Raw genomic sequence first — 72089 nt, 5'->3', positions numbered from 1 at the left:
CTTGGCCTCATGTTGTGCTCAGCTCACAAAGTGAGCTGAGCTTTGTGCCTTGGTCTCCTGGGAGTAAGTGTAGCGTTCACTTGGTGAGCTTGGTGCTCTTGGAGAGAGCTTCATGGTTTGTTGCGCCACACTTCCTCCTTTCTTGGCCACACTTTTTCTTCCTTGAGCCACACTTCTTAGGCGACGCTTTCTTCTTTTTTTTCTTTTCTTCACCTATTATTAATCAAAACAACCAATCAAAATATCACCAAATTCACAAGGTTTATAAATCATTAAAACTCAATTAAATTTAGCCTAAACCTCATGATTTAGCATCAATTTTGTGGTGGTTGTTTGATTTAGAGAAGTCATGCATTTTCATTCCAAATTACTTACTTAGAATGCAAGAAAGTGCATAAAACTTAATAAAATTAAAGAAAAAGGCTATTAAAACTAGGCTAAGATGACTTGTCATCACAACACCAAACTTAAAACTTGCTTGTCCCCAAGCAAGCATCAAAATAAGAGAAGATAAAATGAAATAGATAAGTATATATGTTCTTATTTGGCAAATAGTTGAGTTTGGTCTATGGGGTTTTATGCAGATCAAAAGTAGCTCATTTCTGTCAAAACAAACAATGTTCCTTTAAGGGTTCACCAAGGTTGCCGCTATAACTCCTCACTTTTTGCTCATCTCCCTTATTAGCTTCTCTTCTTTCTTTTGCATTACAGAGCTTATTTCTTATTGAAGGCTTGGTGTCAAATGTTGCAGTGGCCTTTGGCTTATTTTTTTCTCTACATTTCTTCACCACAGACACTTGGCTCGATTTTTTTCTTCCTAGGATCATTGATGCCCAGCATCTCTTTGGATCACTAAATGTTTTGTAGCTAGGTTGCTCTTTATTGTGGACTTTCAGTTGGCAATCCCAAATCAGTTGATCTAAGTTGCCAAGTTTTAAAATACTCCTTAGAACCTACTTGTCCAAGCATATCCTAGTACACAAACACCACAGGCATATGTCCTAGGGTCCAAGCTATTGGTGTCTAGCCTTATTGTTTGTTTCTTTGCTAACTTTTGGCTTTTCTTCTTTTTTTTTTTTCTTTCTTTCTTGGTTTATTTTCAAGGGACTTTTATTAATTGAAGGATCATAGCAGCAAACTGGCTTAAGCTTCAAGTAACAAGTCATTATGCAGCACTTATTGTATGAGCTAACAATTGAATCAAACACACACCACCACTAACTTTCATTCTAACTTTTGCAACATTGAACAATTACTTTTCTAAATCAAACATCTCTCTTTTACTCAAACAGCAAGGGAAACAAAACAAAGTATTCAAGCTGATGAATGATGACACTTATTATGCAGATAGTTTATAGGCAGAAGTTATGCAGATTGCTTTCTCTAGCGTGTACTTCCATTTGCAACTAAATGATCATCTAGACATAAAGGAGTCCCTGAATTAATTCATTGCACAATCAATGATCAAGTATAAATACGATGTTGTGCTGCTGCTTTTCATTTTTCCTTTTGTTTGCTCCTTATGAGTTAGAATGCAAATGTTTGGCTATTCTCTTGCATACTCCTCAAATGTTGCCTGCTTTTCAACCCCTTTGGGTTTCTGGTTAATCTGCAAAGTTCATGTGTGGCCTTTGAACTTACTTTGGTGTGTGAAAACCAAACTTAGTTCTTTGCCAATGTTTCTCATGCAACAATTTACTATCTGTGAAATCCTTTTTCCTTGCTAAAGGCAATGAGATTAGAGATTATGAAACAGCAAATAGTTAATTAGTTCATCCAAATGTTTGAAGCTAGCATTATGCATAAAGTGTGAATGTATTTTATGATGAGACTTTGGTGGAACACCAAACTAAGAACTCTTCATTCTCCTTTATATTATTTTGGTGTGCAACACCAAACTTAGCTTCTTGCACTATAGATAAAGCTAATTAACCTTTTTATTGAAATTGCTAAGAAAAGAAAACTACCTCAGGTTGGGTTGCCTCCCAACAAGCGCTCTTTTATTGTCACTAGCTTGACATCCTCTGTGTTTGTTCAGTTTAGATACTGAACTTCTTTTTCTTTGTCCCATTGTCCTCCTAAATAAGGCTTTGCTCTATGCCCATTTGCTGTGAAGTGGCTCTGTGTAGCTTCATCTAACAGCTCAAGACTTCCATAAGGAAAAAACTTTTGTTACTAGATATGGACCTGTCCATTTGGACTTGAGCTTGCCAGGGAAGATCTTGAGCCTTGAGTTATACAGGAGCACTTGCTGTCTTGGCTTGAACTCTTTCTTTGAGATCTTCTTGTCATGCCACCTCTTAGCTTTTTCCTTGTATATCTTAGCACTCTCATAAGCTTCTAGTCTAAACTCATCCAACTCATTTAGTTGTAGCAGCCTCTTTTCTCCTGCTACTTGAGAGTCAAGGTTGAGGAGTTTAGTGGCCCAAAAAGCTTTATGTTCAAGCTCCACAGGGAGGTGACAAGATTTTCCATATAGTAGCTGAAATGGGGACTTTCCAATGGAAGTTTTGAAAGCTGTCCTGTATGCCCAGAGTTCATCTTCCAACTTCTTGGCCCAATCTTTCCTTGTGCTTTCCACTATTTTTTCTAAAATTTTCTTCAACTCTCTATTTGCTAATTCAGCCTGGCCATTAGTCTGAGAATGGTATGGTGTGGCTACTTTATGGATTACTCCATATTTGTGGAGGAGTTTCTCCATTTGTTTGTTGCAAAAGTGGCTTCCACCATCACTCACCAATCCTTTAGGTACTCCATACCTGGTGAATATGTGTCTCTTCAAGAACTGTAAAATGACTGATGCATCACACGTGGTTGTAGCTATGGCTTCCACCCATTTTGAGACGTATTCCACTGCTACCAAGATGTACTTGAAAGAGTAAGAAGGGGGAAACGGTCCCATGAAATCGATGCCCTAGAGGTTAAACAATTCCACTTCCAGGATATAATTTTGAGGCATCTCATTCCTTCTTGTCAAACCTCCAGCCTTTTGGCATTCACTGTATTGATGGCTAAACTCTCTAGCATCTTTAAAGATGGTTGGCCAATAGAATCCACTTTTAAGTACCTTGGCTGCTGTTCTTTCGGGCCCAAAATGCCCTCCATAAGCTGAACCGTGACAGTGCCACAGAATGTTGCTCATTTCACCTTCAGGGACACATTTCCTTATCACTCCATCTGAACACCTCCTGAATAAAAATGGTTCATCCCATAGAAATTTCTTTGCTTCATTAAGTAGCTTCTTGGTTTGTTGCTTGGTGAATTCTTTGGAAATCTTCCTTCCAACTTTGTAATTTGCTATGTCAGCAAACCAGGGTGCTTGTTGAACTTGGAAGAGGTGTTCATCAGGGAAACTCTCATTTACTTGCTGTGGTTTATCTTGACTGGCTTCTTGTGGTACTCTTGATAAATGATCTGCTACTTGATTCTCACTTCCTTTCCTGTCTCTGATTTCAATATCAAATTCTTGTAGCAGCAGTACCCACCTAATAAGCCTTGGTTTTGAATCCTGTTTGGACATTAAATACTTGAGAGCAGCATGGTCAGTATATACTATAACTTTTGAACCAATCAAGTATTGTCTAAACTTATCAAATGCATATACAATTGCTAAGAGCTCCTTCTCAGTGGTGGTATAATTTTTCTGTGTTTCATTTAACACTTTGCTGGCATAATATATGACATGGTGCAACTTGTCTTTCTTTTGTCCCAGCACAGCACCAATAGCAAGGTCACTTGCATCACACATAAGTTCAAAAGATAAGTTCCAATCAGGGGGTGTGATGATTGGTGCTGTGATGAGCTTTCTCTTTAAGGTTTCAAAGGCATGCTTACAGTTGCCATCAAAAATGAAAGGGTTGTCAATGACTAGCAAATTGCTCAATGGCTTTGCTATTTTTGAAAAATCTTTGATGAACCTTCTGTAGAAACCAGCATGCCCAAGAAAACTCCTTACTGCTTTCACATTAACGGGTATAGAAAGTTTTTCAATAATTTCTATTTTAGCTTTATCAACTTCTATACCCTTGCATGACACTTTATGCCCAAGAACTATCCCTTCAGGAACCATGAAATGGCATTTTTCCCAGTTCAAGACCAAGTTAGTTTCTTGGCATCTTTTCAAAACAAGAGTTAGATGATGCAGACAAGTATTGAATGAATTTCTAAAGACAGAAAAATCATCCATGAAGACTTCTAAAAATTTTTCAACCATATCAGAGAAAACGGAAAGCATACACCTCTGAAATGTGGCTGGGGTATTGCACAGCCCAAAGGGCATCCTCCTGTATGCAAAAACTCCAAATGGACATGTGAAGGCAGTCTTTTCTTGGTCCTTGGTGTCCACCACGATTTGATTGTACCCAGAATACCCATCCAAGAAACAATAATAGGCATGGCCGGCCAATATCTCCAGCATTTGATCAATGAATGGGAGAGGAAAATGATCTTTCCTTGTGGCATCATTTAATCTTCTGTAATCTATACACATCCTCCACCTAGTCACCATTCTAGTAGGGATTAACTCATTCTTCTCATTGGTGATGACCGTCATCCCTCCTTTCTTTGGTACAACTTGGACCGGGCTCACCCATGAGCTTTCAGAGATTGGAAATATTATTCCAGCATTCCATAACTTCATAACTTCTTTTTGAACTACCTCCTTCATGGCTGGGTTGAGTCTTCTCTGGGGTTGGACCACAGGCTTTGATTCTTCCTCCAGCAAAATTTTATGCATACAAATGGCTGGGCTAATGCCTTTGATATCATCAATTGTCCAACCCAAAGCTGCTTTGTGAGCTTTCAACACTTCAACCAGCCTCATTTCTTCTTCCCTATTTAAGGAGGAGTTGATGATCACTGGTAGGGTCTCTTCTTCTCCCAGGAACACATACTTGAGGTGAAGGGGGAGGGGTTTCAACTCCTACTTTGGCTTTTCTTTTTCCTTGTCTTTACTGGAGATTTCTACCACTTTTTCTTCCAGTTGCTCATGACAAGTGTCTTCTAGCATTTCCTCCACCAGACTTTCTATCATATCCACCTTCATGTAGTTCTCTTGTTCAGGGAGTTGTTGCATTGATTTAAAGACATTGATGACCATTTGCTCATTATGTACCCTGAAAATCATCTCACCCTTTTCTACATCAATAATGGCTCAGGCTGTGGCTAAAAATGGTCTTTCCAGGATGATTGAATTGTTTCCTTCTTCCTCTGTGTCCAGAATTACAAAATCTGCAGGGAAGATAAACTTCCCAACCTTTACTAACAAGTTTTCCATAATGCCATTGGGTGTTTTGATTGATCTGTCAGCCATTACCAAAGACATCCTGGTAGGTTTGAGTTCTTCTATGGCAAGCTTTCTCATCATGGATAATGACATCAAATTGATGCTAGCACCAAGATCACAGAGAGCTTTGTCTAGGATCACTTTGCCTATGGTACATGAAACTACAAAGCTCCCTGGATCTTTGAGCTTTGGTGGGATTCCTCCTTGAATCACAGCACTGCATTCTTCCGTGAGAAGTATAGTTTCCTTCTCTTGCCAACTCCTCTTCTTGTTGATAAGTTCTTTCAAGAACTTTGCATACAGGGGCATTTGCTCAAGTGCTTCGGCTAAGGGAATATTGATCTCCAACTTCTTGAAGACTTCAAGAAATTTTGGAAAGTGTTGGTCTTTAGTCTCCTTGTTGAACCTTTGAGGATATGGCAAAGGTGGTGTGAAGTTAACTCCCTGCCTTTGTTCCTTGGTTGGCTCTCTCATTGCTTCTTTCTCTTTCTTTGATTTTTGTGGTTGATCTTCCCTTTCTTTAGCTTGACTTTGAGTTTGCTTGCTTGCTGTTGTATCCTCATTATTGGTTTTCTCCTCTTTAGCTTGTTTCTTATCACTTTCCTTTGGCTTCTTGGTTGCTTCTTCATTTTTCATCAAGATCTTTCCACTCCTCAGTTGTATTGCCTTGCACTCCTCTTTTGGATTAGGGATGGTGTCACTAGGTAGTGAGCTTGATGGCCTTTCAATGGTGATTTGCTTGGAGAGTTGTCCAATTTACCTTTCAATATTTTTCATGGAGGCTTCCTGGTTCCTCAATGTCATCTCTTGATGTTTCATCATCTTTTCCATCAAGAGCTCCAAATTGTTAATCCTCTGAGAGTCTTGTGAGATTGGTTGATTGTGAGATGTTGAGGGTTGAGGATAAGTGTTTTGATTTGAGGCTTGGTTATTGGATGGATGATGGTTAGAATTAGGGTAGGTGTTTTGTGGTTTTCTGTATGTGGTTTGGCTATTATTCTGCTGGTTATTTTGGTTTGTGTTTTTCCAGTTGTTCTGGTTTGAGTTTCTCTGCCATGGCTGCTAAGTTTGATTGTGGTTGTCTCCCCATCTAAGGTTTGGGTGGTTCTTCCATTAAGGGTTGTAAGTATCACCATAGACTTCATTTGTCCCAGAATTTTGGTTGTGCATGTACTGGACTTGTTCTTGCTGCTGCTCTTCTTGAGTTTCTTCATTTTGTCCCCATGTGGTTGATGGTTGGCTAGTGTTAACTGCTGCAACTTGGAGGCTATCAATCCTCTTTGCCATTTGCTCAAATTGTTGTTGAATTTGCTGCTGCATCATCTTGTTTTGAGCCAGGATTGAATCCACTCCTTCCAACTCCATTACTCCTCTCCTTTGTGATGGTTGGCGTTGCCTTTGATGAGCAAAGAAATACTGGTTGTTAGCCACCATATCAATGAGATTTTGGGCTTCCTCTGCAGTTTTCATGAGTTGCAAAGAGCCTCCAGCTGAGTGATCCAATGCTTCCTGGGATTTCAATGTTAAGCCTTCATAAAAATTCTGCAACTTATCCCATTCAGTGAACATTTCAGGAGGACATTTCCTTATTAGAGCCTTGTATCTCTCCCATGCCTCATAGATGGGTTCAGCCTCCATTTGTGTGAATGTTTGTACCTCAGTCTTCAACCTAATAAAACTTTGAGGTGGGTAAAATTTGGCAAGGAACTTGGTTACCAAATCATCCCAATTGTTGATGCTGTCTCTTGGGAAGGACTCCAACCATTGAGTGGCTTTGTCTCTGAGAGAAAATGGAAATAGCAGTAGCTTGTAGCTGTTAGGAGGCACACCATTAGTTTTGACAGTGTCACAAATCCTCAAGAAGGTGGATAAGTGTTGGTTGGGGTCTTCAAGTGGTCCTCCTCCATAGGAGCAGTTGTTTTGAACTAGGGTGATGAGTTGTGGCTTTAGTTCAAAATTGTTTGCATTAACATTTGGGGTAAGAATGCTACTCCCACAATGTCTAGGATTTGCAAATGTATATGAAGCCAAAACTCTCCTCTGTGGTAGATTGTTGTTGTTGGCTGCTCTACCTGGTGGATTAGGTGGATTTGTTGAATGTTCCTCCATGTCTTGGAATTCTTCTTCTGACTCTTCTTCTCCAACAATATTTTTCCTTCTTTCAGCTCTTCTTAACCTTCTAAGAGTTCTTTCGTCTTCTTCACAAAAGTTAGGTATAGTTCTCCTTGTCCCTGACATACAAACACGACACAAGAAACACACAGAACCAGTGACACTTCACTCTATTGCTAGAATGGAGTTTGAGTTAGCTTAAGCAAAAATTCAAACAGTTAGTATGTAAACAACGAAAGTTAAATAAATAGAGAAAAAGAAAAAAAAATGCTAGATCTAGATCTCCACTTCACTCAATCATTGTCAATCTAATCAATCCCCGGCAACGGCACCAAAAACTTGATGTGTGGAAAACGATCCAACACAAAACTCATCGGCAAGTGTACCGGGTCGCATCAAGTAATAATAACTCACATGAGTGAGGTCGATCCCACAGGGATTGAAGGATTGAGCAATTTTAGTTTAGTGGTTGATTTAGTCAAGCGAATCAAGTATTGGTTGAGTGATTTGTGCTTTGCAGAAACTAAATTGCTTGAAATGTAAAGGGAGAGGGGTAAAGTGCAGTAAATTAAAGAGCAGGAAAGTAAAGAAGCAGAATCTTAAAGTTTAAGTAATGTAAATTGCAGAAACTTAGATTGCAAGAAATGTAAATGGTTGAAGCTTAAAGTGCAAGAAATGTAAATTGCTTGAATCATAAAAGAAATTGGGAATTGGGATTGCAGAATTTAAACAAGCAGAATTAAATTGCATCAAACAGCAAAGCAAAAGATGAATTGAATTGGAATGGATCTCAAACAGAAGAGTAAAAATGCTTTGAGAAATGTAAAGACAGAAAGGCAGTGCTTAATTTGCAGCAATGTAAAAGAGGTTGAAGAACTCAGGAGTGGAAGAGACTAGATAACAAGTCTAGATCTCAAATCCTTCCTTGATCTAATAAGAACAATTGCAAAAGAAACAAAGAAAAGTAAATTGCAGAGAGAGTAGAAGATAAAGCAGTAAATGGAAATTGGAATTCAATTATGCAGAAAATTAAACAAGATCTCAAGGTGAGATTGAAACAGAAGTTCTTCAATTCTCTACCCAAGATCCAAAGCAAGAAAATTAAAGAGTGCTCAAGCAAGAACCAAGAAGAAGAGAGATCAATTCTCCTTCAAAGTTCTCAGAAAAATAAATTCAAAGTAAAAGCTTAAAAATGAAAATTAAAAGGAAAATTCAAAGTAAAGTCTAGCGGTGTCAAAAAAGGTGTCCTAATTACATCAAACTAACTCCTATTTATACACTTTCTATTCTTGGATATTGGAATTTGGATGGGCTTTTGATTTGGTGAAGAAATGAATTATGTTGGAATTTTAAATTTCATTTTCAGCCCAAATGCACCTCCCAGGGGGATGCTCAGCTCACAAAGTGACCTGAGCTTTGAGACTTGGTGTGGGGAGGCCTTGGTAGCGTGTTGTTGCTTGGGATCCATCAAGGGAAAGCTCAGCTCACTCACAAAGTGAGCTGAGCATTGGTGCCTTGGTGCCAATTTGTTGCGTGCTGCCCTTGGACCGTGTCAAATTTGTTGCGCGCCCCACTCCCTGGCCGTGTCACGTTTCTTGCGCGCTTCACTCCCCTTGGCCGTGTCATATGTTGCGTGAAATGCACCAAGGGTAGCGCTCAGCTCTCCAAGTGAGCTGAGCTGAGCTTTGGTGCTCACAAGGAGAGCTCCTTGGTTCGAAACCTACGGGAAGCATGTGCTGCCCATTTCTTTGGTTGCCTTGCTTCCTTGCTTCCTCAAGGTGTGGGGTTCGAACCTTGGGGGATGCTTTTGGCCATTTTTGGCTTATTTTTCCTTGTGAGTAGCGCTTCCCTCATTCCCTTTGGTCATGGGTTCAAGTCTTGGAGCATGCACTTGCACTTTATTTTCTTTGAATTTTTCCTTTGGTGCTCTCGATAATGCTCACTTTGTGAGCTGAGCTTGGTCTTCCTTTCCTTATTTCTTGGCCTCATGTTGTGCTCAGCTCACAAAGTGAGCTGAGCTTTGTGCCTTGGTCTCCTGGGAGTAAGTGTAGCGCTCACTTGGTGAGCTTGGTTCTCTTGGAGAGAGCTTCATGGTTTGTTGCACCACACTTCCTCCTTTCTTGGCCACACTTTTTCTTCCTTGAGCCACACTTCTTAGGCCACGCTTTCTTCTTTTTTTTCTTTTCTTCACCTATAATTAATCAAAACAACCAATCAAAGTATCACCAAATTCACAAGGTTTATAAATCATTAAAACTCAATTAAATTTAGCCTAAACCTCATGATTTAGCATCAATTTTGTTGTGGTTGTTTGATTTAGAGAAGTCATGCATTTTCATTCCAAATTACTTACTTAGAATGCAAGAAAGTACATAAAACTTAATAAAATTAAAGAAAAAGGCTAGTGAAACTAGGCTAAGATGACTTGTCATCACCCAGGGAGTTTCCAAATTCCCTGCATCATAGGAGACATCACCATTGAGAAAGCTTTGTGTGATTTGGGAGCTAGCATAAATCTTATGTCCCTAACCATGATGAGAAGGATGAAGATTGAGGAAGCCAAGCTAACAAGAATGGCACTCCAATTGGCTGACAGAAAATTTAAGTTTCCACATGGGGTAGTGGAAGACTTGCTACTGAAAGTAGGAGAGTTCATCTTTCCTGCTGATTTCGTTGTGCTGGACATGGAAGAAGAGGCCAACACGTCAATTATCCTAGGAAGACCATTTCTAGTTACTGCTGGAGCCATTATCGATGTGAAAAAAGGGGAACTAGTCTTTAGGTTGCATGAAGAGAAAAAGGTCTTCAATGTCTTCAAAGCAATGAGTTACCCCAAGGAATCCATAGGAGAATGCATGCTGGTAGACACCATGGAACAAATAGTTTACGAAGTCTTGGAAGAAGAATAATGGGGAGGAACCATTGAGCTGGAACAAGCACCAGATGGAGAATCACCACAAGCAACCATGAGAAACTCAATCATGCCAACCATTACAAGCAACAAAGATGCAGAGTCACCAAAATTAGAGCTGAAAGCATTACCACCCAGCTTGAAATATGCATATCTAGGTGCCAACAACACCCAACCAGTAATCATAAATTCAAGTCTGAGTAAGGAACAAGAAGAGGAGCTCATCCAAGTGTTGAGACAACACAAGGATGCCATAGGCTGGACACTTGCAGATTTAAAAGGGATCAGTCCTTCAATGTGTATGCATAAGATCTTACTTGAAGAAGATGCCAAACCTTCAAGACAACAATAAAGGAGGCTGAACCCAACTATGAATGAAGTGGTTCAAAAAGAAGTGTTAAAATTGTGGCAAGCAGGGGTGATCTACCCCATCTCAGACAGCCCTTGGGTAAGCCTGGTGCAAGTAGTCTGGTGCGCGGAAATTGTGACGGTTCATTACTTGGTAATGGCGCTAAAAACTTAATACGCACGTTCATAATCTTAGTTCTTTGTCATAACTTCGCACAACTAACCAGCAAGTGCACTAGGTCGTGCAAGTAATAAACCTTACGTGAGTAAACGTCGATCCCACGGAGATTGTCGGCTTGAAGCAAGCTATGGTCACCTTGTAAATCTTAGTCAGGCGGATTCAAATGGTTATAGAGTTTTAATAATTAAAAGATAAATAAAACATAAAAATGGGATAGAGATACTTATGTAATTCATTGGTGAGAATTTTAGATAAGCGTATAGAGATGCTTTCGTTCCTCTGAACCTCTGCTTTCCTGTTGTCTTCATCCAATCATTCCTACTCCTTTCCATTGAAAGCTTTATGTAGGGCATCACCGTTGTCAATGGCTACATCCCATCCTCTCTGTGGAAATGGTCCAATGCGCTGTCACTGCATGGCTAATCATCTATCGGTTCTCGATCATACTGGAATAGGATTTACTATCCTTTTGCGTCTGTCACTACGCCCAGCACTCGCAAGTTTGAAGCTCGTCACAGCCATCCCTTCCCAGATCGTACTCGGAATACCACAGACAAGGTTTAGACTTTCCGGATCTCAAGAATGGCCGTCCATGGGTTCTAACTTATACCACGAAGATTCTAATATCTCGGACTCAGTCCCCTATATTAGATATCTAAGAGATACTCATTCTAGCTTGTTTGCATGTAGAACGGAAGTGTTTGTCAGGCATGCATTCATAATTGAGAATGATGATGAGCGTCACATAATTATCACATTCATCATGTTCTTGGGTGCGAATGGATATCTTAGAGAATGAATAAGATTGAATTTAATAGAAAAACAATAGTACTTTGCATTAATTCATGAGGAACAGCAGAGCTCCACACCTTAACAATGGAGTTCATTGGTCTCGGCCCCAGAGAGGGAACCAGAAGAACCAAGACTAAAAATGATCCGAAGATGTAAATACAATAGTAAAAAGTTCTATTTATGCTAAACTAGTTATAGGGTTTACAGAAATGAGTAAATGATGCAGAAATCCACTTCCGGGGCCCACTTGGTGTGTGCTTGGGCTGAGCATTGAGCTTTACACGTGTAAAGGCTTCTCTTGGAGTTGAACGCCAGTTTGTAACCTATTTCTGGCATTTAACTCCACTTTGCAACCTGTTTCTGGCGTTTAACTCCAGAATGGAGCATGGAACTGGCGTTGAACACCAGTTTGCGTCGTCTAAACTCAGGCAAAGTATGGACTATTATATATTTCTGGAAAGACCTGGATGTCTACTTTCCAACGCAATTGAGAGCGTGCCATTTGGAGTTTCGTAGCTCCAGAAAATCCACTTTGAGTGCAGAGAGGTCAGAATCCAACAGCATCTGCAGTCCTTCTTCAAGCTCTGAATATGATTTTTGCTCAGGTCCCTCAATTTTTAGCCAGAAATTACCTGAAATCATAGAAAAACACACAAACTCATAGTAAAGTCCAGAAATGTGATTTTTAATTAAAAACTAATAAAAATATACTAAAAACTAACTAAATCATACTAAAAACTATGTAAAAACAATGCCAAAAAGTGTGTAAGTTATCCGCTCATCACAACACCAAACTTAAATTGTTGCTTGTCCCCAAGAAACTGAAAATCAAATAGGATAAAAAGAAGAGAATATACTATAAATTCCAGAATATCAATGAAACTTAGCTCCAATCAGATGAGCGGGACTTGTAGCTTTTTGCCTCTTGAATAGTTTTGGCATCTCACTTTATCCATTGAAATTCAGAACGATTGGCATCTATAGGAACTTAGAATTCAGATAGTGTTATTGATTTTCCTAGTTCAGTATGTTGATTCTTGAACACAGCTACTTTATGAGTCTTTGCCGTGGCCCTAAGCACTTTGTTTTCCAGTATTACCACTGGATACATAAATGCCACAGACACATAATTGGGTGAACCTTTTTCAAATTGTGACTCAGCTTTGCTAAAGTCCCCAATTAGAGGTGTCCAGGGTTCTTAAGCACACTCTTCTTTTGCTTTGGACCTTGACTTTAACCGCTCAGTCTCAAGTTTTCACTTGACACCTTCACGCCACAAGCACATGGTTAGGGACAGCTTGGTTTAGCCGCTTAGGCCAGGATTTTATTCCTTTAGGCCCTCCTATCCACTGATGCTCAAAGCCTTAGATCCTTTTTTATTACCCTTGCATTTTGGTTTTAAGGGCTATTGGCTTTTTCTGCTTGCTTTTTCTTTTTTTCTTTCTCTCTTTTTTTTTCGCCATTTTTTTCTTTTCTTTTTTTTCGCAAGCTTTTGTATTCACTGCTTTTTCTTGTTTCAAGAATCAAATTTATGATTTTTTAGATTATCAAATAACATGTCTCCTTTTTCATCATTCTTCAAGAGCCAACCTATTTAACATTCTTAAACCACAATTTCAAAAGACATATGCACTGTTCAAGCATTCATTCAGAAAACAAAAAGTATTGTCACCACGTCAAAATAATTAAACTAGTTTCAAGGATGAATTCGAAACCATGTACTTCTTGTTCTTTTATTTTTAGAACATTTTTTTATTTAAGAGAGGTGATGGATTCATATTCATAACTTTAAGGCATAGACACTTAGACACTAGTGATCATATAGTAAAGACACAAACATAAATAAAACATAAAGCTTAAAAATCGAAAAATAGTAAAATAAATAGACAAGGAGATTAAGGAATGAGTCCACCTTAGTGAAGATGGCGTCTTCCTCTTCTTGAAGAACCCATGGTGCTTTTGAGCTCCTCTATGTCTCTTCCTTGCCTTTGTTGCTCCTCCCTCATAGCTCTTTGATCTTCTCTAATCTCATGAAGGATGATGGAGTGCTCTTGATGTTCCACCCTTAGTTGTCCCATGTTGGAACTTAATTCTCCTAGGGAGGTGTTGATTTGCTCCCAATAGTTTTGTGGAGGAAAGTGCATCCCTTGAGGCATCTCAGGGATTTCATGGTGAGGAATTTCCTCATGCTCTTGTTGAGGTCCATGATCTCTTATTTGTTCCATCCTTTTCTTAGTGATGGGCTTGTCCTCTTCAATGAGGATGTCTCCCTCTATGTCAATTCCAGCCGAATTGCAGAAGTGGCATATGAGGTGAGGAAAGGCTAACCTTGCCCAAGTGCAGGACTTGTCAGCCACCTTGTAAAGTTCTTGAGGTATAATCTCATGAACTTCCACCTCCTCTCCAATCATGATACTATGGATCATGATGGCTCGGTCTATAGTAACTTCAGACTGGTTACTAGTAGGAATGATTGAGCGTTGAATGAACTCTAACCATCCCCTAGCCACTGGTTTGAGGTCATGCCTTCTTAGTTGAACCGGCTTGCCTCTTGAGTCAATTTTCCATTGAGCTCTTTCCTCACATATGTCTATGAGGACTTGGTCCAACCTTTGATCAAAGTTGACCCTTCTTGTGTAGGGGAATGCGTTCTCTTCCATCATTGGCAAGTTGAATGCCAGCCTTACATTTTCCGGACTGAAATCTAAGTATTTTCCCCGAACCATAGTAAGCCAATGCTTTGGATTCAGGTTCACACCTTGATCATGGTTCCTAGTGATCCATGCGTTTGCATAGAACTCTTGAACCATTAAGATCCCGACTTGTTGAATGGGGTTGGTGAGAACTTCCCAACCTCTTCTTTGAATCTCATGTCGGATCTCCGGATACTCATTCTTTCTGAGCTTGAAAGGAACCTCAGGGATCATTTTCTTCTTGGCCACAACTTCATAGAAGTGGTCTTGATGGACCTTTGAGATGAATCTCTCTATCTCCCATGACTTAGAAGTGGAAGCAATTGCCTCCCCTTTCCTCTTTCTAGAGGTTTTTCTGGCCTTAGGTACCATTAATGGTTATGGAAAAACAAAAAGCAATGCTTTTACCACACCAAACTTAAAATGTTTGCTCGTCCCCGAGCAAAAGAAGAATGAAAGAAAGAGAAGAAGAAGAGAAATGGAGGAGAGGGAGAAAGAGGTGTTTTCGGCCAAGGGGGGAAGATAGGGTGTATTATGTTAAAATGAAGAAGGAATGAGGGGTTTATATAGGAGTGGGGAGGGGTTTAAGTTTCGGCCATTAGGGTTGGGTTTGGGAGGGAAAATATTTTGATGTTGAAGGTAGGTGAGGTTTTTTGGGGAAGAGAGGATGGATGTGAGTGGTGAAGAGGTGATGGGGAAGAGTGATTGAGTTGATTGGTGAGGGGTATTTGGGGAAGAGAGAGTTATGAAAAGGTGTGAAGAGAGAGAGTTAGGGTAGGTGGGGATCCTGTGGGGTCCACAGATCCAGTGGGCTAAGGACTTAACATCCCTGCTCCAATTAGGCGTGTAAAACGCCCTTAGTGTGCAATACTAGCATTTAACGCCAGGCTGCTGCCTGTTTCTGGCATTAAACGCCCAAATGTTGCTTGTTTATGGCGTTTAACGCCAGGTTGATGCTTGTTTCTGGCGTTAAACGCCAGCTTGGTGCCTGTTTCTGGCGTTAAACGCCAGACAGATGCTTGTTTTTGGCGTTTAAATGCCAGACTGCTCTCCTCCAGGGTGTGCTATTTTCAATGCTGTTTTTCATTCTATTTTTGATTTTTCAGTAGTATTTATGACTTCACATGATCATCAACCTAATAAAACATGAAATAACAAAAAGAAAATAAAATAGATATGATTAAATAACATTGGGTTGCCTCCCAATAAGCGCTTCTTTAATGTCAATAGCTTGACAGTGAGCTCTCATGGAGCCTCACAGATGTTCAGAGCATTGCTGGGACCTCCCAACACCAAACTTAGAGTTTGAATGTGGGGGTTCAACACCAAACTTAGAGTTTGGTTGTGGCCTCTCAACACCAAATTTAGAGTTTGACTATGGGGGCTTTTGTTGACTCTGCAGTGAGAGAAGCTTTTCATGCTTCCTCTCCATGGTTACAGAAGGAGATCCTTGAGTTTGAAACACAAGGATGTCCTCATTCAGTTGAAGGACTAACTCTCCTCTGTCCGTATCAATCACAGCTCTTGCTGTGGCTAGGAAGGGTCTTCCAAGGATGATGGATTCATCCTCATCCTTCCCTGTGTCTAGGATTATGAAATCAGCAGGGATGTAAAGGCCTTCAACCTTTACTAACACGTCCTCTACTAGTCCATAAGCCTATTTTCTTGAGTTGTCTGCCATCTCTAATGAGATTCTGACAGCTTGCACCTCAAAGATTCCAAGTTTCTCCATTACAGAGAGTGGCATGAGGTTTATCCCTGACCCAAGGTCACATAAAGCCTTCTCAAAGGTTATGGTGCCTATGGTACAAGGTATTAAGAACTTTCCAGGATCCTGTTTCTTTTGAGGCAATGTCAGTTGATCCAGATCACTCAATTCATTGGTGAGCAAGGGAGGTTCATCTTCCCAAGTCTCATTACCAAATAATTTGGCATTCAGCTTCATGATTGCACCAAGGTACTTGGCAACTTCCTCTTCAGTAACATCTTCATTCTCTTCAGAAGAAGAATACTCATCAGAGCTCATGAATGGCATAAGGAAGTTCAATGAAATCTCTATGGTCTCTAGATGAGCCTCAGATTCCTTTGGTTCCTCAGAGGGAAACTCCTTATTGATCACTGGATGTCCCAGGAGGTCTTCCTCACTAGGATTCACGTCCTCCTCCTCCCTTGTAGGTTCGGCCATGATGATTAAATCAATGGCTTTGCATTCTCTCTTTGGATTTTCTTCTGTATTGCTTGGGAGAGTACTAGGAGAAGTTTCAGTGACTCTTTTACTCAGCTGGCCCACTTGTGCTTCCAAATTTCTAATGGAGGACCTTGTTTTATTCATGAAACTTAAAGTGGCCTTAGATAGATCAGAGACTATATTTGCTAAGCTAGATGGATTCTGCTCAGAATTCTCTGTCTGTTGCTGAGTGGATGATGGAAAAGGCTTGCTATTGCTAAACCTGTTTCTTCCACCATTATTAAAGCCTTGTTGAGGCTTTTGTTGATCCTTCCATGAGAAATTTGGATGATTTCTCCATGAGGGATTATAGGTGTTTCCATAGGGTTCACCCATAAAATTCACTTCTGCTATTGCAGGGTTCTCAGGATCATAAGCTTCTTCTTCAAAAGATGCCTCTTGAGTACTGTTGGATGCAGCTTGCATTCCATTCAGACTCTGAGAAATCATATTGAGTTGCTGAGTCAATATTTTTTTTTGAGTCAATATGGCATTCAGAGTATCAATTTCAAGAACTCCCTTCCTCTGAGGTGTCCCATTACTTACAGGATTCCTCTCAGAAGTGTACATGAACTGGTTATTAGCAACCATGTCAATGAGTTCTTGAGCTTCTGCAGGTGTTTTCTTTAGGTGAATGGATCCACCTGCAGAATGGTCCAACGACATCTTTGATAGCTCAGATAGACCATCATAGAATATATCCAGGATGGTCCATTCTGAAAGCATGTCAGAAGGACACTTTTTGGTCAGTTCCTTGTATCTCTCCCAAGCTTTATAGAGGGATTCACTTTCCTTCTGTTTGAAGGTTTGAACATCCACTCTAAGCTTACTAAGCTTTTGAGGAGGAAAGAACTTGGCTAAGAAAGCCGTGACCAGCTTATCCCAAGAGTTCAGGCTATCTTTCGGTTGAGAGTCCAACCATATTCTAGCTCTGTCTCTTACAGCAAACGGGAAAAGCATAAGCCTGTAGACCTCGGGATCAACCCCATTGGTCTTAACAGTATCACAGATCTGCAAGAATTCAGTTAAGAACTGAAAAGGATCTTCAGATGGAAGTCCATAAAACTTGCAATTCTGTTGCATCAGAGAAACTAATTAAGGTTTCAGCTCAAAATTGTTTTTTCCAATGGCAGGGATTGAGATGCTTCTTCCATGCAAATTGGAATTTGGTGCAGTAAAGTCACCGAGCATCTTCTTTGCATTGTTATTTTTTTTTGGCCATGTCTCCTTGTTTTTCAAAAATTTCTATCAGATTTTCTCCAGAGAGTTGTGCTTTAGCTTCCTTTAGCTTCCTCTTCAGAGTCCTTTCAGGTTCAGGATCAGCTTCAACAATAATGTTCTTATCCTTGTTCCTGCTCATATGAAAAAGAATAAAACAGAAAAGAAAATATGGAATCCTCTATGTCACAGTATAGAGATTCCTTTATGTGAGTAGAAGAAGATAGGAATAGAAGAAGGAGAATCCAAACACAAGGGTGAGGAGTGCGTTCGAATTCTTAGATGAAGAGGAGTGTTAGTAAATAAATAAATAATCAGAAGGAGATGAGAGAGGAAGGAATTTCGAAAATCAATTAAAATAAAAATAAAATTTATAGTTAAATTTCGAAAATTAAAATTGAAATCAAATTGAATTAAAATTAAAACAATTAGTTAATTAAAAAGGAATTTTAAAAAAGAGGGAAGGAATTTTCGAAAATTAGAGAGAGAGAATTAGTTAAGTAGTTTTGAAAAAGATATGATTCAAACAGAAAGATAAGATTGATTGAAAAAGATTTGAAAATCAATTTGAAAATCATTTTGAAAGAGATTTGAATTGGAAATTAAAAAGATTTGATTTTGAAATAGATTTTGAAATTAGCAATCAAAAAGTTATAATTGAAAAGATATGATTGAAAAGATATGATTTGAAATTTAATTTGAAAAAGATTTGAAAAGGAAATTAAAAAGATTTGATTTTTGAAATCAAAGTTGATTACTTGCCTAACAAGAATCTAAAAGATATGATTTTAAAATTCAAAGATTGAACCTTTCTTAATAGGCAAGTGACAACTTAAAAAAATTTTTTTGAATTAAAACATTAAATGTTAGCAATTAATTCCAAAATGTGAAATAGAAATAAGAAAAAGATTTTGAAAATAATTTTTGAAATTTTCGAAAATCATAAAAGAAAAATGAAAAAGATTTGATTTTTGAAAAAAGATAGAATTTTTAAATTGAAAATTTGGTTTGACTTATAAGAAACAACTAAATTTTAAAAACTTTTGAAAAAGTCAACTCAAATATTCGAATTTTATGAGGAGAAAAAGGGAAAGATATTTTTTTTATTTTTGAATTTTTAATAATGAGAGAGAAAACACAAAAAAAGACACAATGCATGGAAATTTTAGATCAAAACACACGATGCACGCAAGAACACTTTGAATGTCAAGATGAACACCAAAAACACTTTGAAGATCAAGATGAACATCAAGACTTATTTTTTAAAATTTTTAAGAAAAGAAAAACATGCAAGACACCAAACTTAGAAATTTTCAAACTTTAGACACTAACAAATTGAAAATGCATATGAAAAACTAGAAAAGACATAAAACAAGAAAATATGAAGATCAAACAAGAAGACTGGCCAAGAACAGCTTGAAGATCATGAAGAATGCAATGTATAAAATTTTCGAAAATAACTTTTAGAAAATCAAAAAGATGCAATTGACACCAAACTTAAAAGTTGACTCTAGACTCAAGCAAGAAACACAAAAAATATTTTTCATTTTATGACTTTGTATATTTTTTTGTATTTTTCGAAAACTAATTGGGAAAAACGAAAAAAGAAAAAAAAAATTTTGAAATTTTCGAAAATAAGAATAATAAAAACAAAAAGGTTAAAATTAAAATTAGATTACCTAATCTGAGCAACAGGATGAACCGTCAGTTGTTCAAACTCAAACAATCTCCGGCAACGGCGCCAAAAACTTGGTGCGCCGAAATCGTGACGGTTCATTCCTTGATAACGGTGCTAAAAACTTAATACACACGTTCATAATCTTAGTTCTTTGTCACAACTTCGCACAACTAACCAGCAAATGCACTGGGTCGTCCAAGTAATAAACCTTACGTGAGTAAGGGTCGATCCCACGGAGATTGTCGGCTTGAAGCAAGCTATGATCACCTTGTAAATCTCAGTCAGGAAGATTCAAATGGTTATAGAGTTTTAATAATTAAAAGATAAATAAAACATAAACTAGGATAGAGATACTTATGTAATTTATTGGTGAGAATTTCAGATAAGCGTATAGAGATGTTTTCGTTCCTCTGAACCTCTGCTTTCCTGCTGTCTTCATCCAATCATTCCTACTCCTTTCCATGGCAAGCTTTATGTAGGGAATCACCGTTGTCAATGGCTACATCCCATCCTCTCTGTGAAAATGGTCCAATGCACTGTCACTGCATGGCTAATCATCTGTCGGTTCTCGATCATACTGGAATAGCATTTACTATCCTTTTGCGTCTGTCACTACGCCCAGCACTCGCGAGTTTGAAGCTCGTCACAACCATCCCTTCCCAGATCGTACTCGGAATACCACAGACAAGGTTTAGACTTTTCGGATCTCAAGAATGGCCGTCCATGGGTTCTAACTTATACCACGAAGATTCTAATATCTCGGACTCGGTCCCCTGTATTAGATATCTAAGAGATACTCATTCTAGCTTATTTGCATGTAGAACGGAAGTGTTTGTCAGGCACGCGTTCATAATTGAGAATGATGATGAGCGTCACATAATCATCACATTCATCATGTTCTTGGGTGCGAATGGATATCTTAGAGAAGGAATAAGCTTGAATTGGATAGAAAAACAATAGTACTTTGCATTAATTCATGAGGAACAGCAGAGCTCCACACCTTAATCTATGGTGTGTAGAAATTCTACCGTTGAAAATACATAAGTTATAATGGAGTTCATTGGTCTCGGCCCTAGAGAGGGAACCAGAAGAACCAAGACTAAAAATGATCCGAAGTTGTAAATACAATAGTAAAAAGTCCTATTTATGCTAAACTAGTTACTAGGGTTTACAGAAATGAGTAAATGATGCAGAAATCCACTTTCGGGGCCCATTTGGTGTGTGCTTGGGCTGAGCATTGAGCTTTACACGTGTAGAGGCTTCTCTTGGAGTTGAACGCCAGTTTGTAACATGTTTCTGGCGTTTAACTCCACTTTGCAACCTATTTCTGGCGTTTAACTCCAGAATGCAGCATGGAACTGACGTTGAACGCCAGTTTGCATCATCTAAACTCGAGCAAAGTATAGACTATTATATATTGCTGGAAAGCCCTGGAAGTCTAGTTTCCAACGCAATTAAGAACGCGCCATTTGGAGTTCTGTAGCTCCAGAAAATCTACTTTTAGTGCAGAGAGGTCAGAATCCAACAGCATCTGCAGTCCTTCCTCAACCTCTGAATCTGATTTTTGCTCAAGTCCCTCAATTTCAGCCAGAAATTTTTTGAAATCACAGAAAAATACACAAACTCATAGTAAAGTCCAGAAATGTTATTATTAATTAAAAACTAATAAAAATATACTAAAAACTAACTAAATCATACTAAAAACTATGTAAAAATAATGCCAAAAAGCGTATAAATTATCCGCTCATCATAGTCCCTAAGAAAGGAGGGATCACTGTTGTGGCAAATGAGAAGAATGAAATGATACCCACAAGGACAGTGACCGGATGGTGTATGTGCATTGACTACCGAAAACTCAATGAAGCCACCCGGAAGGACCACTTTCCCTTACCTTTCATGGACCAGATGCTTGAAAGATTGGCAAGACATGAGTACTATTGCTTCCTAGATGGATATTCGGGCTACAATCAAATTGTTGTAGACCCCAAGGATCAGGAAGAAACTTCATTTACTTGTCCATATGGTGTCTTTGCTTATAGGAGAATACCCTTTGGATTGTGCAATGCACCTGCAACATTCCAATGGTGCATGCTCTCCATTTTTTTCAGACATGATTGAGAATTTCATAGAAGTATTCATGGATGACTTCTCTGTATTTGGGAACTCATATTCTGATTGCCTATACCATCTTGCCTTTGTGCTAAAAAGGTGTCAAGAAACCAACCTAGTTTTAAACTGGGAGAAATGCCGTTTTATGGTGACTGAAGGGGTGGTTCTTGGTCACAAGATTTCAAAGGATGGCATTGAAGTGGACAAGGCAAAAGTGGAAGTGATTGAAAAATTACCTCCACCTTGCAATATCAAAGCAATCAGAAGTTTTTTGGGACACGCTGGGTTCTATAGGAGGTTTATCAAAGATTTTTCAAAGATTGCAAAACCCCTTAGCAACCTACTTGTCTCAAATACTCCCTTTGTTTTTGATAGAGAGTGCATGGTAGCCTTTGATGAACTTAAGAAGAAACTTTCCTCTGCTCCTATTATAGCACCACCAAGCTGGAATCTTCCTTTTGAACTAATGTGTGATGCATCTGATTTTGCTGTTGGTGCTGTTCTAGGACAGAGTGAAGATAAGCTAGTACATGTTATTTACTATGCTAGAAAGGTTCTCAATGAGAATCAAAGGAACTATACCACCACGTAGAAAGAACTTTTAGCCATAGTTTTTGCTTTTGACAAGTTTAGATCGTATCTTATTGGCTCAAAAGTAATTGTGTTCACTGATCATGCAGCACTCAAATACTTGCTTACCAAACAAGAATCTAAGCCCAGACTAATAAGGTGGATCTTATTGCTCGAAGAATTTGATATTGAGATTAAAGATAGGAGCGGAGCAGAGAACAAGGTAGCTGACCACCTCTCAAGGATCCCACAAGAAGAAGAGATGCAACAAGTAGCAGTCAATGAAAGCTTTCCTGTTGAACAATTGATGATGATTCGAGTAGCCCCTTGATTTGCAGACATAGCCAACTTCAAGGCTATTGGGGAGCTGCCAACCAACATCAATAGGCATATGAGGAGGAAGCTAATTAAGGATGCCAAACACTACATCTGGGATGATCCTTATTTGTTCAAGAAGTGTGCTGATGGAATCCTAAGAAGGTGTATACCCCATGAGGAAGGGTAGGAAGTATTATGGCAGTGCCATGGATCTGCATATGGAGGTCACTTCAGTGGAGAAACGACAGCAGCAAAAGTGCTTCAATCTGGATTTTACTGGCCAACAATGTTTAAGGATGCCAAGGAAATGGTGTCAAGATGTGATGAATGCCAAAGAGCTGGTAATCAAACCAAGAGAAATGAGATGCCACAGCAATTCATACTAGAGTTGGAGCTATTTGATGTATGGGGGATTGATTTCATGGGACCCTTCCCAACCTCCTACTCAAATAGCTACATATTGGTGGCTGTTGATTATGTTTCAAGGTGGGTAGAAGCCATAGCCACTGCAACAAATGACAACAAAGTTGTGATAAGCTTCTTAAGAAGGAACATTTTTAGTAGATTTGGAGTTTCCAGAGCTCTCATTAGTGATGGAGGGACACACTTCTGCAACAAACAACTCGAGACACTCCTTCTCAGATATGGAGTAAAGCACAAAGTGGCAACTCCATACCACCTACAGACCAACGGGCAAGCTGAAATCTCCAACAGAGAGCTGAAACGAATCCTTGAAAAACTGTTGGAAGCTCAAGAAAGGATTGGTCTAAGAAGCTGGATGATGCATTATGGGCCTACAGGACAGCCTATAAGACTCCCATTGGGATGTCTCCATACCAACTGGTGTATGGCAAGGCTTGTCACTTGCCAGTTGAACTTGAACATAGAGCATTTTGGGCTCTAAAAATGTTAAACTATGATGAGCAAGCTGCTGGAGAAAAGAGATTAACGCAACTCAATGAGCTGGAGGAGTTTAGGAATCAGGCATATAAGAATGCAAAAATCTACAAAGAGAACACAAAAAGGTGGCATGACTAAAAGATAGCAAGAAGGGAGTTCACTGAAGGACAGAAGGTGTTACTCAATAACTCAAGACTCAAGTTCTTCCCTGGAAAATTGAAGTCTAGATGGTCAGGACCTTTCACCATACTCAAGGTGTTTCCCTATGGTCATGTGGAGCTCATGGAGGACAAGACTCAGAGAACTTTTACTGTCAATGGCCATAGACTCAAACACTACTTGGGAAGCTCCTTAGAGGAGCAGGGAGTGAGCTACAAGCTCAGCTGAAGATGAAGGAATGTCAAGCTAATGACAATAAAGAACCGCTAGTTGGGAGGCACCCCAACACTTTATCCTTTTTGATTTAGTTACTTTTCTTAGAAGTATTTTAAAAATTTGTTGCATTAGGTAGTTTAATTTTCAGTCTCCTATTTATCTTGCATTACCATATCAGGATTAGTTTATAATTGCAGATTAGAAAGTTGATTTTAGCTTTGGTAGCTAGATTTTCTTAACTTTTTTTTCGGAATTGCAACTTGATGAAGGCTTAGATCATGATGAGTGAATGGGCTGAGGACTAGCTAAATTGCTAAGTTTGGTGTGGCCTCTCACTAACTTAATCTAGGCATACAAATAATTTATATCTTGATTTAAAGAATAAGCCCAAGGATTAAGTTTGGTGTGGCCACCAGCAAGAATCATCTAGTAGCCCAAGTCACCCAAATTGAAAGTACTTAATACTTTGGGTAAGAACATGAATGTGGTTTAATGAGTTCAGAGGATTGGAATCAAAAGAAAATAAAAATATTGATGTTATTCCACTCTTATGAACACATTAAATACACAATGATGAAACCAATTCATTAAGATGCCAAAGAATTAAGTTTGGTGTCCCAAAGGATACCCATTAGTTGCAATCTAATTCACTCTTGATGAGAAGGAATGTGAAGGGGTTCTTTTGTCATTACTAATGGGTTCAGTTTCATTTCAGGAGAGAAGATGGGGCCCACATGGTAATCAACTAACAAAGCAAGGAAGTCAAAGTGTACTTACACTTTGGAACTCAACACACACAGAAGACACAGTGAGAAAAGAGTTTGCGCCTCTTCCCACGCTAGGCGCCACTCCCCAAGTGGGAAAACATTTAACCTTTTTAATTCCCACCACAACATTCACCCATTATAAAAGCCTTACTTCCCCATCTCCTATTCCACTTCAACAACCCCAATCACACACGAAGAGCATACAACCCTCACCTTCCTTTCTCTGTTCATCTTTTACCATCTTGATAAACCACTATTTTATGGTTTATATTGTGTTTAATTGTGTGGTTTTATCATGATCTTTACTCACTTATTCATTAAATAAGCATGCATTTATAATTCCTTCCTAAAGTTATTGTATGATTGAAAACTTGCTTCCTAGGGACTTTAATTATGTATTTTATTTCTCCTTTATTCCATTCGATGCCATGATATGTGTGTTAAGTGTTTCAGGCTTTATAGGGCATGAATGAGATAGAGATTGGAAAGGAAGCTTGCAAAAATGGAAGGAACACAAGAAATTGAGGAGATGACCAGCGAGAAGCGACGCGGCCGCATGGATGACGCGACCGTGCGAAAGAGTGGAAATCGCAGTGACGCGGCCGCATGGACGACACGTCCGCGTGACATGCACGATCTGCATAATCTGCAGAATCGTTGGGGGCGATTTCGGGCCTTATTTTGACCCAGTTTTTGGCTCAGAAGAGCAGACTAGAGCCAGAGAACATGCAGAAACCAAAACAGACATTCATTCCACATAGTTTTTAGTTTTAGATCTAGTTTTTCTCTCCTCTAGGTTTTCTCTCTACACATTCATAGTTTTTTAGGATTTGTTATGTTCATTGTTTTTGCATTGGGATATTGAGAAGAGTTATTGCCTCATCAAGACTTCGACATTCTAGTTCGTTCTCTTTACTTGTCTCTTACTCTTCCATGTTCCTTAATTTACTTAATTTTACTATTGGATTATTTTAGCATTTATTAATACAAGAATTACTTTTATTTTTAATTAGTCTTTTGATCATTATTTATCATGTCTTTCTTTAATTCCCTTTCTTTTGTTATGAATTTTACATTTACAATGAGCGAGTAGTTCCCTAACTTGACGGGAAGTTGATTGAAAGAAACCCTTGAAGTTGGGATGCTCAAGAGAAAGATTGTAGTTGGGTTTATTGTTGGATTTCTCTCTAGTCACTAACACCAATCCTCCCAAGAGCGGATTGGAACTTGTGGATAGAAATAGCATTCCAACTTGTTTAATTTTTCCTTACTTAGTGAGGGACAACTAAACAGAATAATCCCCAATTATCAATCAATCTTGAGAGTACTGCAACAAGAATAGGGCTTCCAACTAATCAACTCCCAGTCAAGGCTTTTATTTAAATTTATATAAATTCTCTAATTTAATTTTCTACCATTCAATTCAAACCTTTTTGAAAACATCTGATTAATAAAATAGCACACTTTTCTGCAACTCATTGGGAGACAACCTGGGACTCATACTCCCAGTATTTTGATTTTAATTTCTATGACACCCTTTTTAAATTGATAAAGCGGATTTCTGGTTGGTTGAGAACTATACTTGCAACGCATATTTTATAATCATTCTTAACTCGCCAATTTCCGCCCGCATCAATTTTTGGCGCCGTTGCCGGGGAGTTGCAATAGAGTGCTAAAGTTATTAATTGGAATTTATTTATTTACATTTTATTTTATTTTGCTACTATGAGCTTCTTGTTTCTTTCGTTAGATGACGCATTCACTTCTTGATCCAAGCTTGCCAGTATTCGATCCTGAGATTGAAAGAACTATTTCACGAATAAGGCAAGCTCGGCGTCGGTTAGTCCTCTCTGAGAGCGGATCTGAAACGCCACTTGAGAAAGAAACCAGCTTCCGTTCTACTGATTCGCTTGGTTTACGTACAGGTAACATGGCAGTAGCCAGGAGAGTTACTATCCAAGAGGAAGGAGCCCCTGATTTTACAATGCAATCGTTTCAAGCGCATCACCCAGTGGTGGCTACAGACTTTTAAATAAATACCGCACTGCTTAATTTGATGCCCAAGTTTCATGGCTTACCTGCTCAAGAGCCTATCAAGCACTTGAGAGATTTTCAGGCAGCCTGTTCTACTGTCAGGCGTGATGGTGCAAATGAAACTTCAATTTTGCTGAAAGCCTTCCCGTTTTCTCTTGAGGGCTAGGCAAGAGAGTGGTACTACACTCAACCCACAGCAACTGTATCCAACTGGGATACACTGAGAAGAGAATTCTTGGAAAAGTTCTTTCCAGCTGAAGTTACTGATAAACTAAGGAAAGATATTTCCATGATTGTTCAGGATGAATCCGAGACGCTCTATGAATATTGGGAGCACTTCAATAATCTTCTAGAAGCTTGCCCCCACCATATGATTGACAAAATAGTGTTACTCGGTTATGTCACACAGGGCATGAGGCCCCAAGATAAGACCATATTGGAAAGTGCTATTAATGGGTCTATGAAAAAGTACAAGACCACTGATGAGGCATGGCAATTGATCAGTGACTTAGCTGAATCTACTAGGAATCACAGGCAGAAACAGGGCCGTGCAAAAGCCATTGCAGAAGTGTCCTCCAGCAGAGAGACTGCTGCTTTAACTCAGAGTATCTGTGAAATGACCAACTTGCTGAAGCAGATGCAATTGAATCAACAACAAGTTCAGCAAGCTCAACCTTCTCCACCATAGCAAAACCAACAGTTAGTCCCACAGAGATTTTGTGGAATCTGCGCTGATTATAGCCACTATACTGATGAATGTCCACAACTCCAGTAGGAAGACAACACCGTGGCAGCCACACATAACTTCTATGACTGCCCCAACCAAGGGTACAATCAAGGTAGCAACTACAGCCATGGATGGCAAGACAATTCTAACCAGAATTGGAGGGACAACAACAACAACAGAGGAGGCAGAGATAGTCAGGGAAATCAGAGGTGGAATAACAACAACAACAGGCAGTAGAATCAGAATCAGCCTTACAGAGTACCTCACCTAAGGCAATCCCAAGGACCACAGAATACCCTACAGCAGACCTCTCAATTTACCTATCCTTCCTCATCTGCTAAGGATGACTTACTACAATCTATGGATCGGAGACAGCAGACCATGGAAAATAACATTAATGCCACTCTAAATGGTCTGACCGCTACTTTGCAAGCTCTTGTCTCCCAGATTGGATCCATGAACAACTCCAATAACCAACCTTCGAGCTCCAGTGGAATTCCCTCTCAACCATTACCTAATCCCAAGGGTGGTATTATTGCCATCACCCTAAGGTCCGGAACCACACTGCAGGAGAGGAACCAGGAGGAGCCAAACCCACCAGAACATGCCTCAGCTGAAGAGGTAGTGGAAATAGAAGATGTTGAAGAGGAAGAGGACATACAGGACATAGCTGAAGAAGAAGAAGTGCAACCACAAGAGAAAGCATTAAAAGGCGCAGACACTGCAGAAGACACCACTCCTATTCCATTTTCACAACTTGCAAGGAAGCCCAAGAAGCAGCTGGAACCTGATCCAAAAATGGTAGAGATATTCAAAAAGGTTGAGGTAACTGTTCCCCTTTTTGATGTTATTCAACAGGTACCTAAATATGCAAAGTTTCTAAAAGATTTATGTATACATAAACACAAAATTAATGAATTAGAAACTATTCCTTTAGGAAGTTCCATAACTGCTTTAATGGGAGGTTTACCTGAAAAGTGTAGTGACCCAGATCCTTGTATGGTTAATTGTACTATTGGTGGTGTAGTATTTTCTGATTGCATGTGTGATTTAGGAGCATGTGTGAGTATAATGCCTTTATCTATATATGATATTTTGAGGCTCCCTCCCTTAAAAAGGTCGGCAGCTCATTTTGTGTTAGCAGATAAAAGTATTATTATAGTGGCTGGAGTTGCTGAAGATGTTTTAGTGGGCATTAAAGGGCTCACATTTTCCACTGATTTTTATATCCTGGAAATGCCCCAAAATGACTCAGACAAGCCATCATCAATCCTACTCGGAAGGCCATTCTTGAAGACCTCAAAGTTTAAATTAGATGCTTTTTCAGGAACATACTCTTTTGAAATAGATGGCAGAGTAGTAATCTTCAATCTGAATGGAGTTATGAGGCATCCTCCGGAGGATCACTCTATCCTCAAGTGTGACATTATAGATGAAACCGTGGCTGAAGTTCACCAAGAGGAATTTGAAGAGAAGCACACAGGACAAGGTCCAAGTGTGGGGACACTCTCAGAGGACAATGACATTACCACTGTTACTAGCTCCAGACAACCCAGAGCCTGAACATGATCAGAAGTTAGAATTAAAACCCCTACCTCCACACCTCAAATATGCTTACCTTGAAGACGGGCAGAAGTTTCCGGTTATCATTGCAAGGGAAATCACTTCTCAACAGGAAGAGCAGCTACTTGGTGTGCTGAGGAGGCACAAGAAGGCAATTGGTTAGAGTTTGGAAGACATAGTAGGCATAAACCCTCAAGTCTGTGAGCATAGAATATTTTTAGAAGAGGGAGCAAGGCCTGTCCGTCAACCCCAGAGAAGACTGAACCCCACTATCCTAGAGGTTGTCAAAAAGGAAGTGACCAGACTACTAGAGGCAGATATCATCTATCCCATCTCAGACAGTGAATGGGTGAGCCCAGTACAAGTGGTGCCAAAGAAGTCTGGAGTCACTGCGGTGAAGAATGAGCATGGAGAGCTCCTGACAACCAGAGTTCAGAACGCCTGGAGGGTTTGCATTGACTACAGACGCCTCAACCAAGCAACCCGTAAGGATCACTATCCTCTTCCATTCATTGATCAAATGCTGGATCGCCTGTCAGGTAAATCGCATTATTGTTTTCTAGATGGTTACACAGGTTATTTCCAGATTCATATAGCTCCTGAAGATCAGGAAAAGACTACTTTTACATGTCCTTTTGGGACTTATGCATACAAGAGAATGCCCTTTGGCTTGTGCAATGCACCAGCTACTTTCCAAAAGTGCATGATGAGTCTTTTCTCTGATCTTATTGAGGACTACATGGAAGTTTTTATGGATGATTTTAGTGTTTATGGTGATTCCTTTAGCCTTTGCTTAGATGGATTATCTAGAGTATTAGATAGATGTGTCAGTACAAACCTGGTATTGAATTTTGAAAAATGTCACTTTATGGTTAAGCAAGGGATTGTACTAGGACATGTTGTGTCTAATACTGGCATTTCTGTAGATCCAGCAAAGGTGGATGTTATTTCTAGTTTACCTTACCCCTCTTCTGTGAGGGAGGTCCGTTATTTCCTTGGCCATGCAGGTTTTTACAGGAGGTTCATTAAGGACTTCAGTAAAGTAGCACTTCCCTTATCCAGGTTATTGCAGAAGGATATTGAGTTCGAGTTCAGTGAAAATTACAAACAAGCGTTTGATAAGCTGAAGACCGCACTGACTCAAGCCCCAATTGTAAGAGGACCAGATTGGTGCCAACCATTTGAAATAATGTGCGATACTTCCAACCATGCAGAAGGAGCAGCACTGGCTCAGCATGAAGGTAAGGATCCCTTTGTTATTGCTTATGCGTCTAAAACATTAGATGTCGCTCAATCTAATTACACTACTACTGAGAAAGAGCTTCTTGCTATTGTTTTTGCTCTGGATAAATTTCGGGCCTATTTACTTGGTGTATTTAGACCACGCAGCTCTAAAGTATTTATTATCTAAAAAGGAATCCAAACCAAGGCTTATACGTTGGATACTGCTATTACAAGAATTTGATTTAGAAATTAAGGATAGGAGTGGTAACCAGAATTTAGTGACAGACCATTTGAGTCGCCTTGAGCACATTGCGGATGACTCCACTCCTATAGCTGATAATTTCCCATTTGATAACCTGCAAGCAGTATCTGAGATAGTCCCTTGGTATGCACTTGTAGCTAATTATCTAGTTAGCAGCACCTTTCCTCCAAACTTTTCTAAGCATCAAAGGGACAAGCTGAAAGGCAAGTTTAAATATTATATATAGGATGACCCATATTTATGGAGATGTGGCACTGACCAGGTAATTAGACAGTGTGTGCCTCAATCAGAATTCCAGTCCATCTTAGAGGCCTGCCACTCATCTGAGAGTGGAGGACATTTTAGCCCTCAAAGAACTGCTAGAAAAATCTTAGACTGTGGATTATGGTGGCCTACTCTTTTTAAGGACGCTGCTGAATTTTGTAGATCTTGTTTCCCATGCCAGAAATTTGGTAATATATCCAGGAGGGATGAGATGCCTCAACAAATTATGCTTTTTTGTGAAATTTTTGATGTTTGGGGCATTGACTTCATGGGTCTATTTCCAAATTCTAATGGTTATTTCTATATATTGTTAGCTGTAGATTACGTTTTCAAATGGGTGGAAGCAATTTCTACCCGCACTGATGATGCTAACACTGTTGTTTCCTTTGTGAGAAACCATATTATTTGTCGCTTTGGATCACCACGAGCAATCGTGAATGATCAAGGCACCCATTTTTGTAACAAGAGACTAATAGGACTAATGAAGAAGTATGGGATAATTCATAAAGTTGCAACAGCCTACCATCCTCAGACTAATGGGCAAGCCGAGTTGTCAAATAGAGAGATAAAGCATATCTTGCAGAAGATAGTTGATGAGCGGATAATTTATACGCTTTTTGGCATTGTTTTTAGTATGTTTTTAGTATATTTTAGTTAGTTTTTATTATATTTTTATTAGTTTTTAATTAAAAATCACATTTCTGGACTTTACTATGAGTTTGTGTATTTTTCAATGATTTCATGTATTTTCTGGCTGAAATTGAGGGACCTGAGCAAAAATCTGATTCAGAGGCTGAAAAAGGACTGCAGATGCTATTGGATTCTGACCTCCCTACACTCAAAGTGGATTTTTTGGAGCTACAGAAGCCCAATTGGCACGCCCTCAATTGTGTTGGAAAGTAGACATCCTTGGCTTTCCAGCAATATATAATAATCCATACTTTGCTTGAGATTTGATGGCCCAAACAGGCGTTCCAAGTCAGCTCAAGAATTCTAGCGTTTAACTCCAAAACTGGCACAAAAGCTGGAGTTAAACGCCCAAACTGGCACAAAAACTGGCGTTTAACTCCAAGAAAAGTCTCTACACGAAAATGCTTCAATGCTCAGCCCAAGCACACACCAAGTGGGCCCGAAAGAAGATTTCTGCATCAATTACTGATTTCTGTAAACCCTAGGCTACTAGTTTTCTATAAATAGGACCTTTTACTATTGTATTTTACATCTGGAGACGTTTAGTCCTTAGACCTTTGAGGCTGGCCATTTGGCCATGCTTACACTATTTGTTCTTATGTATTTTCAACGGTGGAGTTTCTACACACCATAGATTAAGGTGTGGAGCTCTACTGTTCTTCATGAATTAATACAAAGTACTATTGTTTTTCTATTCAAGTCAAGTCTATTTCTTCTCCAAGATATTCATTCGTTCTTCAACTTGATGAATGTGATGATCCGTGACACTCATCATCATTCTCACCTATGAACATGTGCCTGACAACCACCTCTGTTCTACTAGCAATGGCTTGAATGCATATCTCTTGGTTTCTAATTTAAGATTGGAACCTTCGTGGTATAGGCTAGAATTATTGGCGGCCATTCCTGAGATCCGGAAAGTCTAAACCTTGTCTGTGGTATTCCGAGTAGGATCTGGGAAGGGATGACTGTGACGAGCTTCAAACTCGCGATTGTGGGGCGTGTGACATACGCAAAAGGATCAATGGATCCTATTCCAACATGATCGAGAACCGATAGCTGATTAGCCGATGTTGTGACAGAGCATCAGGACCATTTTCACTGAGAGGTCGGGATGTAGCCATTGACAACGGTGATGCCCAACATAAAGCTTGCCATGGAAAGGAGTATGAATGATTGGAAGAAAGCAATAGGAAAGCAGAGGTTCAAGGGAAACAAAGCACCTTCATACGCTTATCTGAAATCCACCAATGAATTACATAAGTTTCTCTATCTTTATTTTATGTTTATTTTCATCACCTTAAACTCCATAACCATTTGAATCCGCCTGACTGAGATTTACAAGATGACCATAGCTTGCTTCAAGCCCTCAATCTCCGTGGGATCGACCCTTACTCACGTAAGGTTTATTACTTGGACGACCCAGTGCACTTGCTGGTTAGTTGTGCGGAATTGTGACAAAGTGTGATTCACGTTTAAGAGCTCCAAGTCCTTGGCGCCATTGTTGATGATCATAATTTTGTGCACCAAGTTTTTGGCGCCATTGCCGGGGATTGTTCGAGTTTGGACAACTGACGGTTCATCTTATTGCTTAGATTAGGTATCTTTTTTTTCAGAATTTTTAAGAATGAATTCTAGAGTTTCAAGGTGATGTTCCCACCATCACAAAAGCTGATTGATTCTCATCAATTTAGCTATTGAATGTAATGTCCTGATGAAGCTTTGCCAAACATGTCTAATCGTTTTAGACTGAAGCTTTAGACTAACATTGCATAATTCCTGGAATTCTTATTAAAAGTTTTGATTCTCTTTATTTTCTTTTCCATATAAGTTTCGAAAATCACAAAAAATTTTATAAAACCATAAAAACCAAAAATATTTTATGTTTTTTTTTAGTTTAGTATCAATTTTTAAGTTTGGTGTCAATTGCATGTTTCTATTTTTCTTGCATTTTTCGAAAATTACATGCATGTGTCTTCATTAATCTTCAAGTTGTTCTTGATGATTTTCTTTTCTGATCTTTAAATTCTCTTGTTTAGTGTGTTTTGTTGTTTTCCATATGCATTTTTACATTGTTATAGTCCTTAGTATACAAACTTTTAAGTTTGGTGTCTTGCATGCATTGTTTATTTGATCTTAGTTGCATTTTCATTGTTTCTCATCATCAAAAATTCAAAAATATTTTTTAAAACTATGTCTTTTCAAGTCAATAATACAGAGAATTAAAGATTCAGAACATTTAGCAGAGGAATCAAACAGAAAAAGCTGGGCGTTCAAAACGCCCAGTGAAGAAGGAAAACTGGCGTTTAAACGCCAGCCAGGGTACCTGGCTGGGCGTTTAACACCTAAAAAGGTAGAGATTTGGGCGTTAAACGCCAGGATGACACTAGAGGGAAGATTTTGTTTTTAATTCACATTTTTTTCAAGTTTTCATAATTTTTCAAAATCAAATCTTTTTCAAATCATATATTTTCAATCATATCTCTTTCAAAATCAATTTATTTCCATTTTATATTAATTTTTACTATTTTCAAAAATCCTTGCTATAATTAAAGATTTACTTCAAAATTTTTAAGTTGTTACATGCCTATTAAGAAAGGATCAAACTTTAAATTTTAAAATCATATCTTTTAATTTCTTGATAGTCAAGTAATCAACTTTAATTTGAAAAATTTTCTTTTTCTAAATTGATTTTCAATCATATCTTTTCAAACATATCTTTTCAATCACATCTTTTTCAAAATTAATATTTTTCAATCATATCTTTTTCTAATTTCAAAATCTTTTTCAAAAATCACTTTATTTCTTTCTCAATCTTAGTTTTCGAAAACCAATTACCAAATTTTCAAAATCTCTTACTTTAATTTCGAAAATTTCTTCCCCTCTTCTCACATCCTTCTATTTAAGGGACTAAGACCCCTCATCAAGGTGCAATTCGAACTCTGTCCCTCTTGATAAGTTCGAATTCCCTCTTCTCCACCTCCTCCTTCTATTCTTTTTTTCCTCTGACACCTCAAGGAATCTATATACTGTGACATAGAGGATTCCCTACTTTCTTGTTCTCTTCTCTTTCATATGAGCAGAAGCAAAGATAAATGCATACTTGTTCAAGCTGATCCTGAACCTGAAAGGACCTTGAAGAAAAAGCTAAGAGAAGCTAAAGCACAATTCTCTTTAGAGGGCCTAACAGAACTCTTCAAAGAAGAAGAAACCATGGCAGCCGAAAACAACAATGCCAACAATGCAAGGAAGGTGCTTGGTGACTTTACTGCACCTACTCCTGATTTTTATGGGAGAAGCATCTCTATCCCTGCCATTGGAGCAAACAACTTTGAGCTTAAGCCTCAATTAGTTTCTCTAATGCAACAGAATTGCAAGTTTCATGGACTTCCATTGGAAGATCCTCATCAGTTCTTAGCTGAGTTCTTGCAAATCTGTGACACTGTCAAGACCAATGGGGTTGACCCTGAAGTCTACAAACTTATGCTCTTTCCTTTTGCTGTAAGAGACAGAGCTAGAACATGGTTGGATTCACAACCTAAGGAAAGCCTGAACTCTTGGGAAAAGCTAGTCAATGCCTTCTTGGCAAAGTTCTTTCTACCTGAAAAATTGAGTAAGCATAGAGTGGAAGTCCAAACCTTTAGACAGAAGGATGGTGAGTCCCTCTATGAAGCTTGGGAGAGATACAAGCAATTGATCAGAAGGTGCCCTTCTGACATGCTTTCAGAATGGATCATCATAGGTATCTTCTCTGATGGTCTGTCTGAACTATCCAAGATGTCATTGGATAGCTCTGCTGGAGGATCTCTTCATCTGAAGAAGACGCCTGCAGAAGCTCAGGAACTCATTGAAATGGTTGCAAATAACCAATTCATGTACACCTCTAAAAGGAATCCTGTGAATAATGGGACAAATCAGAAGAAAAGAGTTCTTGAGATTGATACTCTGAATGCCATATTAGCTTAGAATAAAATATTGACCCAACAAGTCAATATGATTTCTCAGAGTCTGTCTGAAATGCAAGCAGCAACAGGCAGTACTAAGGAAGCTTCTTCTGAAGAAGAAGCTTATGATCCTGAGAACCCAGCAATGGAAGAGGTGAATTACATGGGAGAATCCTATGGAAGCAATTGATCTCAGATCTTGTCTCAGCCGCCGGAGTCTCCTACAGAGCTGGGGACACCAAAGCCATGCTCCTCCAAGATGATCAGTATGTCCCTAACGGGAAGTACCTTAGACTTCCAGCAGCCACTACCAGCCAGCCTACTGAACCAGTTGAAGATATTCCTTCTTCAACACCACAAGCACCCACTACTGATCAGCTACTTCAGCAGATACTTGCATGGTTGGATCGACAAGAACACAAAGCTAAGATGATAGAGTGCCGTAATAAGTGCCGATTCACATACCTCAAGGAGATGATCATGGGAAAATTCAAGGACTCAGACACCCCGGACTCCACTTCCTTTACCAGCACAGGGAGCCATGATAGTCCCGACTGTGGAGATACTGCTACCAGCCCACCTTTATTCCTGACAGATGGCACCGAGGACGGTGCAAAGCCTTAAGTGTGGGGAGGTCGGTCAGTACCTGACTTCCGGAGGTAATTTCTCTTCCCTAGCACCAATAAATTAGGATATTTAGTTAGATTTTTCTTTTATAGAATAGGATAAATTGCATAGTAATAGATTAGTTGCATGCATGTTCTGCTTGATTGAAAAGACAATGAGTTTCTTCTAAGACTCTATCTTTGGAACAAAATTTCGCTAATTTTAATTAATTATTTTATGTTAAATTTACTTGAAGTTGTATTTGGAACATGATTTTTGAGCTAAAGAACACACAACCTGTGAGATTTGAGCCTTTATGAATGGTTACATTATTTAACCATAATTATTTTATTCTTGTGTGTTTACTTCTCTATGATTGTAATCTACATTTTGTTTCATCCTATATGTCCAATGTTTATTATATTTATATGTTTGCATATGATTGAGGCCATTATTTGTTGAGCTTACTTATCCAAATTAAGCCTACCCTTTCAATTACCTTTGCTAGCCACTTTGAGCCTTTAAATCCCATTTGTTCTATATTTTACCACATTACTAGCCTTAAGCAGAAAAACAATTATATATCCCAAATTGAATCTTTGGTTAGCTTAAGATAGAATTGTGTGTCAATCAAGTATGGGAAATTGTGGGAACAAAGGATAATAAAGGAATGAGTCATGATAATATAATGGGAATTTGGATACCTACTCATATAAAACTGTAAGAATTAAAAATCTATGTGCATTGATAAGCTATGTTTATGTTTATGTTTATGTTGAAAAAAAAAATAAAATAAATAAGGGGACAAAATTATCCCAATGTTGAATTAAGAATTCAAGGATCAATGCATGTATGATAAAATCAAAATAAAAGGTCGATACATGAGTGTGGATGTGAAAGGAAAATTCTGGGTAGCTAGGTATGAATTCTAAAATTATATAGAATATATATAGGTTATGTTAAAGCTTGGGTTAATTAAAGATTCAATTTATAAGCTTACTTAGCCATATATGCATCCTTACCCTTACCTTGGCCCCATTACAACCTTGAAAAGACCTCAAGATGTTTGCATTAGTATATTAAATGTTGTTGACTGGTTAGGAGAAGAACAAAAATTAGAGAGCATGATTAGAGAAGGATAGAGTGATGACCCTATACACTAGAAAGACTAGAGTGTACATACACCATCAGTGAGGGTTCCATGCTTGAATTTCCATGTTCCCTGCTTTCATAAGCTATCTTCTTGCATTTTTATCTGTTCTTACTGTATAAGAATTGAGTTAGCGGAATTTAATTTGTAATTGTTTTGAAGAGCTTACATACTTTTGATCAAGTGGACAAAAATCATATAGTTGCATTCATACATATAGGTTGCATTGCATTACACAGGTTTTACATGTTCTTACTCATTCATTTTATCTCCTTCAACTAAGCATGAGGACATGCTAATGTTTAAGTGTGGGGAGGTTGATAAACCACTATTTTATGGTTTATATTGTGTTTAATTGTGTGGTTTTATCATGATCTTTACCCACTTATTTATTAAATAAGCATGCATTTATAATTCCTTCCTAAAGTTATTGTATGATTGAAAACTTGCTTCCTAGGAACTTTAATTATGTATTTTATTTCTCTTTTATTCCATTCGATGCCGTGATATGTGTGTTAAGTGTTTCAGGCTTTATAGGGCATGAATGAGTTAGAGATTGAAAAGGAAGCTTGCAAAAATGGAAGGAACACAAGAAATTGAGGAGATGACCAGCGAGAAGCGACGCCCCGCATGGATGATGCGACCGCGCGAAAGAGTGGAAATCACAGTGATGCGGCCGCATGGACAACGCGACTGCGCGGAATGGAATAGCACGAGTGACGCGGCCGCATGGACGACGCGTCCGCGTGACATGCGCGATCTGCATAATCTGCAGAATCGTTGGGGGTGATTTCGGGCCTTATTTTGACCCAGTTTTCGGCCCAGAAGAGCAGACTAGAGCTAGAGAACATGCAGAAACCAAAACAGACATTCATTCCGCATAGGTTTTAGTTTTAGATCTAGTTTTCCTCTCCTCTAGGTTTTCTCTCTACACATTCATAGTTTTTTAGGATTTGTTATGTTCATTGTTTTTGCATTGGGATATTGAGAAGAGTTATTGCCTCATCAAGACTTCAACATTCTAGTTCGTTCTCTTTACTTGTCTCTTACTCTTCCATGTTCCTTAATTTACTTAATTTTACTATTGGATTATTTTAGCATTTATTAATACAAGAATAATACTTTTATTTTTAATTAATCTTTTGATCATTATTTATCATGTCTTTCTTTAATTCCCTTTCTTATGTTATGAATTTTACATTTACAATGAGCGAGTAGTTCCCTAACTTGATGGGGAGTTGATTGAAAGAAACCCTTGAAGTTGGGATGCTCAAGAGAAAGATTGTAGTTGGGTTTATTGTTGGATTGCTCTCTAGTCACTAACACCAATCCTCCCAAGAGCGGATTGGAACTTGTGGATAGAAATAGCATTCCAACTTGTTTAACTTTCCCTTACTTAGTGAGGAACAACTAAACAGAATAATCCCCAATTATCAATCAATCTTGAGAGTACTGCAACAAGGATAGGGCTTCCAACTATTCAACTCCCAGTCAAGGCTTTTATTTAAATTTATATAAATTCTCTAATTTAATTTTCTGCCATTCAATTCAAACCTTTTTGAAAACATCTGATTAATAAAATAGCACACTTTTCTGCAACTCGTTAGGAGACGACCTGGGACTCATACTCCCAGTATTTTGATTTTAATTTCTGTGACACCCTTTTTAAATTAATAAAGCGGATTTCTGGTTGGTTGAGAACTATACTTGCAACGCATATTTTATAATCATTCTTAACTCACCAATTTCCGCCTGCATCACATCTCTTTCCATACTTTCTTTCTTTCTTTTTTTTTTCTTGATTGGGACAATCAAGTCCTAAGTTTGGTGTTGGAGTAAAACCTAATTTTGCTTGCTCTTTCTTGCAACCCCCATTTCACTCTCAAACACACTCTCTCAACCTCATGGCACCACCAAAAAGCTCAGCCTCAAAGAAAAGAAAAATCAAGGAACCAACCTCTGGATCCTCAAGTTCCTTCAATGAGTACAAGTTCCTCTCCGCATTCAATCAAAATCAATTCTATGGTTGGGTGAGTGAGAGGGAGATCATTCTAGAAGTTGAGTTCCAATTAGGGAGGAACGAGCACATTGAAATCAACATTGAGATCAACAATAGAGGTTGGTCAGTTCTATGCAACACACCAAGGAAAGTGGTAGAGAGCTTGGTGAGGGAATTTTATGCCAACGCAGTACCTCAACCAGGGCAATACCATGGCTACATTAGCTATATAAGGGGGAAGTCCATTGACCACAGTCCCTCTAGCATAGAAAGAATGCTAATGGTGAAGAGGACAAGCTCCACTCGGAGCTATGAAGAAAGAATGAAGCAGCAAGACCCTCGGTTTGATGAGATCCTGAATGAGATTTGTGTGAAGCATGTGCGTTGGATCAATGATAAGGATGGGATACCCAATTAATTGAGGAGAAGAGATTTGAGCCCTCAAGCTAGAGGGTGGCTAGAGTTTGTGAGGAGGTCCCTAATCTCCACATCCAACACTTCAGAGGTGACCAAGGAGAGAGCTGTACTCATCTACAGCATCATGAAAGAAGAGAACATCAATGTGGGGGAGATGATTACCAACAACATCAACAAAGTGCTGAAAAGCACCAATGACAACACAAGGTTGGCATTCCCCAGCATTATACAAAGGCTATGTGATGAGGCTGGAGTTGAAAAGATCATTAATGAAGTGCTTGTGAAGCAAGACAAGTTCATAACTGCCTAAAAGATGGCCAAGGTAGTAGCTGTGCACCCATTCAACAGGGCCAGAAAATGAAGAGCTCATGCCCATGAACTACCACAACAACAACAAGAAGAGGAGGCAAGAGAGCAACCTCAATTCCTGGCACTTCCACCACCATAATACCAATATCAGCAATTTCCAGAGGGATTCAACTGGGAGCAATTGCAAGGAGACGTAAATCAAATGAAGGGAGATCTACACCACTTGAGGAAAGATGTCAATCAACTCAAGAAAACTCAACAACAACAATGGAGCCAAGTCAACCAAAACATTCAACAACTTCAAGGAAATTGGGAGCATATGAGGAAGGAGCAGCAAGAACAATTTGACTGGGGAAAAGTGCGAAGTGCACTGGACAACTTTCAGGTGGTCCTTTAGCACTTTTTCCTCCTAAATCACATCAAGAAAAACTTTAAATCCAAAAACCCTCAACTAACCAAATCTCCCTCAGCACATTAGCAAGTGATTTCTAACCTTAGACTTGCTGGAAAGTCACGTTTCTTGGCCCTCAAGTAAAGTTAAGCATGATTCCTAAAGAAGAACATCAAGAAAACACATGTTTAAGCGTGTTTCCTTGAAAACCGAATTGAAAGGGAAAAGGAACAGCCATCTCACCTTATTTCAATCCTTGATAAGTTACATGGATATGTAGAGAAAGAAGAGAGGATCATTTTGGTGAAATCGGAGTTTTGATTTGAGTTTTAGTTCAGAAGAAATCAAGCTTTGAAGATTAAGTGTTCATGAAAGTTTCTCTCTTTTCTCTCTTGTTATTTTCGGCCAAAATGATGAAATGATACAGCCTTGGAGGTCTTGGGGGTGTAAGGTGAGTTGTGATTGGTTGGCTTGGAGGTGGATTAAAATAATATTAAAATATCTCTGGTGTACAACTACTAAAACTAGGTGTATCGGAACACTTGTAAAAACAACTCTAAAAATTATTTTCTGAGCTACTAGCATAAAAGACACTAGTAACATATTTATTATGAGAATAAAACATGTATGATGAGGCCTTAGCATTGCTAAAGTCATCAGAGAGTGCTGGTGTTAAGCTGCACCAGTAAACTGTGAACCCGGTTAAACCGATTTTCTGTTTTTAACAAAAACAGACCAGGTAACCTTATAATATCATTCAAGCATGTTCTAATACTAATATAATGATAATATTATAATATTATATCTCTTCTCTCATGAATCGAGTCCGGTTCATAAAACAGAGACTATTTACGAAAATTAGAATCAAAACTGCTAACCGATACGGTTCAAAAACTAGGTTCTTTGTGACCGCGTTATCGAGCTTGCCTCAGAAAAGGTTCTAGCTTAAGGATGACATAATGACAATGAGTATCGAGATACTTGTTGATATAGAAGAGGTGTTCTCTTTTCTGATCTTCCGGAGAAATCCGTGCCTTTAGAAAAGATCTCGCGTACTCGAAAATCAGGGTTGTTACATTCTACCCTCCTAAAAGAAAATTTTGCCTTCAAAATTTTAGCCGCATGCAAGAATCCGTCTTCAAGCAGTCTATTTCCTTCAAGCCATCCTGACGAATATATCAGTTCGTTCCTTACAGCATCTAAATATCACATAGCCATGGCCATGGAGATCATAACAGCTATAAGAATAGTTGTGCCTCACACGAATTTGTCGTTCGGAACTCGATTAAACCATGCCTATTCACAGTCATTGAGGTCTTATCCGCACCAAACAATCAATATTAAGGTGATCAGTCTTAATATCTCAAGTTAGGCACGAACATTCCCAAAATGAGCACTCATAGACATTCATGCCAAATGTATCTTGAAGATACCCTAACAGCATGAGACACACAACAGAGTATGCAATGAAGCATAGTCAGTCCACTCCCCAGGCTCTACTGGGAACGAACTGCTCTGATACCAAATTGTAACGACCCAATTTTTAGTACGCTTAGGACATACCAGAAACCGAGTGCTACCAATTTGTCATCCTAATTATTATCTATTATTTATTATATGAGCCTGATTCGTTGTTAAAAGCGTAGTTAGTTAGCGAGGTACTTTTTTTTTTTTGAAAACGTTTGAATTAATAAACGGAATCATTTATAATCAATTCACAAATAATAACAGATAAAACAATTATAAACAACCACACATAAATACATCACAAGTAGCTAGCAACATTCGGTGATCCAGCCTTTATTAGAGTATAGACTGTTAGTTAGAACACCCCGAGATATAGCTAAATAATATCTATATACATATATATACATACAACATCCCAGGTCCTGACCTGTTCAAGAGGTCCCTAAGCTGGCACCTAGGCTATCCTAGACTCTATACTCGTCTAGTCCCTCTAAACTACTAAAGCGAGGGAAAGTACGTTCTAGATCTTCAAAACTCAAGTCAAGTGGAACGTCACCAAAATGTAGAACATCACCTACTACTCCTCTGCACGATCAGTCATTGCCATATGACGTCTCTCTGGTACCTCATCAAGTAGCCACACAACAGGAGTCTCGTACATAGGATTTAGGTTAAAGTTCACGTACAAACGGGTGCAGACATTAGCTGGTCTCACAGTATATACATGTAAACAGAGAACGAGATTCACCCTAGACTCAGAAGACTATCTAGAGCGGAATCCTCTTTGCAGAACCATCATCAACGAACTACGGAAGGGTACTCATACTTCCATCTGAAGGGGGAAGGGAGAGAGAATGGGTAAGAACTGGGAGTTCTTAGTAGGGCCGGGGTTATTAGTTATGTTTGTTTATTTGGGGTCGATTAGCAGACAAATAACATAATATAGCAAAGCAGTAAATAGAAGATAAAGATAGAAAGAGAAAGTAGAGACAACAGAAAGAAAAACACAAACAAAAGAATACAAGAAAATAAAACACAGAAATAGCATGCAAGCAGACAAACATAAAGAAATAGATCACACACAGAAAGGAATGCAACAGAGAATGATACGCAGACAAGAATGATGCATGTCTAGCCCTAGTGCAGGTAATGAGCTCATCTGTCGGTTACATACCCGCTCCCGACGTTACCCTGCAACCTCTGTCTGGATAAGGGTTTCCTGTTGGCAATATCCACTGCAAGCAACCTTTGTCTTGCAGGACGGCACTTATTAGCCGATATACGCCCAACACACTCACTGTAAGCAACCTCTGTCTTACAGGAGCACAACACACTCACTATAAGCAACCTCTGTCTTACAAGAGCAACAACACACTCACTGTAAGCAACCTCTGTCTTACAGGAGCAACAACACACTCACTGTAAGCAATTTTGTCTTACAAGAGCAAACTAATCTCGATACCTCTGTAAGCAACCTCTGTCTTACAGCAAAGCATTATAGCAAGGTATCCCAGGAAAGCGTTCTCAGTGGTCGTACCACCATCTATCTGACTGCCTTCACGCAGCTGATCATCACATAATCATTCTCATTACCATCATTCATTATTAGTCTCATTATTCATCATCACTATCACATTCTTATGCAGTACCTCTTTTTTTCTCTGTTCAATCATGCTATACAAACTCTACAGATTTTGCTTTTACAACATCTTAACTCAAACTATTTCTCTTTATCACATTACTCTTTTCTCTTTGTCTTTTTACTTTGCTCTGATTACCCTTTTCTCTGTATCACTTTGTTCTGCTCTGGTTACTCTGTTCTCTGTGTCTCTTTACTCTGCTCTGATTTCTCTGCTTAACGTATGTATTCAAAGCTTATGTAAATTTCGATATGAATAGTTAGCCTGTCCCAAGTATAGGTTCATTAAGTCTATACTGAAACAGTTTAACTTTTCATATAATACCTAACCCTAGTCGCAACTCAAGGACTAACTATGTTGACCTAGCTCGTTCACTAATCTCTGTCTGTTTTTCTGTCATTAAAAATTTACAGACTTTTTCTTTGATTTTTATCTCTTCTTTAACTTCTTATCTTTCCTTTATCTTTGCCTCACTAATATGTTATTACCACTTCCTAAGTGTTTTATGAAGGTAATTATGAGATTCTGCGCTTAAAGTTGTCTTTCTAAAGCTTTTACAGAAAACTGCCTTTTTCGTATTATTTTATTATTTTTATTAAAATATTATTTTTAATTAAATATTATTATTTAATATTTTATTATTATTTATTATTTTATTAATATATTTTCGAAAATTACCCCACTTTAACTTTTAACCTTTAAAAATTCACTTTTTACCACCGGTAACTTTTAATATTTCTATTTTAACCACCCTAACTTTCAGAAATTACAAAATAACCCCTCAAACACCAAAATATTTACTTCATTGCCCTTTTCAATATCTAAAAGGTGTTCTTCATTGTTCTTCACCACACTCAAAGTGTTCTTCATGTTCTTCATAAATTCTTCAGATTCTTTCTCTGTTTTTACCCGTTTTTCAGTCTTTTCAGCAACCGATTTTTACTATAATTCATAATAAATTAGCAGCCACTAAAACCCCATATTTTCTACATGATTTTAACACAAATTGAACCTCAATTTAAGCTTAGGGTTTCATTTTTCCAGCTGCCCAAGAACATGAACTTTAAAGCTTGAATTTCATCAAATTTCATCAAAATTTCACCAAATTTTCACCAAGAATCAATCACATAAGCAACCAATTTTTAGCACAGCCAATTTATACAACATTCACACAACTCAAACACAAATAATCAAGATTAATTTCGTGACACCCTACTTGGTTTTGCTGCTCCTAATTCAGTTAGACTTTCAGGTGGTCCTTTAGCACTTTTTCCTCCTAAATCACATCAAGAACAACTTTAAATCCGAAAATTCTCAACTAACCAAATCTCCCTCAGAACGTTAGCTAGTGATTTCTAACCTTAAACTTGCTGGAAAGTCACGTTTCTTGGCCCTCAAGTAAAGTTAAGCATGATTCCTACGGAAGAACATCAAGAAAACACATGTTTAAGCATGTTTCCTTGAAAACCGAATTGAAAGGGGAAAGGAACAGCCATCTCACCTTATTTCAATCCTTGATAAGTTACATGGTTATGTAGAGGAAGAAGAGAGGATCATTTTGGTGAAATCGGAGTTTTGATTTGAGTTTTAGTTCAGAAGAAATCAAGCTTTGAAGATTAAGTGTTCATGAAAGTTTCTCTCTTTTCTCTCTTGTTATTTTCGGCCAAAATGATGAAATGAGACAGCCTTGGAGGTCTTGGGGGTGTAAGGTGAGTTGTGATTGGTTGGCTTGGAGGTGGATTAAAATAATATTAAAATATCTCTGATGTACAACTACTAAAACTAGGTGTATCGGAACACTTGTAAAAACATCTATAAAATTATTTTCTGAGCTACTAGCATAAATGACACTAGTAACATATTTATTATGACAATAAAACATGTATGATGAGGCCTTAGCATTGCTAAAGTCATCAGAGAGTGCTGGTGTTAAGCTGCACCAGTAAACTGTGAACCCGGTTAAACCGATTTTCTGTTTTTAACAAAAACAGACCAGGTAGCCTTATAATATCATTCAAGCATGTTCTAATACTAATATAATGATAATATTATAATATTATATCTCTTCTCTCATGAATCGAGTCCAGTTCATCAAACAGAGACTGTTTACGAAAATCAGAATCAAAACTGCCAACCGATACGGTTCAAAAACTAGGTTCTTCGTGACCGCGTTATCGAGCTTGCCTCAGAAAAGGTTCTAGCTTAAGGATGACATAATTACAATGAGTATCGAGATACTTGTTGATATAGAAGAGGTGTTCTCTTTACTGATCTTCCGGAGAAATCCGTGCCTTTAGAAGAGATCTCGCTTACTCGAAAATCAGGGTTGTTACATTCTACCCTCCTAAAAGAAAATTTTGCCCTCAAAATTTTAGCCGCATGCAAGAATCCATCTTCAAGCAATCTATTTCCTTCAAGCCATCCTGACGAAGATATCAGTTCGTTCCTTACAGCATCTAAATATCACATAGCCATGGCCATGGAGATCATAACAGCTATAAGAATCGTTGTGCCTCACACGAATTTGTCGTTCGGAACTCGATTAAACCATGCCTATTCACAGTCATTGAGGTCTTATCCGCACCAAACAATCAATATTAAGGTGACCAGTCTTAATATCTCAAGTTAGGCACGAACATTCCCAAAATGAGCACTCATAGACATTCATGCCAAATGTATCTTGAAGATACCTTAACAGCATGAGAAACACAACAGAGTATGCAATGAAGCATAGTCAGTCCACTCTCCAGGCTCTACTGGGAACGAACTGCTCTGATACCAAATTGTAACGACCCAATTTTTAGTACGCCTAAGACATACCAGAAACCGAGTGCTACGAATTTGTCATCTTAATTATTATCTATTATTTATTATATGAGCCTAATTCGTTGTTAAAAGCATAGTTAGTTCGCGAGGTACTTTTTTTTTGAAAACGTTTGAATTAATAAACGGAATCATTTATAATTAATTCACAAATAATAACAGATAAAACAATTATAAACAACCACACATAAATACATCACAAGTAGCTAGCAACATTCGGTGATCCAGCCTTTATTAGAATATAGACTGTTAGTTAGAAGACCCCTAGATATAGCCAAATAATATCTATATACATATATATACATACAACATCCCAGGTCCTGACCTGTTCAAAAGGTCCCTAAGCTGGCACCTAGGCTATCTTAGACTCTATACTCGCCTAGTCCCTCTAAACTACTAAAGCGAGGGAAAGTACGTTCTAGATCCTCAAAACTAAAGTCAGGTGGAACGTCACCAAAATGTAGAACATCACCTACTACTTTTCTGCACGATCAGTCATTGCCATATGACGTCTCTCTGGTACCTCATCAAGTAGCCACACAACAGGAGTCTCGTACATAGGATTTAGGTTAAAGTTCACGTACAAACGGGTGCAGACATTAGCTGGTCTCACAGTATATACATGTAAACAGAGAACGAGATTCACCCTAGACTCAGAAGACTATCTAGAGCGGAATCCTCTTTGCAGAACCATCATCAACGAACTACGGAAGGGTACAAATACTTCCATCTGAAGGGGGAAGGGAGAGAGAAGGGGTAAGAACTGGGGAGTTCTTAGTAGGACCGGGGTTTTTAGTTATGTTCGTTTATTTGGGGTCAATTAGCAAACAAATAACATAATATAGCAAAGCAGTAAATAGAAGATAAAGATAGAAAGAGAAAGTAGAGACAACAGAAAAAAGAACACAAACAAAAGAATACAAGAAAATAAAACACAAAAATAGCATGCAAGCAGACATACATAAAGAAATAGACCACAAACAGAAAGGAATGCAACAGAGAATGATGCACAGACAAGAATGATGCATGTCTAGCCCTAGTGCAGGTAATGAGCTCATCTGTCGGTTACATACCCGCTCCCGACGTTACCCAGCAACCTCTGTCTGGATAAGGATTTCCTGTTGGCAATATCCACTGCAAGCAACCTTTGTCTTGCAGGGTATCCACTGCAAGCAACCTTTGTCTTGTAGGGCGGCACTTATTAGCCGATATACGCCAACACACTCACTGTAAGCAACCTCTGTCTTACAGGAGCACAACACACTCACTGTAAGCAACTTCTGTCTTACAGGAGCAACAACACACTCACTGTAAGCAACCTCTGTCTTACAAGAGCAACAACACACTCACTGTAAGCAACTTTTGTCTTATAAAAGCACACTAATCTCGATAGCTCTGTAAGCAACCTCTGTCTTACAGCAAAGCATTATAGCAAGGTATCCCAGGAAAGCGTTCTCAGTGGTCGTACCACCATCTATCTGACTGCCTTCACGTAGCAGATCATCACATAATCATTCTCATTACCATCATTCATTATTAGTCTCATTATTCATCATCACTATCACATTCTTATGCAGTACCTCTTTTTTTCTCTGTTCAATCATGCTATACAAACTCTACAGATTTTGCTTTTACAACGTCTTAACTCAAACTATTTCTCTTTATCACATTACTCTTTTCTCTTTGTCTTTTTACTTTGCTCTGATTACCTTTTTCTCTGTATCACTTTGTTCTACTCTGGTTACTCTGTTCTCTGTGTCTCTTTACTCTGCTCTGATTCTCTGCATAACGTATGTATTCAAAGCTTATGTAAATTTTGATATGAATAGTTAGCCTGTCCCAAGTATAGGTTCATTAAGTCTATACTGAAATAGTTTCTTTTCATATAATACCTAACCCTAGTCGCAACTCAAGGACTAACTATGTTGCCCTAGTTCGTTCACTAATCTCTGTCTGTTTTTCTGTCATTAAAAATTTTGCAGACTTTTTCTTTGATTTTTATCTCTTCTTAAACTTCTTATCTCTCCTTTATCTTTGCCTCACTAATATGTTATTACCACTCCCTAAGTGTTTTATGAAGGTAATTGTGAGATTCTGCGCTTAAAGTTATCTTTCTAAAGCTTTTACAGAAAACTGCATTTTTCGTATTATTTTATTATTTTTATTAAAATATTATTTTTAATTAAATATTATTACTTAATATTTTATTATTATTTATTATTTTATTAATATATTTTCGAAAATTACCCCACTTTAACTTTTAACCTTTAAAAATTCACTTTTTACCACCGGTAACTTTTAATATTTCTACTTTAACCACCCTAACTTTCAGAAATTACAAAATAACCCCTCAAACACCAAAATATTTACTTCCTTGCCCTTTTCAAGATCTAAAAGGTGTTCTTCATTGTTCTTCACCACACTCAAAGTGTTCTTCATGTTCTTCATAAATTCTTCAGATTCTTTCTCTGTTTTTACCCATTTTTCAGTCTTTTTAGCAACCGATTTTTGCTATAATTCATAATAAATTAGCAGCCACTAAAACCACATCTTTTCTACATGATTTTAACACAAATTGAACCTCAATTTAAGCTTAGGGTTTCGTTTTTCCAGCTGCCCAAGAGCATGAACTTTAAAGCTTGAATTTCATCAAATTTCATCAAAATTTCACCAAATTTTCACCAAGAATCAATCATATAAGCAACCAATTTTTAGCACAGCCAATTTATACAACATTCACACAACTCAAACACAAATAATCAAGATTAATTTCGTGACACCCTACCTGGTTTTGCTGCTCCTAATTCAGTTAGACTTTCAGGTGGTCCTTTAGCACTTTTTCCTCCTAAATCACATCAAGAACAACTTTAAATCCAAAAACCCTCAACTAACCAAATCTCCCTCAGCACGTTAGCAAGTGATTTCTAACCTTATACTTGCTGGAAAGTCACATTTCTTGGCCCTCAAGTAAAGTTAAGCATGATTCCTAAAGAAGAATATCAAGAAAACACATGTTTAAGCATGTTTCCTTGAAAACCGAATTGAAAGGGGAAAGGAACAGCCATCTCACCTTATTTCAATCCTTGATAAGTTACATGGTTATGTAGAGGAAGAAGAGAGGATCATTTTGGTGAAATCGGAGTTTTGATTTGAGTTTTAGTTCAGAAGAAATCAAGCTTTGAAGATTAAGTGTTCATGAAAGTTTCTCTCTTTTCTCTCTTGTTATTTTCGGCCAAAATGATGAAATGAGACAGCCTTGGAGGTCTTGGGGGTGTAAGGTGAGTTGTGATTGGTTGGCTTGGAGGTGGATTAAAATAATATTAAAATATCTCTGGTGTACAACTACTAAAACTAGGTGTATCGGAACACTTGTAAAAACATCTCTAAAAATTATTTTATGAGCTACTAGCATAAATGACACTAGTAACATATTTATTATGAGAATAAAACATGTATGATGAGGCCTTAGCATTGCTAAAGTCATCAGAGAGTGCTGGTGTTAAGCTGCACCAGTAAACTGTGAACCCGGTTAAACCGATTTTCTGTTTTTAACAAAAACAGACCAGGTAACCTTATAATATCATTCAAGCATGTTCTAATACTAATATAATGATAATATTATAATATTATATCTCTTCTCTCATGAATCGAGTCCGGTTCATCAAAGAGAGACTATTTACAAAAATCAGAATCAAAACTGCCAACCGATACGGTTCAAAAACTAGGTTCTTCGTGGCCGCGTTATCGAGCTTGCCTCAGAAAAGGTTCTAGCTTAAGGATGACATAATGAAAATGAGTATCGAGATACTTGTTGATATAGAAGAGGTGTTCTCTTTACTGATCTTCCGGAGAAATCCGTGCCTTTAGAAAAGATCTCGCATACTCGAAAATCAGAGTTGTTACGTTCTACCCTCCTAAAAGAAAATTTTGCCCTCAAAATTTTAGCCGCATGCAAGAATCCATCTTCAAGCAGTCTATTTCCTTCAAGCCATCCTGACGAAGATATCAGTTCGTTCCTTACAGCATCTAAATATCACATAGCCATGGCCATGGAGATCATAACAGCTATAAGAATAGTTGTGCCTCACACGAATTTGTCGTTCGGAACTCGATTAAACCATGCCTATTCACAGTCATTGAGGTCTTATCCGCACCAAACAATCAATATTAAGGTGATCAGTCTTAATATCTCAAGTTAGGCACGAACATTCCCAAAATGAGCACTCATAGACATTCATACCAAATGTATCTTGAAGATACCCTAACAGCATGAGACACACAACAGACTATGCAATGAAGCATAGTCAGTCCACTCCCCAGGCTCTACTGGGAACGAACTGTTCTGATACCAAATTGTAACGACCCAATTTTCGGTACGCCTAGGACATACCAGAAACCGAGTGCTACCAATTTGTCATCCTAATTATTATCTATTATTTATTATATGAGCCTAATTCGTTGTTAAAAGCATAGTTAGTTAGCGAGGTACTATTTTTTTTGAAAACGTTTGAATTAATAAATGGAATCATTTATAATCAATTCACAAATAATAACAGATAAAACAATTATAAACAACCACACATAAATACATCACAAGTAGCTAGCAACATTCGGTGATCCAGCCTTTATTAGAATATAGACTGTTAGTTAGAACACCCCTAGATATAGCTAAATGATATCTATATACGTACATATACATAAAACATCCCAGGTCCTGACCTGTTCAAGAGGTCCCTAAGCTGGCACCTAGGCTATCCTAGACTCTATACTCGCCTAGTCCCTCTAAACTACTAAAGCGAGGGAAAGTACGTTCTAGATCTTCAAAACTCACGTCAGGTGGAACGTCACCAAAATGTAGAACATCACCTACTACTCCTCTGCACGATCAATCATTGCCATATGACGTCTCTCTAGTACCTCATCAAGTAGCCACACAACAGGAGTCTCGTACATAGGATTTAGGTTAAAGTTCACGTACAAACGGGTGCAGACATTAGCTGGTCTCACAGTATATACATGTAAACAGAGAACGAGGTTCACCCTAGACTCAGAAGACTATCTAGAGCGGAATCCTCTTTGCACAACCATCATCAAAGAACTACGGAAGGGTACTCATACTTCCATCTGAAGGGGGAAGGGAGAGAGAAGGGGTAAGAACTGGGGAGTTCTTAGTAGGGCCAGGGTTATTAGTTATGTTCGTTTATTTGGGGTCGATTAGCAGACAAATAACATAATATAGCGAAGCGGCAAATAGAAGATAAAGATAGAAAGAGAAAGTAGAGACACCTTTAGCTGCTTGGTTTAGCCGCTTAGGCCAGGATTTTATTCCTGTGGGCCCTCCTTTCCACTGATGCTCAAAGCCTTAGATCCTTTTTATTTTACCCTTGTCTTTTGGTTTTAAGGGCTATTGGCTTTTTCTGCTTGCTTTTCTTCTCTTTTTTTTTTCTTTTTTTTTCGCCATTTTTTTTATTCACTGCTTTTTCTTGCTTCAAGAATCATTTTTGTGATTTTTCAGATCATCAATAACATTTTTCCTTTTCCATCATTCTTTCAAGAGCCAACAATTTTAACATTCATAAACAACAAATTCAAAAATATGTACTGTTCAAGCATTCATTCAGAAGAACAAAAAGTATTGCCACCACATCAAAATAATTAAACTATTTTAAAATTCAAAATTCATGTACTTCTTTTTCTTTTAGCAATTAAAAACATTTTTCATTTAAGAAAAGTGATGGATTCATAGGACATTCATAACTTTAAGACATAGACTCTAAGACACTAATGATCATGTAATAAGGACACAAACATAGATAAACATAAAGCATAATTTTTCGAAAAACAAAAAATAAAGAGTAAGGAAATTAAAGAACGAGTCCACCTTAATGATAGCGGCTAGTTCTTCCTCTTGAAGATCTTATGGAGTACTTGAGCTCCTCAATGTCTCTTCCTTGCCTTTGTTGCTCCTCTCTCATGACTCTTTGATCTTCTCTAATTTCATGAAGGAGGATGGAATGCTCTTGGTGATCCAGCCTTAGTTGTCCCATATTGGAACTTAATTCTCCTAGGGAGGTGTTAATTTGCTCCCAATAATTTTGTGGAGTAAAATGCATCCCTTGAGGTATCTCAGGAATTTCATGATGAGGAATTTCCTCATGCTCTTGTCCATGAGTGGGATCTCTTGTTTGCTCCATCCTTTTCTTAGTGATGGGCTTGTCCTCATCAATGAGGATGTCTTCCTCTATGTCAATTCCAGCTGAATTGCAAAGGTGACAAATGATATGAGGGAAGGCTAACCTTGACAAAGTAGAGGACTTGTCCGCCACCTTGTAGAGTTCTAGGAATATAACCTCATGAACTTCTACTTCCTCTCTAATCATGATGCTATGGATCATGATAGCCTGATCTATAGTAACTTCAGACCGGTTGCTAGTGGGAATGATTGAGCGTTGGATGAACTCCAACCATCCCCTAGCCACGGGCTTGAGGTCATGCATTCTTAGTTGAACCAGCTTCCCTCTTGAATCTCTCTTCCATTGAATGCCCTCTTCACAAATGTCTATGAGGACTTGGTCCAACCTTTGATCAAAGTTGTCCCTTCTAGTGTAAGGGTGTGCATCTCCTTGCATCATTGGCAAGTTGAATGCCAACCTTACATTTTCCGGACTGAAATCTAAGTATTTTCTCCGAACCATTGTAAGCCAATTCTTTGGGTCTGGGTTCACACTTTGATCATGGTTCTTGGTGATCCATGCATTGGCATAGAACTCTTGAACCATTAAGATTCTGACTTGTTGAATGAGGTTGGTGAGAATTTCCCAACCTCTTCTTCGATTCGCATGTTAGATCTCTGGATATTCACCCTTTTTGAGCTTGAAAGGGACCTCGGGAATCACTTTCTTCTTGGCCACAATTTCATAGAAGTGGTCTTGATGCACCCTTGAGATGAATCTCTCCATCTTCCATGACTCGGAGGTGGAAGCTTTTGCCTTCCCTTTCCTCTTTCTAGAGGTTTCTCCGGCCTTTGGTGCCATAAATGGTTATGGAAAAACAAAAAGCAACGCTTTTACCACACCAAACTTAGAAGGTTTGCTCGTCCTCGAGCAAAAAAAGAAAGAAGAGAGTAGAGGAAGAAGAAATAGAAGAGATGGAGGCGGGTAGTGTTTCGGCCAAGGGGGTGAAGTAGTGTTTAAGATGTGTAAAAATGAAGGAGTGAAGATGGGTTTATATAGGAGTGGAGAGAGGGTATGGTTCGGCCATGTATGGGGGGGGTTTGGGAGGGAAAGTGTTTTGAATTTGAATGGTGAGGTAAGTGGGGATCCTATAGGGTCCACAGATCCTGAGGTGTCAAGGATTTCTCATCCCTGCACCAATTAGGCGTGCAAAATGCTCTCTGCTGCCAATCCTGGCGTTAAACGCCAGGTTGCTGCCCATTTCTGGCGTTTAACACCAGCTTCTTGCCCTTTTCTGGCGTTAAACGCCAGTCTGGTGCCCATTTCTAGCGTTAAACTCCCAGAATGGTGCCAGACTGGGCGTTTAACGCCCATTCTGCTGCCCTTACTGGTGTTTAAACACCAGTAGGCTTCTCCTCCAGGGTGTGCTGTTTTTCATTATGTTTTTCAGTTTATTTTTGCTTTTTCAATTATTTTTGTGACTTCACATGATCATCAACCTATAGAAAACATAAAATAACAATAGAAAATAGAAATTCAACATAGATAAGTAAAATTGGGTTGCCTCCCAACAAGCACTTCTTTAATGTCAATAGCTTGACAGTGGGCTCTCATGGAGCCTCACAGAAAGTCAGAGCATGATAATGGCCTCTCAACACCAAACTTAGAGTTTGGTTGTGGCCTCCCAACACCAAATTTAGAGTTTGAATGTGGGGATTTTGTTTGACTCTGCATTGAGAGAAGTTTTTCATGCTTCCTCTCCATGGTTACAGAGGGAGATCCTTGAGCTTTAAACACAAGGGAGTCCTCATTCACTTGAAGGACCAATTCGCCTCTGTCAACATCAATCATAGCTTTTGCTGTGGCTAGGAAGAGTCTGCCAAGGATGATGGATTCATCCATGCACTTTCCAGTGTCTAGGAATATGAAATCAGCAGGGATGTAGTGTTCTTCAACCTTTACCAAGACATCCTCTACAAGTCCATAAGCTTGTTTTCTGGAATTGTCTGCCATCTCTAGAGAGATTCTTGTAGCTTGTACCTCAAGGATCCCTAGCTTCTCCATTACAGAGAGAGGCATAAGGTTTATACTTGACCCTAGGTCACACAAAGCTTTTTCAAAGGCCATGGTGCCTATGGTACAAGGTATTGAGAACTTTCCAGGATTCTGTTTCTTTTGAGGTAATCTCTACCTAGTCAAGTCATCCAGTTTTTTGGTGAGCAAAGGGGGTTCATCCTCCCAAGTTTCATCACCAAATAACTTGGCATTTAGCTTCATGATTGCTCCAAGGTACTTAGCAACTTGTTCTTCAGTAACATTTTCAACCTCTTCGGAGGAAGAATACTCATCAGAGCTCATGAATGGTAAAAGTAAATTCAATAGAATCTCTATGGTCTCAGTGTGAGCCTCAGATTCCCATGGTTCCTTATTAGGAAATTCCTTAGAGGCCAGTGGACGTCCATTGAGGTCTTCCTCAGTGGAGATCACTGCCTCTTCCTCCTCTCCAGTTTCGGCAGTGTGGATCATGTTGATGGCCTTGCACTCTCCCTTTGGATTCTCTTTAGTATTGCTTGGAAGAGTACTAGGAGGGAGTTCAGTAACTTTCTTGCTCAGCTGGCCCACTTGTGCCTCCAAATTTCTAATGGAGGACCTTGTTTCAGTCATGAAACTTTGAGTGGTTTTAATTAGATCAGAGACTACAGTTGCTAAGTCAGAGTGGCTCTGCTTAGAATTCTCTGTCTATTGCTGAGAAGATGATAGAAAAGGCTTGCTATTGCTAAACCTATTTCTTCCACCATTGTTGTTGTTGAAGCCTTGTTGAGGCCTCTGTTGATCCTTCCCTGAGAGGTTTGGATGATTTCTCCATGAAGGATTATAGGTGCTTCCATAGGGTTCTCCCATGTAATTCACCTCTTCTATTGCTGGGTTCTCAGGATCATAAGCTTCTTCTTCAGATGAAGTTTCTTTGATACTGGCTGTTGCTGCTTGCATTCCAGACAGACTCTGAAAAATCATATTGACTTGTTGAGTTAATATTTTGTTCTGAGCCAATATGGCATTCAGAGTATCAATCTCAAGAACTCCTTTCTTCTGATTTGTCCCATTATTCACAGGATTCCTTTCAGAAGTGTACATGAATTGGTTATTTGTAACCATTTCAATGAGTTCCTGAGCTTCTGCAGGCATCTTCTTCAAATGAAGAGATCCTCCAGCAGAGTTGTCCAATGACATCTTGGACAGTTCAGATAGACCATCATAGAAAATAGCTATGATGCTCCATTCTGAAAGCATGTTAGAAGGACACCTTCTGATCAATTGCTTGTATCTTTCCCAGGCTTCATAGAGAGATTCACCTTCCTTCTGTCTGAAGGTTTGGACTTCCACTCTAAGCTTGCTCAATTTTTGAGGTGGAAAGAATTTTGCCAAGAAGGCATTGACTAGCTTTTCCCAAGAGTTCAGGCTTTCTTTAGGTTGTGAATCCAACCATGTTCTAGCTCTGTCTCTTACAGCAAAGGGAAAGAGCATAAGCTTGTAGACCTCGGGATCAACCCCATTGGTCTTGACAGTGTCACAGATTCGCAAGAATTCAGCTAAGAACTGATGAGGATCTTCCAATGGAAGTCCATGAAACTTGCAATTCTGTTACATCAGAGAAACTAATTGAGGCTTAAGCTCAAAGTTGTTTGCTCCAATGGCAGGGATTGAGATGCTTCTCCCATAGAAATCGGGAGTAGGTGCAGTAAAGTCACCAAGCACCTTCCTTGCATTGTTGGCATTGTTGTTGTTTTCGGCTACCATGGCTTCTTCTTGTTTGAAGAGTTCTGTTAGGTCCTCTATAGAGAGTTTTACTTTAGCTTCTCTTAGCTTTCTCTTCAAGGTCCTTTCAGGTTCAGGATCAGCTTCAACAAGAATGCCTTTGTCCTTGCTCTTGCTCATATGAAAAGAGAGGAGAAGAAAATATGGAATCCTCTATGTCACAGTATAGAGATTCCTTGAGGTGTAAGAGGTAAAGAAGAATAGAAGGAGAAGGTAGAGAAGAGAGAATTTGAACTTATCTAGAGGGATAGAGTTCGAATTGTACATTGAGGAGGAATGTTAGTCCTTTAAATAGAAGGATTTTAGAAGAGGGAAAAAATTTTCGAAATTAACGTAAAAAGATTTTGAAATAATTAAAAGAAATTTTGAAAATTTGGTAAATGATTTCCGAAAACTAAGATTGGGAAAGAAATTAAGTGATTTTTGAAAAAGATTTTGAAATTAGAAATCACAAAGATATTATTGAAACTTAATTTTAAAAAAGATGAGATTGAAACGACATGATTGAGAAGATATGATTGAGAATCAAGTTTAAAAGAAGAAAGTTTTTAAAATTAAAGTTGATTACTTGACCAACAAGAATTTAAAAGATATGATTCTAGAATTAAAATTTGATCCTTTCTTAATAGGCAAGTAACAACTTGAAAATTTTAAATTAAATCATTAATTGTAGCAACAATTTTCGAAATAGTAATAATTAAAAAAAATGGAAGGAAATTGATTTTGAAAAGATATGATTGAAAAGATATGATTTGAAAAAAAAATTTGATTTTGAAAAATTATAAAAATTTGGAAAAGATTTGAATTAAAAATAAAATCTTCCCTCTAGTGTCCTCCTGGCGTTAAACGCCCAGAATGGCATCCATTCTGGCGTTTAACGCCCAAAATGCTACCTTTTTGGGAGTTTAACGCCCAGCCAGGTACCCTGGCTGGCGTTTAAACGCCAATTTTCCTTCTTCACTAGGCATTTTGAACGCCCAGCTTTTTATGTGTAATTCCTCTGCTGAATGTTCTGAATCTTCAATTATCTGTGTTATTGACTTGAAAAGGCACAATTTTAAGAATTTTTTTTGAATTTTTAATGATGAGAAATAATAAAAAATGCAACTAAGATCAAATAAACAATGCATGCAAGACACCAAACTTAGAAGTTTGTATACTAAGGACTATAACAATTTGAAAATGCATGTAAGAAACAACAAAAGACATAAAATAAGAGAAATTAAAGATCAGAGCACTGAAATCATCAAGAACAACTTGAAGATCAATGAAGAACATAATGTATATATTCGAAAAAATGCAAGAAGAATAAAGACATGCAATTGACACCAAACTTAAAAATTGACACTTGACTCAAACAAGAAACACAAAATATTTTTGGTTTTTATGATTTTATAAATTTTTTTGTGATTTTTCGAAAATTATATGGAAAAATAGAAAAAGGACTTCAAAATTCTTAATGAGAATTCCAGGAATCAAGCAATGTTAGTATAAAACTCCGGTCCAGGAATTAGACATGGCTTACTAGCCAGCCAAGCTTTCAGTGAAAGCTTCGGTCCAAAACACTAGACATGGCCAATGGCCAGCCAAGTTTAGCAAATCATTACGTTCAACAGCAAGATTGATAGAGATCAACATGCCCTTGTGATGATAAGTTGAAACCTCGGTCCAAAAGATTAGACATGGCTTCTCAGCCAGCCAGACTTCAACAAATCATCATGAAACTCTAGAATTCTTTCTTAAAAGTTTTCAAGAACAAAATAATAAAAAAAATTTTTTTTGAAAAATTTTTCGAAAATAAAAAGTAAAAAGCTTAAATATAAAATAAAATTACCTAATCTGAGCAACAAGATGAACCGTCAGTTGTCCAAACTCGAACAATCCCTGGCAACGGCGCCAAAAACTTGGTGCACAAAATTGTGATCATCAATGGCGCCAACAGCTTGGTACGCACAATTGTAATCTCAACTCCTTGTCACAACTCCGCACAACTAACCAGCAAGTGCACTGGGTCGTCCAAGTAATAAACCTTACGTGAGTAAGGGTCGATCCCACGGAGATTGTCAGCTTGAAGCAAGCTATGGTCATCTTGTAAATCTCAGTCAGGCAGATTCAAATGGTTATGGAGAATTGATAATTAAAAGATGAATAAAACATAAAATAAAGATAGAGATACTTATGTAATTCATTATTAGGAATTTCAGATAAGCGTATGAAGATGCTTTGTTCCTTCTGAACCTCTGCTTTCTTATTGCCTTCTTCCAATCATTCATACCCCTTTCCATGGAAAGCTTATGTTGGGTTTCACCGTTGTCAATGGCTACCTCCCGTCCTCTCAGTGAAAATGGTCCAAATACGCCATCACCGCACGGCTAATCAGCTGTTGGTTCTCGATCATGTTGGAATAGGATCCATTGATCTTTTTGCGTCTGTCACTATACCCAACAATTGCGAGTTTGAAGCTCGTCACAGTCATCCCTTCCCAGATCCTACTCAGAATACCACAGACAAGGTTTAGACTTTTCGGATCTCAGGAATGCTGCCAATTGTTTCTAGCCTATACCACGAAGACTCTGATCTCATGGAATGGAAGGCTTGGTTGTCAAGCGAGGCAACCATGCTTCATGAATCAGGAGGCTAAGAGATACGCACTCAAGCTATTGCAAGTAGAACAGAGGTGGTTGTCAGGCACGTGTTCATAGGTTAGAATGATGATGAGTGTCACGGATCATCACATCCTTAAGGTTGAAGAACGAGTGTATATCTTAGAGAAGAAGTAGGCGTGAATTGAATAGAAAAACAATAGTACTTTGCATTAATTCATGAGGAACAGCAGAGCTCCACACCTTAATCTATGGTATGTAGAAATCTACCATTGAAAATACATAAGAACAAAAGGTCTAGGCATGGCCGAATGGCCAGCCTCCCCAAAGCATGAACATACAAGTTCCAAGATGAAAAGTATGATCAAGGGTGTAAAATACAATAGCAAAAGGTCCTATTGTAGAAAACTAGTAACCTAGGATTTATAGAAATGAGTAAATGATGCAGAATCCACTTCCGGGCCTACTTGGTGTGTGCTTGGGCTGAGCATTGAAGCTTTTATGTGTAGAGACTTTTCTTCGAGTTAAACGCCAGCTTTTGTGCCAGTTCTGGCGTTTTGACGCCAAAATTTCTATGCTGACTTGGAACGCCGGTTTAGGCCATTAAATCTAGGGCAAAGTATGGACTATTATATATTGCTGGAAAGTCCAGGATGTCTACTTTCTAACGCAATTGAGAGCGCACCAATTGGGGTTCTGTAGCTCCATAAAATCCACTTCGAGTGCAGGGAGGTCAGAATCCAACAGCATCTGCAGTCCTTTTTCAGCCTCTGAATCAGATTTTTGCTCAGGTCCCTCAATTTCAGCCAGAAAATACTTGAAATCACAGAAAAACACACAAACTCATAGTAAAGTCCAGAAATGTGATTTTTATTTAAAAACTAATAAAAACATAATAAAAACTAACAAAAATATACTAAAAACATACTAAAAACAATGCCTAAAAGCGTATAAATTATCCGCTCATCATTGATCAAGATCTGAGAGTTTTAGTCACCAAGGGATTGGGCCTCAATCAATCATGATTTCCAAGAGGTCAATGAGTTGTATGATTGAAGAGGATATAAGCTAGATTTGATCCAAAGAGACAATATCTCCCAATCTCAATGAATTTTCCCATTCTTATCTATCCATTTCTTTACAGCTTATTTTTACATTCAGCAATTCCCCATTTCCGTTTACATTCAAGTCATTTATGATTCTGCCCTTTACTTTCTGCTATTTATATTTCTGCACTTTATTGCCTTTCTTTATATTCTAGTCATTTACATTTATGTCATTTACAATTCTGCACTCTACAATCCTATTGATCCGCTTGACTAATTCATCAATTGATTAAAACTGCTCGAATTTGCCAATCTCTGTGGATACGATCCCACTCCACTGTGGGTTATTACTTGATGATAATTTTGGTGCGCTTCCCAAAAGGACTAATTCACCAATTTTGAATGGGGTGTGAATTCCAGTCATCAGGCTTGCAGCAATATGCTGGTGTCCCTTTTTGCCACTTTCCTCTTCCATGATGAATACCATGATGAGATAAATGAACATTACCATTTTCCATGCTGAAAAGCCTTCAATAGGGATATTTTTGTTTTTCCAGCCCCTAGGTATCTTTCTTTTGGGGCCTTCCTCCTTAGTGGATAGTGTACATCCAACACCAAACTTACGTTTAGTCTTAGGAGGGATTGAATTGGTTTCATCCAAGGGAGGAGGCTTGAATGCTAAATCCTTTATGCAAGTGCCTCTCCTGTCAGTGGGTAATGGAGGGTCAAGAACCTTGAACACTATCCAGTCCTTATGCAAGGTAATCCTTGTTTCTTGTGCCTCTTGGATTTCCAGCTTCTTCGTCATAGTTGAAGGTATCAAATTTAAACACGAGCCAAGATCATATAGGGCTTTGTCAAAAGTGATCTTTCCAATAGTCCATATATAGGATCTGAAAGCTCTCTGGATCTGGCATCTTCCTTGGCAGCTCAATCTGAATTAGTGTACTGTACTTCTCAGTAAGTACCTCTATTTCATGTCCCCTTAGGTCCTTCTTTTCAAAAAGAATGTCTTTTAGACAGGCCGTATAGAGGGTCTTTTTTTCCAATACCTTTGCAACAGAGATATTGACTTGTAGCTCCTTAATTAAGGGCTGCTAGGAAATGAGCCAACTGCTCATTTGCCGGTTCTTTTTTCATGCCAAGGAAAGGTAGCTCTTCAGGTTCTTTTACCTCTATAAGGGTGTGCTCTGTGGGAGTCACAGGCTCTCCTTGCATTCCCAGAGAAGAATTAACTTGAGGTTCCTTCTCCTCTGTGAGGGCGTGCTCACTGGTATTCTCAGGATCCTCCTGGTCCTTGATTGCCTTAAGTCCCTCAGTAACAGACTCCTGGGGTTCGAGCTCTTTGGTGAATACTACTGTTTCACTTTCTATGAGGTCCCTATAGGGATGCACTTCCTCAAACAACTCAGTAAGAGGAATATTAACCTGCTCAGGTATCCACCAGTCATGGGTGAGAATGTCTCCTTGAGGGTAGTTACCACTCATATCACTAGGAGCATTATAAACCTCAGCAGTGGGTGCGGCTACATTCTCCATGTCTAGAACTTCTGTCCTAACTGGGGTCTCCTCACAGGAGTATAAGTGCTAGTTATTGGCAGCTGTCTCAATGAGCTCATCTGCTTTTTCATGTGTCTCTATAAAGTACAGAGGGCCATTTGCAAAGTGATCAACTGTCTTCCCGGCCATCTCAGAGATTGCTTCATAGAAGATCATTGTCTTGCCCCATCCTGAGAATATATGGGGAGGACAATTCCTGAACATTAGCTTGCACCTTTCCCAAGCATCATGGAGAGACTCACTATCCTTCTGCCTGAAGGTCTGAACATCGGTCACTAGCTTAGTTAATCTCTGTGTGGGAGAAAACTGGTTCAGAAAATTGTTAACAACCTTATCCCAGGTGTTCACACTTCCTCTGCGTACAATATACCACCAATCTCTTGCTCGATCTCTCAGGAAAAATGGGAATAGTTTTAGCTTGTGGAATTCAGGGTCCATTCCATTGGTCTCTGCAGTGTCACAAAACTGTAGGAAGTCAGAGATGAATCTACTAGGGCCTTTCTGTGGATGTCCGTGAAATTGGAACTTCTGTAATATTAGGGTGATCAATTGTGGGTTGATCTCAAAGTTGCTTGCTCTGATAGGGGGTGCATTGATACTTCCTCTACAAAAATCAGGAGTAAGATCTATGTCGGGGTCCAGAAGTCTCCTGTGTAAAACCTGGTTAATTAATGACTAATTAACCCATAAATTAAAATATATTCTAGAAAGTGAGAAATTAGGCTTTTATGGTTTAATGTGATAGAGAAAATTAAAAAGAGAATTTTGACACCAATTTTAAAGAAATCGGCCCAAGATTGGGCCGAACGGGCCAAATCGAGCCAACCGGACCCATATTGGGCCCAAAGGCCCAGCCAAGCCCTCATTCATTAACCAAACTCTGCACTCTCTCTCCCCTCTCTAACACACACACACTGAAACAAAGAAAGGGGAAGGGGGAAAGTATGAAACACTTGTTCCAATTCATTCCAAGCTTCAATTGATCATAACTTTTGATCCAGAGCTCCGATTGATGCACCGTTTGCGATCACACAACCATGCGTCGAGCTCTACACCATACAAATATTCTTGAGGTAAGCCACAGTTTCTTCTTCAAATCCCAGCTCTCAGTTTCGAAAATTTTAGGCAAAAATGTTGAAACTTGTGAGCTCCTTTGTGTTATAGGATCTAATTAACTTGAGGGGAAGGCTTGTTCTTTCCTTCTTGGTCCTTGGGTAAGGAAAGAGATCTCAAGCCCTAGTGAAAATCATAAATTAAAGCATTCGGATATTGAGTTATTGTGTTGGTGTGATATTTTGGCTTAGGCATTGTATATATGTGTATTGGAGCTTGTTTGGTGATTTTGGAAAGCTTTGGAGTGGAGCACCAAGCTTGGAAATCTGTTGGTAAAGTTTTGGAGACCTTGGAAGTTGAATTTGAGAGTGTTATGGGTTAGACAAAAATCGGCCAAGGTTTGGTTTCGGTTTTCTGTATCTAAAATGTAATGTGGTGTGAAAACTTAGGCTAGAGACCCTAAGATAGGAGTTGAACTATTAATGTTGTTGATGGATTGAAATGAATTATGTTGTTATGTATGAAATTAATGGATTGTGATATATTGATATAGTTATTGAATAAATTGGATTGAGATGAATATTCGAGTAGTGGTTGAGTGATTGTGAATGATGATAATTATTGGCAAAGCATGAAAAAGTATGTATGTGATATGGAGTGATATGTTTAATGGTTCAAATTTAGTGGAAAATTGAATTTTATGGAAGGAGATATGATCGTTGGAAGTTTGGGCCAAAAATTTGAATTCTGCAAATTCTGCAGAATTTGTGATTTCTGGTTGGTGTGTGCACGCACAGCCCTATGAGCATGCACACCCCGTCGAATTTTTAGCATGTGCACACGCACAGCCTTGTGCGTATGCACACGCGGGAATGGGGCTGCTGCTGGGAGTGCTAGCACGCTCTGTGCGTATACATGGCCAGGGAAGTCTTGCAAGCTGTGCGTATGCACAGACCTGTGCGAACGCACAAATTGGGAATGGCCTGTGGTTGGTGGCGCTAGCACACCTTGTGTGTGTACTCAACCCTGGAGATTTTGGTTTCTGTGCATACACACAGACCTGTGCGTACGCACACGTTTAAAAATATTGCTGGGCATGCACACGCACACCCCTGTGTGTACGCACGTGATCCTGTTCTTTTCTAAAGCTTTTGTTTTCAAGTCTTTCATATTTCCAATAAGCTTACGACCTTCCGAGACGCTGTTTCAGGCTTATAAACCCCTATTTTCATCTCTTAAATCTTAAATTAATGTAAAATTCCTAGTGATTGAGAGGAAGCTAGGGAAGAGGGTAACTTGGGGATGAAGAAAGTGAATATTATGATGAGTTATGATTAATAACGATGATATGAGTCATGGAGGAAGGTGGTGTAGTACTGTGTAAGATATGAGCCGAGTGGCTGTGTGTGATGATGGTTATGGCTGATTATGAATTATGATTTTAAGCCGGTTGGCTGAGATGGGGGAATTATAAAGATAATGATACTGAAATTGATTGTGATGTGGCTCCGGGTAAGACGCAGTGGTGTTAACCACTTGGTCCGGGTAAAAGGTGAGAACTCCGGGTAAGATACAATGGTGTTATCCACTTGCTCCGGGTATGAATTGAGAATGAATGGGTGAATGAATGAATGGTAATGATAATGAAAGTGTGTTTCTATATGTGACTCCGGGTAAGATGCAATAGTGTTATCCACCTGCTCTGGGTGAAAGTCAATAAGCCGGGTAAGATGCGGTGGTGTTATCCACTTGCTCTGGAAAGATTAAAGGCTGCTGGTAAGATGCAAGGGCTACGTTCTGTTGCCGCTTGCTCCAGGCCGAGAATGTAACACTTCCTGGGTAAGAGGCAGAGTAAAATTGTCCGCTGCTTCTGGTACGCGGGTAAGATACAAGGGTTGTGGCGTTGTCCCACTTGCTCCGTGTTTAGTGTTCTGTCCAATGGTTAACTACATGGACATGTCGGGTTGGCTTGGCAACGGACAGATGAGACTCATCAGCCACTAGGACAGGCATGTATCATATGCATTATATGTGGTTTGTTTGGAATGCCTAATTGATTGCATCATTACTTGCTAATTGCCTAATTGTCTTACTTGCTTCCTACTTGTGCATTTCTTTGCTTGATATAATTGTGCTTGCATATCCAATCACTGTTGGCAATTGGGAAGCTTAAAGGACTTGGAAAGGGGTTATTTAGTTAGATTGAAGATCCTTAAGTTAGTTGCCTACTTTTACTTTCTCATGGTTTAGTTATATTTATACACTTTGATTTTAACTAGAAGTTCTAGGATTGCCTTCGACTTTATCAGGACATTACTTGTTAGATATTTGGGCACTATTACCATGCTAAGAACCTCCGGTTCTCACCCATGTGGATTTTGTGGTTCTTAGATGCAGGACGTGAGGCTCCTCACTGAGGCATGCTGGAGACTTCTATTGTGGCAAAGATCCTTAGCTCCTGAAATTTTATTTTGATCTTATGTACTTATTTAGATACTTATATTCTCCACAGTTTATATATATTTTGTATTTGACTCCTCCTAGAGGTTATTTTGGAGAAACAGGTTTTGTATTTTGTCTTTTGGGTTCTTCTGTGATTTTTCTATTTCATATGTATGTATACTCTTATATGCTCGAACCGGTTATCTTCGCAAACCGAGTCCTGAGCCTTGACATCTGTATTGTTGGCGCTCTTTTGTATATCTTCTCATGTTAGCTTATTCTTATCTGTTTCATTTACGTTATCGATCGGAGTGTTTCGCTTTCTGATTTACCAGTTTTGAATTACCCCTTTTCTTCAAAGGCTCCTAGTTATAAACCTTTTCATACTACTATATGTACAAAATTTTATTTTTTAGAGGTCGTAATACCTCGCCACCTCTGTATTATGACTTAAGCATAAGACTTTATATGGTAGGGTGTTACATTATGGTATCAGAGCAGTTCGTTCCTATAGAGCCTGAGGGACGGACTGACTATGCTTCTAAGCATACTCTAAGTAGTGTTTATGTGCTGTTTAGGATATCTGCCTGATATACATAGCATAAAGTTCATGAGCATGCATTTGGAACTTTGAAGCACTAAACTTGCGATATTAAGACTGATCACCTTGATATCACTTATTTGGTGTGAACAGGAACCAAATGGCGACCCATGGACGCGAACGTTATGACTGCCCTAGAGAACATGGTTGCTGCTATGCAGGCTACGGCTACGGCATTGGGGAATCAAGCCGGTAATGGGAATGGCGGTGAAGGAGAGAAGGAGCCAATAACCGTAGCAACCTTCCTGAAGGTAAACCCACCCATCTTTAGAGAGACGACGGACCCCACAAAGGTAGATAACTGGTTTTAGGCGATGGAACGGGCTTTACAAGCACTACAAGTCCCAGAAAATCAACGTGTTGAATTTGCAACTTATCAGTTAACGGGTGAAACCTAGCACTGGTGGTAGGGTACGCGACGCCTACTGCAGCAAGACGATCTTGCAATACCTTGGAATGCCTTTCAATTGGAATTCTACGAAAAGTACTTCCCCAACTTGGTCAGGACAACTAAGGAGCTTGAATTGTTGCAATTGAAGCAAGGTCAAATGTCTGTAGCCAAATTTACAAACAAGTTTGAGGAATTATGTTAATTTTCCAAGATTTTTCATGGTGCTCCGAGAGACTTTGAGGAATGGAAGTGCATCAAATATGAAGGAGGACTCCGGAGTGATATACTGAATTCAGTGAGTCCAATGGAGATCAGAGTTTTCTCAGACTTGGTAAACAAGAGTAGGGTTGCAAAATAGTGTTTAAAGAAGGCTGCTTTGGATAGAAATGAGGGCCAGAAATTTCACCGAAGAGAACTGAAGAACTGAAGATTGATGGTTTAGAAGTTATAGTAAATTCTCGTTGCGAGTATAGTTACTAAACCAAGCAATCAACCTTTCTTACAAATGTTTTGGTTGTCACAAGTAACAAACCCCTTTTAAAATTGATAACCGAAGTATTTAAACCTTGGGTCGTCTTCTCAAGGAATTACAGGGAAGTATGTTCTTATTATTGGTTATGAGTCTTGTAAATTGGGGGTTTTGAAAGTAAGGAAGAAGTATGACAGGTAAAATAAATAAATAAATAAAACTCTTGGCAACGTATAAGAACTGAAAGTCCTATCCTTATCAATTGTGATGAGAATTGGATTTTAATCCCACTTTGTTAACCTCTAACTATGAAGGTAAATCAAGTGGATCAATTAGCTTAATCCTCAGGTCCTAATCAATTCCTATGGAAAGACTAGAGTTATTGGAGCAACTCCCAATTTCAACCACTGCTTTATTTGACAGCTCAAGCATTACCAATTACTTAACCCAAGCCAAAAAGGAGAAAATATCTAAATTAAATTAAAAGTATCAATGTAAATAAAGCAAAGCAATCTTAAATCTGAAATACCTCAATTAATATTAATTAAGAAAATCATAACATGAATGTAGCATAAGCCAAATTGAAAAGATAAATAATAATTAAAAGTATATAGTAAAAGTAGAAAATAAATAAGAGGAACATTGAACCTGTGATGAAAAAGAAATAATCATAAATCCTAAAACTAAATCCTAAGAGAGAGGAGAGAGCCTCTCTCTCTAAAAACTACATCTAAAACTAAAATTATGAATGATGAGCTTATGATTATGAATGAATAGATTTCCCCACTTTATAACATCTAATCTGTGTTTTCTGGGTCGCAAACTGGGTCGAAAACAGCCCATAAATTGCTGGAGAAGAAATCTGCCACGCTGATTTTTGCCACTGCGATACGTCCGCGTGGAGCACGCGTTTGCGTCGCCTATCGTTAGAGCAACTATGGCATATTATATATCAAATCGAAGCCCCGGATATTAGCTTTCCAACGCAACTAGAACCGCATCAATTGGATATCTGTAGCTCAAGTTATAACCATTTTAGTGCGAGAGGGTCAGGCTGACAGCTTTGCAGTTCCTTCAACTTCTTGTATTCCTTCTACTTTTGCATGCTTCCTTTCCATCCTCTAAGCCATTCCTGCCCTGTAATCTCTGAAAACACTTAACGCATATATCAAGGCATCTAATGGTAATAAGAGAGGATTAATAATAAGCAAATATAAGATCAAGGAAGCATGTTTTCAATCGTAGCACAAAATCAGGAAGGAAAACGTAAAACATGCGAATAGTATGAATAAGTGGGTAAAGAGTTGATAAAAACCACTCAATTAAGCACAAGATAAACCTAAAAATAGTGGTTTATCAACCTCCCCACACTTAAACATTAGCATGTCCTAATACTAAGCTCAAGAGAAGCTATAAGTGAGTGAAGAGGAATGGTAGAATGTATGAAATGCAACCTATCTGTATGAATGCAACTATATGCAGAATATTTTTACCTACTTGGTTAAAAGTAAATAAATCTTTTAAAAACAAATATGAACTGGATTTCACTAATTCAAATCACAAAAATGAAGTACAAGTAAACTTGCAAGAGAAAAATAGCTCATGAAAGCCGGGAACAAAGAATCGAGCATCGAACCCTCACTGGAAGTGTATGCACTCTAATCACTCAAGTGTTTTAGGTTCAATTCTCTCAATTCTCTACTAACCTTTCTTTCTAAGGCTTGCTCTTCATCTAACAATAAACATAAATTTAATGCACAGATACACATATCAAGAGGTCTTTTAAAGGTTGTAATGGGGTTAGGGTCAAGGTAGGATTGTTTTTGGCCAAGTGGACTAAAATCTGAATGCTTAATTAACTTAAACTTTTCACCTAACTTTAGACAATCCATGTAATCATAATACAACATCTAACTATCCATTAACCATGTTTTCCATATATTCATGCATTCTAATTTCAAGTACAGTACATATACATTGCTTTCACCACTTACTTTGGGGCATTTTGTCCCCTTTTTGTTATTTGCTTTTTTTTTCTTTTTCTTTTTCTCTCTTTTTTATTTATTATTTTTTTTTCTCAATGCATATGATTAAATTATTGAATGCATGAACATATCCTAAATATTTCTTTCACATTTTCATAAAGATATACAATGCCCAATTCTTAAACCAAATATTTCCAAACCCACTTTCTCCATACTTAAATCATAAGCACTCTCACTAGTCTAAGCTAACCAAGGATTCAAATTAAAGACATTATTATTTTTTGCTTAGAGTTAATGATGTGCTAAAGTAAAGAACAAAAGGGGTATAATAGGCTCAAAATTAGTTTGCAAGGGATAATGAAAGGTTAAGGCCATATGGGTATGTAAGCTTAGTGAAACAAAGGCCTCAATCATATAAGTGCATGCATATATCAAACCATGGAAATATACAATTAAGCAAGACAAAGATCACAATTTTAGAGAGAAAAACACACACTAAAAATAAATTATTGGTTAATAAAATGCAACCAATCAAATAGGCTCAAAATCTCGCAGGTTTTGTGTGCTCGAGCTCTAAACCATGTTCCAAAATAATATTTCTTCAAACAAGTTTAATAAAAAGTTTTAATTTAAATTAGTGAAATACTCTAAAAAATTTCTTGAAAAAGAAAATATTACTTTAACCAAACAGTGGTAAAATATGCACAAAATCAAGAAAATATGCAATCAAACATGCAAATGCAATAATGAACAAAAAAAGAAAATAAAATATTGGTGTTGAGACAGGAAGGTACTAACCCACGGAGATCGGTATCGACCTCTCCACACTTAAAGGTTGCACCGTCCTCGGTGCATGCTAAGATGTGCAGGTGGACGGGCTATTCCAACTGGCGCTTTTCTCCGAAGATTTTGTAGATGGACTTGTCTGGCTCCCCATGTAAACGTCTTCTGCTTCCCTTTCGGGTGGCCATCCTGAAAGAAAAAGAGAAGAAAGGTAACCCAGTAATAAAGATAAGAAAATGAAGTATGGTTGGGTTAATGCCAAATGAAAAGGGTCTCTTTTACATGGAAGCTTCAACATGTACGTGAGAAAATAATAGAAGCACATGGCATACTAGTGGTGCAAGATTTGAAACATAAGGGAGGAGTGTGGGTAATGGAAGTATCAATACAAGCTCATGTTAATGCAAATGGAGTGTAAGTATCATAAAATATTGGCATTGGCGGATAATTAACATCATCCCACAGTGTAAAACAAGTTACTAAGCACCAAAGTAAATTCAAAAAAAGATGCAACAGTTAAATAAGAAAATTTTTAACACCAACGGAAAAAATAATAAATTTAGAAAAGAAAATAAAAATATACACAAAATTAAAATACAATGAATGAAAGTATGCAAATAAATTAAATAAAATAAAATAAAAGTGAAAAAGGATGAGAAGTTAAAAAGATGAAGAAAAGGAAAATAAGAAAGGAGAGAGAAAGAAGAAAAGATAGAAGAAATTAGGATTTAGAAAAAAAAAGATAAGATAATTGGCGCTGATCTGGATAAGTTTGTGCGACGCATGTGACGCGGACGCGTGGGTCACGCGTTCGCGCGGATAGCGCTTCTATGAAGTGACGCAGACGCGTGGGTCACGCGTTCGCGTGGAGTGATTTGTGCCATTAGTGCGAGGGCAGCCTCGCGGTCGCGCAACTCTCTATTTTAAATGCATTTTTCCAAAAATATGGGTGACGCGTTCGCGTGGTTGACGCGATCGCGTGAATGGCCATATTTCGAAAAACGTCGCAGATGCGTGGGGCACGCATTCGCGTGGGAGGGCTTAGGCTTCTAGCACGAGTCCAGCCATGTTGCAGCCCAACATTCTGCCATACACCCTTTTTTACGTCGATTTTGGGGCACGCGTTCGCGTGGGAAGCATGTTTTCAAAAATGACGCGGACGCGTCAGCGACACGGTCTGGTGCGCAGAAATTGTGACGGTTTCATTCCTTGGTAACGGCGCTAAAAACTCAATACGCACGTTCTTAATCTTAGTTCTTTGTCACAACATCGCATAACTAACCAGCAAGTGCACTGGGTCGTCCAAGTAATAAACCTTATGTGAGTAAGGGTCGATCCCACGGAGATTGTCGGCTTGAAACAAGCTATGGTCACCTTGTAAATCTCAGTTAGGAGGATTCAATTGATTATGGAGATTTAATAGCTATGGTCACCTTGTAAATTCAAGTCCCTCAATTTCAGCCAGAAATTACCTGAAATCACAGAAAAACACACAAACTCATAGTAAAGTCCAGAAATGTGATTTTTATTGAAAAACTAATAAAAATATACTAAAAACTAACTAAATCATACTAAAAACTATGTAAAAATAATGCCAAAAAGCGTATAAATTATCCACTCATCACAACACCAAATTTAAATTGTTGCTTGTCCCCAAGCAACTGAAAATCAAATAGGATAAAATGAAGAGAATATACTATGAATTCCAAAATATTAATGAAACTTAGCTCCAATCAGATGAGCGGGACTTGTAGCTTTTTGCCTCTTGAATAGTTTTGGCATCTCACTTTATCCATTGAAGTTTAGAATGATTGGCATCTATAAGAACTCAGAGTTCAGATAGTGTTATTGATTCTCCTAGTTCAGTATGTTGATTCTTGAACATAGCTACTTTATGAGTCTTGGCCGTGGCCCTAAGTACTTTGTTTTCCAGTATTACCACCGGATACATAAATGCCACAGACACATAACTGGGAAAATCTTTTCAAATTGTGACTCAGCTTTGCTAAATTCCCCAATTAGAGGTGTCCAGGGTTCTTAAGCACACTCTTTTTTTTGCTTAGGACCTTGACTTTAACCGCTCAGTCTCAAATTTTCACTTGACACCTTCACGCCACAAGCACATGGTTAGGGACAGCTTAGTTTAGCTGCTTAGGCCAGGATTTTATTCCTTTAGGCCCTCCTATCCACTGATGCTCAAAGCCTTGGATCCTTTTTATTACCCTTGCCTTTTGGTTTTAAGGGCTATTGGCTTTTTGCTCTTGCCTTTTGGTTTTAAGAGCTTTTGGCTTTTTCTGCTTGCTTTTTTTTTTCTCTTTTTTTTTCGCCATTTTTCTTTTCTCTTTTTTTTTCGCAAGCTTTTGTATATTCACTGCTTTTTCTTGCTTCAAGAATTATTTTTATGATTTTTCAGATCATCAAATAACATTTCTCCTTTTTCCTCATTCTTTCAAGAGCCAACATATTTAACATTCATAAACAACAATTTCAAAAGACATATGCACTGTTCAAGCATTCATTCAGAAAACAAAAAGTATTGTCACCACATCAAAATAACTAAACTAGTTTCAAGGATGAATTCGAAACCATGTACTTCTTGTTCTTTTGTAATTAAAGCATTTTTCATTTAAGAAAGGTGATGGATTCATAGGACATTCATAACTTTAAGGCATAGACACTTGGACACTAGTGATCATATAGTAAAGACACAAACATAAATAAAACATAAAGCTCAAAAAATCGAAAAACAGTAAAATAAATAGACAAGGAGACTAAGGAATGAGTCCACCTTAGTGAGGGTGGCGTCTTCCTCTTCTTGAAGAACTAATGGTGCTTTTGAGCTCCTCTATGTCTCTTCTTTGCCTTTGTTGCTCCTCCCTCATAGCTCTTTGATCTTCTCTAATTTCATGGAGGATGATGGAGTGCTCTTGGTGCTCCATCCTTAGTTGTCCCATGTTGGAGCTTAATTCTCCTAGGGAAGTGTTGATTTGCTCCCAATAGTTTTATGGAGGAAAGTGCATCCCCTGAGGCATCTCAAGGATTTCATGGTGAGGAATTTCCTCATGCTCATGTTGAGGTCCATGATCTCTTATTTGCTCCATCCTTTTCTTAGTGATGGGCTTGTCCTCTTCATTGAGGATGTCTCTCTCTATGTTAATTCCAGCCGAATTGCAG

At 38.4% G+C, this 72089-nt stretch overlaps 2 non-coding genes and 1 pseudogene across 2 annotated transcripts; 2 read left to right on the top strand and 1 right to left on the bottom strand.

Moving 5' to 3' along the window:
• Positions 1-17268: 17268 nt before the first annotated feature.
• Positions 17269-17376, top strand: LOC148573951 (small nucleolar RNA R71). The gene has a single exon (XR_015905484.1). It is a non-coding gene; the product is annotated as a small nucleolar RNA R71 (small nucleolar RNA).
• Positions 17377-21698: 4322 nt separating this feature from the next.
• Positions 21699-60595, top strand: LOC148573949 (uncharacterized; annotated as a pseudogene).
• Positions 34863-34970, bottom strand: LOC148573950 (small nucleolar RNA R71). Its single transcript, XR_015905538.1, has one exon. It is a non-coding gene; the product is annotated as a small nucleolar RNA R71 (small nucleolar RNA).
• Positions 60596-72089: the final 11494 nt, after the last annotated feature.

Source organism: Arachis ipaensis, chromosome B2 (genome assembly GCF_059453495.1).
Source record: "Arachis ipaensis isolate K30076 ecotype BB chromosome B2, ASM5945349v1, whole genome shotgun sequence".
Lineage (NCBI taxonomy): Eukaryota > Viridiplantae > Streptophyta > Magnoliopsida > Fabales > Fabaceae > Arachis > Arachis ipaensis.
Note: the sequence above shows the minus strand (reverse complement) of the source record. Positions and strands in the feature narration are given on the sequence as shown.